Consider the following 60948-nt stretch of genomic DNA (forward strand, 5'->3'; position numbering starts at 1 on the left):
AAACCGTTTACGAACCAATTTTTTTTTGCAATAGAAACTAGATATATTGAACCAACATATGGAAACAAACACCCCTAACTATTTCGACTAAGGAGTATGTAGAGTGGTAGAGATTAAGTCAATACAAACCACCATCTTAAAAATAAATAAATTCATCAAATCAAACATCAAAATGCATCAACAAATTCTTTGACAGAACATCTTCAAGTTTATCTTCCATGCTCCCTATGACACGATCAACTCTAGTTTCTACTTCCAACTTGTCCCCTACCCCATTACTCCCTTTTTGGAAAAAATCCAAAGAGAGAAAGACTAAATTGTTGCTATTTTTAAATCTACAATATATTGAAGGCATCAGGTACTATAAGCACTTCTTCTAGAGTTGGATCATTGACAGACATAGTGGTATCATTCACATGTTTAATTGTCACATGTTTAGAGTAGGTGGTTCAAACTAATCTTCCTTAGTTATAATTTCCTTTTGTTTCATGAATATCTAAAGTATAAAAGATGGAAAGGGCACTCCAACACATGGTTTTTGCTTGATTAACAACTTGGTAAAAAATAATAAAACCAGGATTAAAAATAAACATTACACCAATTTTGTGTGATAGAACACCAAGGTTTTTCCCAACATATATGTTGTGATGAAAAGGCATCCAATTATGTATGGCAATCTTTTGTAATGCTGCATATGTGTATCTCAGCTCTGTACATGGAATAACTCGTCCTATAAGCCAAGTGTTTCACGGCCTTGTGTGAGAAATGGTGAAATTTCATTCAGATTCTCTTCACACTCAACCTTTTCTTTTTTATGCTTTAGGAAATTGTTGAACAAATTAGGAGTGAAGTCAAAATAATGGCCTCTCACATGCAATTTCATGATGCTTGGATTTCTTGTTAGTGATTAACTTGAGTAAGTTGTAGTAAGACTTAAGTACAACATATTTCACATAGAGTTTCTTAAAGACAGAGGATTGAAATGATTTTTGAGCATTCAAAATAGTACCATTGTTGTTATTTGTAAATTACTCAACATAAATGGTTTTTTTCTTGGTAAAAGTACGATAGAGACCCTTATACTATGAGTTATATTGTATTTTGCCCTCTCTATTCAAAAAATGGGAAAAGTATTTGTACGATAAATTAAACAACATATTGATCCTTTCTGTTAAAATTTTCATCTATTTGTTCCGTTAAAAATTGGCATGGTTGACAGAATAACCAAATAGGGACACATTGTGTGCCACATGTACATCATGTCTACGTACATGGGTGAGTTTTTAACAATAGAAATTGATGAAATTTTTAATTGAATGGCCATTTTTCTCTTTCATCTAATGTACAACGGCTAATTTGCTCATTTTTTGAGTAAAGGGGACAAAATCCAATCAACTCCTAATAAGGGGTTCCATAGTACTTTTACTTTTTTTTTCTTCTATTGTATTATTTTTTCCATTATGTACATGTTGTATTTGCAATCATCAAATAGAAAGACTTTTTTTTGTCTCTATCTCATAATAGCTAACTAATATTCAATATTAATGACTTAATTCCCAAATGGTTAAATCACGTTTTGGTCCTTCTCCAATCCCTTGTATAATTGCACCATAAGTCCCCTTTCATTGTTGCACTTAACATGTTCTTTGGCTTAATAAATGAAACCTTTCAGCCTTGATTTTAATATAACCCCACCTATTCTTTTAGCTATTTTATTTCATGACTTAATTTTTAGTTAAGCCCCTCATTACCTTATGGAAAATTGTGCACATTAAATTCTTTTGTTTCACAACTATGCCTTAGTTTAGTACATACTCATAAATCAATTAATAAATATAATTTTATTATTTTTAATTTCCATAATCAAGTGTCCATTCTTTTTTCTATAGATAATTATTCGAGTAATACTATCCACTCCTATAGGCATTTCATGGAACCAAATTTTTTGTTGTGTTACTGTAACATCCTTTACCTGTCCTAACGACCAGTATGGGTACAAGATTCTACAACACGAATGCATACACATGACTTATGATTTTCTGAGTAGTAAATCTTTAGCAAAATTTTAAGAAAATCATTGAATGTAGTTTAGAATGATTTAGAGGTTGTTGAAACATTTTAAAATAATTTAGAAGTGGTTCGAAAGTGATCGGATGTGTCAGGAACTCAAAATGAGCTCCCAAAAGTCAAAATGGGTCAAAATAGGGCGATTGGCCCAACTTGGAACAAAGGTACCGAAACCTCTAGAAGAAGTATCGATACCTCTAATTGTTACCACTCATTTTTGTTCACGGACTTGGTTGTTCTGATACGTCCAAGCCAATTATTGATACATTGGAGCCAATATTGAACTACTAACCTTATTATTCCGATACCTAAAAGTAGGAGACCAAAATTCAAGTTAAAAACACCTTAAACATACACTAAAACCCTCCTAACAAGCCAACCAAAAGCCACACTAAAACAATCACATGAAATCATGCATGATTTAACCTAAAAACATGTTCTAAGTTAAGTCATACCCACATATCATAAAGGCAAGTACTAGAAACATATTAGGCCCTCATGAACACATCCAAAAAAAAGTTTAGTATTGATGTAACACCCCCAAACCTGGCTTGGACATTATGGCCAAATCTGGCGATGTCACATGATAGGGTGATTGAAAACTAAGTTGACGATAAAACCATTTCCGCCTATAAACATTTTATTAACTCAAAAAAACGCGTGTCTACTGTTTTGACTCAAACGTATCTTTTTAGCGGAAGCATTGGAAATCATTTATTTTAAGTAAAAACGTTCATTTTATAGAAAACCTTAGTTTTTAGGAAATCCATATTTTTGTTAACTGGTAGTTGTAAGTTTGTAAAAGCAGGTAAAATTTCCAAAGTTAAAACAAAGCAGTCTATAAAGTCCAATTACATAAAAATACCCCACAATTGGTAAAACTATAAATGAAAGTAAAATAGTTTAAAATATATGTGGCCACCATCGAGTCCTCCGCTGCACGGAACCGTCAAATCTGGGGATTACCTGTACACATTAAACAAAATATGTTAGTTTACGTAAACTCAGTGCGTAATCCCTACAGAAAACATGCAAACAGGCAATTTGCAATAAATAGTCAAAATGCAATCTAGGGCCTAAGCCCATCACAGTTTCAGTAGTAGTTTGGGACTTAGCCCATTTCAGTCCAGTATCATATATGCATTACGGCTTTAGCCCATCAAAGTATCAGTAACGCAAACAGTAATCAGTAATAGAGTCCTACCCACCAGCGTCTTCACACCATCTCTGTCCATCCCTACACTCCATGTGGGGTTTAAAACATCCACACATCCCTACACTCCAAGTAGTCCCGAATGTGGCACATATTCAGTGTGTTGCAGCTAAGCTGCTAGATAAATAGGCTTAAGACCTTTCAGTACACTTCCTCCAAATATCATCATCCCAACCCAACCCAACCCAATGCAATGCAAACATGCAATATGTCATGCTTTTATGCATCCATCAGTCATACGTATACATATATATATGTATCAGTAATCATGCATCACATACACTCGAATCATATATTAAGGGGTCTAGGTAACGCTTACCAACCCTACAGTAGATTCACAGTCGACTTGGGTGACCCGTGCAACCCTAGGAATCATTTCAGATAAATAGGCTCACATGCCAGTGTGGCTTGCTCGTGTGGGCCCACACGTCCGTGTGGCCCACATGGCCCAAATTGGCCTTGGCCGTGTTGATCACACTGCTTGGCTCAAAATCCCATACGCCCATGTGGACTACTCGTGTGGATCCACACGCCCGTATGGCCCATATAGCCCAAATTAGTCTAGCCCGTGTGTCACACATGACCGTGTCTTTTGCGTATGGCCTAGCCTCGTCAATCATGCCCATGTTATGGCACACGGCCTACCACACGAGTAACCACACCCTCGTGTAGCGTTGATAGTGTCAAAACCCTTTTTTTTCATTTTCGGGTACACATCTGGTTCAATTTCGATGTCGAAGCACTCCCTAAGCCTGAAAACCTATCAAAGAAGCATTCAAAATCGATTTAGCAGGCTAATTAACGAGTTTTTGATAATAACTTATCAATAGTAACTCGACTCACCGCTAACAAAGAACCTCCGTCAACACCATTTAAATGAGAAACAAAAAATTCACTGATCAGATCCTCCTCCTACGCCATTAACCGCAGAAGAGAAATATTACTACTCAATCGTTAAGAAATTCATGGCAGAAAAGAAGACAGACTTACCAAAATCGCACAGGAGCAATTCTCAATGCAAAAAGAAATAATGATAGGGAAAAACGAACAGGAAAAAGGGAGAGGGGCGATTCCAACAAAATTTTGGCAAAGTGCAAGCATGAAACTGGAAAATGTCAGAATTTTCTTTGAGGGGGGAAAGAAAACTGAAAATTTCAAAAAGATAACGAAAATCTGTTTTGATAATTCCATATCCCTTAATTTCTCCCCACTAATCTCTCCACTACTCAGACGTCTAACACAACTCAAGCTCTCTCTCTCAAAGCTGAACAAAAATATTGCCTACGCAGGGATTCGAACACAAGACCTTTAGTAGACTAACACTCCACTTAAACACCAGACCAGCAGGCCCATCCTGTTAAGTACTTACAAACTTTTAATTAAAAGCCTACTAGCCAAAAATAGGGGTTAAGTTAGAAAAATACTAAAATTTTCCAAAGCTAGGGCTTCAACTTGGGACCTCTTACACATGCCTGAACACTTAACCACTGAAGCAGATACATAGTTGTGTCACATTTTCACAATAACAAAAATAAGAATTTTGGGGCGTTACAACTCTACCCCAAAAAGAAAATTTCATCCTTAAAATTCACTTGGTCAGAAAAGGTGAGGATACTACTGACACATCACATCCTCAGGTTCCCACGTAACTTCCTCAGTGCTATGATTATGCCACAAAACCTTCACTAGTGGAATGGACTTCTTCCTCATAACCTTAAGGTCACGATCCAAAACTTAAATAGATTCCTCCTCAATGGTCAAGTCTGGCCTAACTTCAATCTCCTTAACAGGGACAATATGCGTGGGATCAGAGCGGTAGCGCCTCAACATCGAGACGTGGAACACATCATGAATACAGTCTAACTCTAGAGGTAGCTCCAACTGATAAGCAACCTATTCCACTCGTTTCAGAATCTGGTAAGGCCCAATAAACCTAGGGCTCAACTTGCCCTTGCGACCGAATCTCAAAACCTTCTTCCATGGCGAGACCTTAAAAAAAATGAAGTCCTCCATAGAATACTCAATCTTACGTCTGTTCAGATCAACATAAGACTTCTGTCTATCAGAAGCTGCCTTCAGACTATCCCTAATCAGTTGAACTTTATCCTCAGTCTCGAAAACCAATTTAGGACCTAAAACTCGATGTTCACCCAACTGTGCCCAACATAGGGGAGTGCGGAACTTACGACCATAAAGGGCTTTATAAGGTGCCATCTGAATGCTAGACTGGAAGCTGTTACTATAGGAAAACTCTGCTAGCAGTAGATATTCTTCCCAGCTGCCTCAAAAATCGATATCACAGCTCCTCAACATATCCTTCAATATATGAATCACCCTCTCCGATTGACCATCAGTCTAAGCATGGAACGCAGTATTGAAGTCCAACCTTGAACACAGAGCCTCATGTAGCTTCTTCCAAAATCGAGATGTGAAGCGAAGATCCCTATCAAAGATAATTGAAATCGGTACTCCATGTAGTCTAACTTTCTTAGAAATATAAAGCTTCGCCAACTTCGGCAGAGAATAATCTGTCCTAACCAGTATGAAGTGCGCAGACTTGTTCAATCGATCTAAGATGACCCACACTGAATCCTTCTTAGTGGATGTTAAAGGCAACCCACTAACGAAATCCATTGTTATTCTCTCCCATTTCTATAACAAAATATTAACCGATTGCAGCAAACCCGAAGGCAATTGGTGCCCAACCTTAACCTGCTGGCATGTCAGACATCTAGCCACAAAATTAGTAACTTTCCGCTTCAATCCTACCCACCAATACAACTCTTGAAGATCTCGGTACATCTTATTCCCACCAGGGTGCATAGCATAAAGTCTACTGTGCATCTCACTCAGTATAGGATGTCTCAAATCAAAATCATTCAGCACACATATCTGACCTCAGAAAGACAACACACCCTCAGAGTTCAACCCAAAGCCCGTAGTGCTACCACCCTCAATTTGTTGGAAATGAAGACCAAAAGACTCATCCTCCAGCTATTTACCCTTAATCTTCTAGATCCAAGTTGGTTTGACTTGTAGCTTAGCCAAAAAACTCCCATCATTGAACAGGCTAAGTCAATCGAACATCGTTCTCCGATCAGTCATAGCCCTACGGCTTAGTGCATCGACCACCACATTAGCCTTGCTAGGATGGTACTCAATAGTTCAGTCATAGTCTTTAAATAGCTCAATCTATCTATGCTCCCTAAGATTGAACTCCTTTTGAGTTAGGAGGTACTTGAGGCTCTTGTGCTCTTTGTAGATGATACATGTAACAGCCCGATTTTGACCCTAATCGAAATGGTGGTTTCGGGACTACAAATTCGAGTCAAAAATATTTTTAAATTATTTTTCGTATTTATTTTGTGTGAATTTATGTATGTGAAATTTTCGTGATTTAATTTCGTCGTTTAGGTGTCCAATTAAATAAAAGGACTTAATTACGTAAAATGAAAATTTAGTGGTTTTTCTAAAAAGGGTTAAATTGTACTTGGCTTTTTAAATGGAAGCCTTAAAGTTGCAATTAGGCCATTTCTAAGTGAAGTGGACGGTAGTGACCATAATATAATGGTTATATAATGTGATAAATAAGGTTAAAAATGTAAAACATGAAATAATAATAAGTTGGTATATATATTATATTATATAATAACTTCAATCACCTTTTTTTTCTTCACCACTTAGCCGAATATAAGCTAAAATAAAAAGAAAGAACAAAAGGCTAGGGTTCGGCCAATTTGAAGCTTATTTAAGGTATGAGTTTAGCTCGGTTTTTAATAATTTCTACGTTTTTGAGATCGTTGCTTAGTAATCTTCAAGACCCATGCTTTAATTTTTGATTTTGATGAATATTTTGAGTTGTGCCATTGTTTTTAGCTTGTGATTTTTGTTATTTGATGATGAAAAATGGAAGATATGTTTTAGATTAACATGTTTTGTATTGGAATTTTTGATGATTTTGAGTAATTAGGACTTAATTGCAAAAATAATAATTTGAGGGACTAAAATGTGAAATAAATTGAATATATGGACTAGTTTGAGAGTGGGTAAAATTCAGCCCAACATAAGTATAGGGAAATTTTGCATATTTTGTGTTTTGTGCAATAGGGACTAAATTATAAAAATTGTAAATGTTAGAGGTAAATGGTAATTTGCCCATTTATGTGTTTTCGGGCTAAATTGAATGAAATCTTGTTTGAATGAGCTTAATTTGAAAATGTTTAGATCAAGAACCAAAGAAATTGGATTTGGACTGGGGAAAAACGAAAGTTGTCGACTAGCAGGCCCATCCCGTTTTACGACGTCTGAGGTAAGTTTATAAGCAAATAGACGTGTTTAATTGTAGTTAAATATTAAATATACATGCTGTTATGAAATTTTAGAATTTATATTTGATATAGCCGAATATGAAAAGGCTTGGTTACTACGTTTCTGAATTCGTTCCGATCGAGTTGTGACATCCGAAAGCCCCATATGAACCTTAGGAATAGCTAGGATACATATGTCATGACATAAGGTTCCGGTATATGTGTGCGAGCAAGTCCATGGAATCAATTTTTGATTCCAATATGTGTCTGCGAGTAAGACCCTGTCTGGGACAGTGGTATCATACGTGGCTACATGTAAGACCACGTTTGGGATATTGGCATTATACAATTTATGTGATTCTCCGAGTGTCCTAACCAATTCTAAATGGTTCATCGGGCAAAGGTAATTGTGTACGGATTGTATAATACGAGCTAAATGGTCAGGTATGAGTTAAATTAATATCTATTTAAGACAAGGTAAGAAAGTATTACTATTATGTGTTGTAAATCATGTACAATGGAAGTGAAGAAGTCATGGGAATTGATATGTGTATTTGGCATGTGAATGAATAATTTGCATAACATTGGAATATTATTTAATATGTGTTTATAAGATTTGTATATTCGGCTACTTAAATATTAAGTATTTATGAGATGTTATTAATTGATTCTTAAGTTGCATAAAAGAATAAATGTACGTGTGGTTTTTATGACTATTAGGTTTGGAAGTTGATTTATGTTGCATTATATGATTACACATGTGTACGACATAGGTGGTAAATAATGTTAATGCAATTTGTTTAGTCAATTTGAATCAAATATGTTATTGAGTTGTTTAATGCTTATGACTTACTAAGTTGTGGTAGCTTACTCGATATATTATGTTACTCTATTTTATAGATTTTGAAGTCAAGCTGCAACCTCGGGGACTGTCAGCCAAGCTCATCACACTATCTACTGTTTTGGTACCATATTAGCTAAATTTAAATTATGGCATGTATAGGCTGGTTTATGTTTTCAAAGGTTGGATTTATTTTGGTTTTGTTAAAGCCATGCGAAAATGGCTTAATCCTTATATTTAAAGTTGGTCATATTTGCTTATGGTTTGAGTTTGTTTTAGCTATAGTATTATATGCTATAAATAAGTAATATTTGTGATATGTGCTTGGTTGTGTATTTAAGTTGATTAATGAGTTGGATGTGGTATGAATATTTGACTGTAACATGTATACCTAGGTATATTCAAGGGTTTTGAATATGATTCTTGTTAAGTTTAAGTAAATGATCATTCGGTTGGTGTGCTCCAATAAGGTATAATTATGTAGATTCACATTAAAGATTAAATAGTTAGATTCAAATGTGAGATAAATATGGTTTGATATGTTATTACATAGTGTGTAAGATTCATGTATGGAATACGTATAAATGAGATGGATTTGTGATTCGGTCATATTTTTAAATTTGTTGTTAATTGTGCTAGGGTTTGCCATATGTTTAATAGGTAAAAATTATGACATATGTTTGCAATTAATTGTTGAACATTATATTTTTACTAGAGCATGTGTATATGTGATATTCGGCCACATTGTTTTGGTTAAATTTTTATTTATACTTTACTTCTGTATAAGGTGATTATGTTATAGATGCTATGCATATATGTAAAAGAAAAACGCATGAGGCTATAATTATAAATTGGTAAATTGTCGATAGGTATTAATGATCCATGATAGCCGAAAGGACTAGATTAATTACATGTATGGTATTTAATTTAATTAACATGATATCTTAGACATATTGGGCCATAGGTTATTATGAAAATTTTGGAAATGATAAAAATATGAGTGCTTAAATATTCTGCCATGACATGTGGATAAGCTTTTATATGACTTTATATATATATTCACCATATAGTTGATAAGTATAAACGCCACATGATTAAGTAAAAGGGTAGGTAATGACATTGTTTAATTGTTATAAAGTTTGTGCATTTGTATGATTTTCAATAAATAAGTTAAATACCCCATGATTAAATTATTGATACAACTATGTTCCATAAATACATAAAATGTTACATATATGTATAAACATATGATTTAGGTTATGTTTTATCTAAGCTGAGTGGTACATGTTAACCCCTTTTAAGATTTAAAATTGGACTGAGTTATAAACATGTATGTGATTTCAATCTTGGATTGCAAATTGATAATGAATATTTGCACAATTAATAAAATGATCGGTAATACCTCATAACCCTAGTCCGGCAACGGATGTGGGTTTAAGGTGTTACAATACACTTCTCACCATACAAATAGTGCCTCTAGATTTTCAAAGCAAAAACTATGGCGGCCAATTCCAAATCGTGCGTCGGGTAGTTCACCTCATGTGTCTTTAGCTGACGAGACGCATACACTACCACCTTACCATCCTGCATCAACACACATCCCAAATCGACATGTGATGCATCACTATAAACCGTGAACTCCTTTCCAGGTTCTGGCTGTATCAAAATAGGAGCTTTATTCAGTATAGTCTTGAGCTTTTCGAAACTCTTCTATTGCGCATCAGATCAGACAAACGATACACCCTTACGTAGCAGCTTAGTTAAGGGGGCTGCAATCAGTGAAAAGCCTTCCACAAACTGCCAATAATAACCTGCCAGCCCCAATAAGCTACGGACTTCAGACATATTCTTAGGCTGCTTCCAATCCAATATAGCTTCAATATTTCGAGGATCCACTCATATCCCCTCAGCAGAAACCACATGACCTAGAAAAGTTACTTCACGTAACCAGAACTCGCACTTGTGGAACTTAGCATAGAGCTAATTTTCCCTCAAAGTCTGAAGAACCACTCTGAGGTGCTCGTCATGCTCATCCTTAGACCTTGAATAAAATATGTCGTCGATGAACACCACCAAAAACTGATCTGGATAGGGCTAAAAAACTCGGTTCATCATATCCATGAAAGCTGTCACTGCATTAGTCAGTCCAAATGACATCACTAGGAACCCATAGTGACCATAACGAGTCTTAAATGCCATCTTATGCACACCAGCCTCCTTAACCCTTAACTGATGATACCTAGAACACAAGTCAATCTTAGAGAACACAGACGCCCCTCGGAACTGGTCAAACAGATCACCAATCCTTTGTAATAGATACTTGTTCTTGATGGTCAGCTTATTCAGTTGCCGGTAGTCAATACACATCCTCATGGATCCATCGTTCTTCTTAACAAACAATACCAATACTCCCTACAGAGACACACTAGGGCGGATGAACCCACGATCCAACAACTCTTGAGTCTAAGCCTTAAGCTCCGTAAGCTCTTTCAGTGCCATTCGATAGGGAGCGATAGACACCGGAGCTGTACTAGGGAAAAGCTCAATCCCAAACTCCACTTCTCGATTCGGAGGTAAACACGATAGCTCCTTAGGAAAAACGTCCAAGAAATCCCTTACAGTACGGATATCCTTTAGAATAGAGTCCCCAGAAGTAGAAACACTTACGTAGGACAAGTACGCCTCATATCCTTTGCGAACTAGTTTCTCAGCTACCAGTGCAGAGATCACGTTAGCCATGCAGTTTCGACACTATGTAATCATGACTACCTCATTATCCTCCTCAGTTCTTAAGACGACCCTCTTAGTCGCACAGTCTAGACAGACATAGTGCTTGACCAACCAGCCCATAGCTAGAATCAGGTCAAACTCTCCAAACGAAAGCTCTATCAGATTAGCCAAAAACACTGACCCTTAAACCTATAGCGGAATATCTCTATACAGTTTGCTAACCCAAACCGATTGCCCCAGTGGACTCAGTACAGTCACCTCACTAGAAGTACTCTCAACCAGAATCCCCAAGTTTTCTGACACAGTGCTAGCTACATAGGAATGTGTGGAACCTATGTCTATCAATACAAGATAAGGTACATCATAAATTAAGAACGTACATGTGATAACGTCCGGAGCATCTCTGTCCTCCTGGTGACGTACAATATAAACAAGAGTAAGCTGCATTGCTTCAATCTGTCCAGCACCTCTGCTCGATGCTATCTGACCACGGCCTATACCATTATCACCCCTAGCCTGACCACGGCCACTCAGTGGCTGCTCTTCTACCCTCTGTGGCTGTGCAGTACCAATACCCTAAGCTTGCATCTGATCGGCCCTAAACAGACACTCCCTAATATGGTGATCCAATTATCCACACCTCAGACACGCCCAATCCTCTTCCAACACTCGCCCTGGTGGCGTCTACCACAATCTACACACGGCTACAGTCCAGTGGCAATAACAAGAGGCCCAACTGTAACTAGCCCATCAGATCTGGCCTTTTCCTTAATCCTCTGTACAGAACTCGAGGGCTCCAAATCCCTCTTGTTCTTACCTCTCTCTCTAACTCTGTTCTGGTGCTCAGCGCACTTAACATCCTCAGTGATCTTTGCCTTCTCGACTAGAAAAAAAATCTAGCTCCCCCTGCAGAGCTATTAGAACTCTCAAATTATCTCTGAGGCCATCCTCAAAGCAGACACACCTCTTATACTTCGATGCCACCATACCTGGCTCCCACATATTTCAGGAACTCAGCCTCATACTCGGCTGCTGGTCGATCGCCCTAAGTAAGATTCAGAAACTCTCTCCTACGAATGTTCACATAACTGGCTCCCACATATTTCTCCTGGAGGTGTCTTAAAGAACTCTCAGGACAGACGTTTGGCCTGAGTGCCCTCTCTAACAGTCAGCCACCATTGATAATCCTCATCTCGTAACAAAGAGACCGCACCCTTCTGTTTCTGCTCAGAGATGCAATCCAGGTCATCCATAATTCGCTCCGTGGTTTCAATCCAGTAATCGACCATATTAGGGGCGACTCTAGTGACACCCCTAAAAAGTTTAGCTCCATTAGACCGGATTCATTCTGTAATCGACCCACAACCCCCAGATCCGGTATTAGGCCCAGCAACCCTTTCCAATAACCCTAGCATAGCTGAGACAATGTGTCATCCCCAGCCATGCAATCTTGAGACCCAGCCTCAGTAGCATGCAACACTAGTGCCTCACTCATGTCTAGATTTGGCATATTGCTCAGTGAAGAAGACTCAGCTCGAGCCCCTCAACGGCCTCTACTTCAGCCTCTAGTACCTCGTCTGCGAATACCTCATATGCTCATGTCTAGTTAGATTTATGTGTTTTATGAATTTTATGAATTAGTTACGATTTCAATATTTATTAGGAGATATTTTATGTAAATAGTTTGAGTAATTCAGAGCAATTTTTGTAAATCATAGTCTCTATCAGTTTTGCTACAGTCTCAATTTTACTATAGTTTCAGTATACACTATCTAGAGTGTTTTGACAGTATACTATCTATAGTAGTTTCAGAATGTACTATCTACAGTATTTTCAGTTTAAACTTATCATAGTTTCAGAATACTTACAGGATCAACGTAGGAGATTCGGTGTACAACATACTAAGTCAAATCATTTCAAATAATTTTGAGATTATTTCTTTAAAAACCAATTTTTGAAACCCAAAATCCACAATCGAGTTTTGCAACCTGGCTTTGATACCACTAAATGTAACACCCCCAAACCCAACCTGGACGTTATGGCTGAATCTGGCAATTTCACATGATAGGGTAATTGAAAACTAAGTTTATGATAAAATCATTTCCACCTATAAACATTTAATTAACTCAAAAAAATGCATGTCCACAGTTTTGACTCAAACGTATCTTTTTAGCAGAAGTTTTGGAAATCATTTATTTTAAGTAGAACCGTTCATTTTATGGAAAGCCTTAGTTTTTAGGAAATCCATATTTTTGTTAAGTGGTAGTTGTAATTCTGTAAAAAGCAGGTAAAATTCCCAAAGTTGAAACAAAACAGTCCATAAAGTCCAACTACATAAAAATACCCCACAATCAGGTAAAACCATAAACAAAAGCAAAATAGTTTAAAATATATGTGGCCACTATCGAGTCCTCCGCTGCACCGAACCGTCAAATCTGGGGATTACCTGTACACATTAAATAGAAGGTGTGAGTTTATGTAAACTCAGTGCGTAATCCCCACAGAAAACATGCATACAGGCAATTTGTAGTAAACAGTCAAAATGCAGTCTTGGGCCTAAGCCCATTACAGTTTCAGAAGTACTTTGGGCCTTAGCCCATCTCAGTCCAGTATCATATATGCATTACGGCTTTACCCAATCACAGTATCAGTAATGAAAATAGTAATCAGTAACAGTGTCCTACCCACCAGCCTCTTCACACCATCTCTGTCCATCCCTACAATCCATGTGGGGTTTAAAACACCCACACATCCTTACACTCCAAGTAGTACCGAATGCGGCATATATTCAATGTATTGCAGCTGAGCTGCTAGATAAATAGGCTTAAAACCTTTCAGTACACTTCCTCCAAATATCATCATCCCAACCCAATGCAATGTAAACATACAATATGTCATGCTTTTATGCAACCATCAGTCATACGTATACATATATATATCAGTAATCATGCATAATTTATCATGCATCACATACACTTAGATCATATATTTAGGAGTTTAGGTAACGCTTACTGACCCTACAGTAGGTTCACAGTCGACTTGGACGACCCATGCAACCCTAGGAATCATTTCAGATAAATGGGCTCACATGTCCATGTGGCTTGCCCGTGTGAGCCCACATGTCTGTGTGGCCCACACAGCCGAAATTGGCCTTGGTCGTGTCGATCACACAGCTTGGCCCGAAATCCCAATCACTCGTACGGATTACTCGTGTGGACCCATATGCCCTTGTGGCCCATATAGCCCAAATTAGTCTAGCCCGTGTGTCACACACGGCCGTGTCTTGCGTGCACGGCCTGGCCTCGTCGATCACACGCCCGTGTTATGGCACACGGCCTACCACATGAGTGACCACACCTCCGTGTGGCATCGACAGTGCCTAAACCCCATATTTTGCATTTTCGGGTACACATCTGGTTCAATTTTGATGTCAAAGCACTCTCTAAGCCTGAAAACCTATCAAAGAATCATTCAAAATAGAATTAGCAGACTAATTAATGAGTTTTTGACAATAACTTATCAACAATAACTCGACTCACTACTGACGAAAACCCTCCGTCAACACCGTTTAAATGAGAAACACAGAATTCACTTATCAGAGCCTCCTCCTATGCCATTAACCGCAGAAGAGAAATATCACTACTCAATCGTTAAGAAATTCATGGCAGAAAAGAAGAGGGACTTACTGAAATCGCGCAGTAGCAATTATTTATGAATACTATTTAAAACATTTTGGTCAAGAACAAAATTTTGTTTGAAGAGGGTGATTAAAAACTAAGATTTTAAACTAAGTAAACTAAATAAATAAATCTCAAATGCACCATTTCAAAATATGATTTTAATTAAGATGGCAACTCGGTAATTTGCTAACTTATGAACATACTTATTTACAAAAATCCATTCATCTCTTAATCATATCCCTATGTTAATTCAATCGATTGAACAAATCTTTAATAGGCAAATATGTTATTGCACTACATACTTATTAAATCGAAATAATCTCTTGTACATATCCCTATGTCAATTCAAATGATTAATTAAATCTAATAAAGACTACTTGAGGTAACAAAGTATCCCTACCTTGAAATAGTTTAATCACAATAATTTTTCAAGTTATGCAAGGCAAATGTATCGTCAGATACCGTTGCTAATTTAACCATCAGCTACCTTAGATGATTAAACATGCACTGATTAAGTACTATGTCCATTAGTTACAATTTCAATCCATTTAAATAATTAATTCATTAGCTACCTCACAATTGTAATGCAAGAGTAACTTAGTCATGATTTTACTTAACCAAGCATCTTACCGAGGCCTATAACAACATAAACACAATTTTAACAATTTTAGCTAACGAAATGCAATCAACCTAACACGAATTAAATTCAAGCTAAATTGATTAAATTAACCATTCCAAAAACATAAATATTCATAGATATGTTCATCATAACAACAACAAAAAGTAAAGAGATAGGGAACAAGAATCAAATCCGGTGTTTTTCTGTGGCTGGACTCGTTTGCTCCGTTCTTCGTTCTCCGTTGTCCTTGTTGACCAAGGCTACTATGAACACTTAATTTCTGCTCCAAATTGCTGATGAATGTCCCTTTCCAATAGGAGAAATCGGCAAGAGAGCAAGAGAATTTTGAATGGAAAAGAAGAGAGAAAGTGGAGAGAAGAGAGAAAATATGTGAATGTTTGAGGTGTGTTTCAAATGATCAGCTTAAGGGGGTTTTTATAGATTAAGAAGGCTGCTAAAAATAGCTAAAATTATCATCCAAAGAGCCCTCCCTTGGCCAGCCACACACATGGCAGCTAAATTAAGCTTAGGGCAAATCTAAAAAGCCACCATTTGTGGAGGGGTTTGAATGCTATTTGAAAAAGTCTTCAAGGGCCTCTTTGAAAGCTAAATAATGAGCCAATAATCTGATTTGGGTTAGCACATGGGGCGGTTTTTGGCTGCCTATTACTTGGTCGATTCGGTTCACTCGGTTCGACTCAACTGGACTATTTTTCATAATTTATTAATAATAATTTATTAACCCAAATTAAATTTGATATAAATTAAAATTAATTATATTATGAATCAATACACATAATTTTGGACCGTCTTAGGCTGAAAATTAATTAACCTTGGTACTTCAAATTGCTTCTCGGTTTTGTGCTTCTAGCAATGTCTGCTGAGCCATTTTCGCCCTTTGTGCAAATCTGTCGAAAATAACCAAAATTCATCAAAATTAATTATAAAATTAATTAAAATTCAGCATGTTCATATTTTAAGTACACTTTAATTATTTTATAAAAATTAATTATTTTCTGACAGGAATTTTATTGAAACTGCATGAATTTAAGTTAAAAATTGCATGAAAAAGTGTGTAAATTTTCGAGTTTCCAGACCCCCAAACTTAATTCATTGCTCGTTCCGAGTAATGTAAAATTTGAAGAATTTTTTGAAAACACCTTTCAAAAACTCCTTCAGAACGACATTCTTCCCAACAATCATGAATTTGGTATACTTATGCTCAAGAACAAGAAATTTGATATTTATGCTATCTAAGTGTACATATCATTCAAATTAATATTAATCATTCTTATGATAGCCAAAAATTAGACTAAATGTTTCCTAATAAAGTCATGTTAACCCTTACCAATTTAATTTTAATCCCATTTTCAAGATTAAGCTGCAATCATTAAGTTTAACTTATGCCTTCATATATTGCACGTAGCAATTTCTCTCCACTAATGTAGATAGCATTGGAACTTGAATCAATAGGTCTTTAACAAGGTTGTAACGTGGTTGGGCTTAGGGGTAGGTAAAAGATAGATAAATTTACGCTAAAATCCCTAGACTCAGCTTGCATCAGACCTTCGAAATAATTACCTTCAATACATCAACTTTCTTTGTTTTCACATGCTCTTTTGTACATCTTATTTTAAGAGCTCATTCTCTTTTCTTTTTTTAAAAATTCGAGCATTTTATTGTATATACTATAATTTTTTAGAGCATTTGATACTTCTTTTCAACTCCCCCAAAATTATTTTTAAAGAATACTTTGAATAGTACTGAGTCTACTGTTTGGGACTATTTTAATATAGTTAAGAGAAAAGTGATGGCTAAATTTGAAAGGGTTCAAATAAAATTAGGTCATATAGTTTCAAAGTTGGGTTTCAAAGGATAAAAATTTCATCACGGTTGGCTTGAAAGGCTCAAACGGTCCAAACAAAAATTGCCTAAATCATTTTCAATACTCCATGCTTCCTAGGATTTCTCCTCACTAAGTCAATTTTAAAGACTTAAACTTTCATGCATGCCTAACTTTCCTAAGGAACTAAAATTTTATGGTATGATTTGCATGCTTTATTAAAAATATATTATGTCATTATTAAGCTAACATAACAATTATTGAAATAATCAAACTTTATTTATACTGAAGTTTAGCATACTTAACAACATTTCAAATTATTGAACAAAATATAACCTAATCATAACTGAAAGAAAAATTTATTCTGAGTGAAAATAATTTCAATTTTTGGTCCCCCTACTTAAGATGAGCAATGTCCTTGTTGTTAAAAGTGAATAGATACTACACACCAAGTAGGATTCTAAAGAGGAGGAGGTGATTCAATTTGACTGCTTAAGTACCAAGCTCTCTCTAAATCCAATCCTAGACATCTATATATCTATTTCCACACTTTATACATTGCGACTTGTTCATTTTTATTCATGATTTCCATCTCTTGCTTTATTATGCGAAAATAAAAAAAATCCTAATTAAACTTAATCCTAAAATAACCTAAGAACATAAATAAAATAAAGTCGAGATCCCCCATTTATTTATTTGCAGATCTTTCCGAATTGACTCATTTTTTTCTCCATCATCTTTGTTTTTGCATGAATCGCATCACTCCCTCTTCGATAGTGGACTCCATGGTTCAAATATGAAATCTGGAGACCCAGGCACAAAAATAAATAGGTCATTGTATATTTTTGTAAAAGCGCTTCTCATGGAGCCATCCCTTATTTTTTAATATCTCCAATAAGCTTGTTGCTACCATTGCATATGTTGCATTATGTCCATCAACTTTGATAGCTCATCTCGAAGATTTGGGTGAGGCGGTTTGAGCTCTGAACATTGAAGTCTCAACATCAGGTTCAACTTCTAGCTCCATTGGTTCCACCCTATCAGGGATTTCAACTGATTGCATTGGTTCGATCTTTATGGGATCTTCTTCTTCTTCTTCCGGATCCTCACTTTCTTCAACTCGTTGTTGTAGAACAGAGTCTCCAACTATTCGGTAGAGGTCCCAATCCGTGATTGTTCCCTGGCTATAACCTGTCTTCTTTACTGTAACACCCCTCACCCATGCCCGACGCCTGACAGAGGTGTTACCTGACTTAAACTCAATCAATCACACAAAAACCGTGCCATAAAATTTCGATCAATTTAAAACTTTTCTTTTCACATGCAATCTGTCCCATATATGGGCTTATGAGGCCCAAAACATACATCCGGGGTGGTTCGGGACCCAACCGAGAACTCATGAAAAACTTAGAAAATCTCTTGCATCAAAGCTTCACACGCCCGTGTGCTAGGGACACGTCCGTGGCTCAAACCCGTGTCCAAAAACCTAGACATTCTACCAAAACCACACGACCAAGGCACACGCCCGTGTCCTATGACCGTGTCCTTCACACGGCTGAGACACATGGCCGTGTCTCTTGCCCGTGTACTACTACCATGCACACTGACTTGAAAAAATTAGGTGCAGGGGACACACGGTTGGAAAACACGCCCATGGGGGCAGATCGTATGTCACACACGGTCTAGACACATGCCCGTGTGTCTACCCGTATGGACAATTACAAGGCTATTTTCCAAGCCATTTGTCACCCTCACAACATGTGCACACATAGTTATCCAATAACATACAACATGGCATAAATGAACTCTTAAACAGCTACAAACATGTTATACTCAAGTCATTTTCTTATACAATAAATATCATAGACTTTGTTCACATCATTACCACATACTAGTCATAACTATCATTACATCACAAACCTCATGTCCATCACTAAGCATACATAATCATTTCTACAAACCATTCATGAGGCACTATTAACTATTTACCAATCACCTAATCTTGCATCAGTTACTAACTCATCAATGAATCTTATTTCAATCTCTAGGCATACACGCTATAAGCCACATCACAAGAGATAGTATCATACATATATATGAATAAACATTTAGGCCCACAACATCATTAGCCAACATAGGCCAATTCACATGGCTACAACACTTTATCAATACAAGCCAACACCTTTGGCTAAATTATAATATCACATGCTCAACATTAAAACCCTATACATGCCATAGACTCGAAACACTAGGATTTACTTACACCAATAGCGTTTACTCGACAGTGTGATAATATCTCTGAAGGCCTCCAACCCAAGCAAACATGGCAACCCTAGAGAACATGGGAAAGAAGGGGGGTAAGCTTTACGCTTAGTAAGTTCATATGAAAACAATTAGCAGCTCATTTACATGTTTTATCAATGTTTACAACATATACTCAAGTTCACAACAAGCTGCCTTCCTGAATAATAGTCACTAAATTATTTATATCTGGAGGTACAAAACTCCGAATTAAGTTTCGTTAATTTTCCTTAAAACTAGACTCATGTACCTTTCTACCATATATTTTTCAGAATTTTTGGTTTAGAAAATTAGTACAGTTTATTCATAAAAGTTAACCCTAATTCACTTTCTAACAGTTCAGACCTTTCTACATTAAAGTTCAATTATCTCATAGCACAGGACTCAAATAATGTTCTCATCTATTTCTCTTGAAACTAGACTCATTAAAGATTCTAAGAATATAAGTCAAAACTCATAAATTTTTTTTTACAACTTATAATGATTTTCTAAAATCAGAACAGGGGATCTCGAAGTCATTCTGACTCTATCCCATTCAACTTCGAATATCTCATTATAGGAAATTCTTTTGCTTACATGGTTTCTTTTATAAGAAACTAGAATCAATAAGATTTATTCTCATATTTTATTTAGCTTCTAACTCATTTTCTACTATTTTTAGTGTACTTTCAAAGTTACACTATTGCATTAACTCAAATCTGTCAAGGCTAAGTTACTCATAAGCTTAGTGTACATACTTGTAAAACTTGTAACATAACTCAAGTACATACCTGTACCAACTCGTATTAAAGTATATAATCATACCTTATTTAACATACCCTCCTTAGGGCTTTCATCACATCAGCCATTTTATTACTCGTTGAATACTCGGGATGCTAAAGGATGTTGGAAATTATCATACGCCGAATAGAATGCCCAATGCCATGTCCCTCACATGGTCTTACATGGATCCACATATCGTTGCCATATCCCAGATATGGTCTTATACGAGGTTTCATGTTAGTGTCGATGCCATGTCCCGGACATGGTCTTATACTAGCACACATATCATCACATTTTCATTGAATCCTCACAAGTCAATTCCAATAGAGGCATACATCCACATTTTGTACAATATCAAGTAGTAAGCACATCATAATGAAATTGAGCATTACTTTCATACAAACTTCTAATATTTTAGGCCATACACTTAATGCCATAACAATAAAGAATTTTAATTCAAGCATGATATTGCATTATTGTTACCATACGGACTTACCTCGATACCACAAAGGTGAAAAGGACGTAATCATCCCTTAATCGATTTCTTTCCGTTCTAAGTCCAAATCTCGATTTTCAACATCTAAAACATCACATTTAGCTTATTAAAACAATGTACTAATCAAATTAGTCCATTGACACACTTTGGAAAAATTTACAATTTTTCCCCTCTATTTTGCCAAAATTACCAAATTGCCCCTAGACTCGAAAAATGATTTTTATTCAATTTCTTTACTCCTTAAGCCTAGATAAACCATTTTCATAACTATGGTAACTCACAAAAATCATTATTACACACACTAACACCTTATCTTACAACTTGGCAAACTAGCCCTTTTTAAGGCGTTTTCATGCAATTTCTTTCACAAAAGTTGTTTATTAGACAACTAGGACTCATAATATTCCATAAAAACACAGAAAAAACACATTTACTCTCATGGAAAAACCCTAGACTCTTCATCATTTTGCAAACTAGACCCCTCATATGAAAGCTCATGCTTTAGGGGTTCCAAAAATGTAAAAATCATCAAGAAACAACCAAAGATCACTTACTTGTTAGGGCTTAAAGTGGCTAAAAGTTTAAAACTCAAAACCCCCATTCTTTTCTTCCATTTTCATGAGGAAGAAGAAGAAATGAAAGAGAAACGACATTTTATTTCTTTTTCCTTATTTTATTACAAATTAGTCAATTAAAACACCTAAAAGCCACAAATTTTGGCTTTTTAACCAATTGGTCTCCCCTTGGCCGGCCACACACTTAAATAGGGTCTAATTGCCCTTTAAATCCTCCAATTTTAGTTCTCTAGTCTATTAACACATTTAGGCATTAACACACAACTTTTACCTTTTACGCGATTTAGTCCTTTTTTGAAATTAAACTAGAAATCGCTAAAATTAACTTACCAAAATTTACATGCACTTATAAAATTATATTATAACACATAAAATAATACTAAAATAATTTTCTCTGGCCTTAAAATAGTGGTTCCAAAACCACTGTTCCGGCTAGGCCCAAAATCTGGCTGTTACATTTACGTTTGCAAGAATTTTAGCTTTCAAGCAGAGAATTGTTATTATAAAAGGAAAGTAAGCTACGCCAGAACATCTAATGACACAATTCTGCATTTCTCTTAGGATGATTTTCCCACATCAATGGTCTTTCTAGTTAAAATCAAGTATAATAAGACCATTCGCTCCAATGAAACCGTAGTTCCATGTAAACTAGGATAAGGCTGAATCGGATGAAATAGAACCATACCTTCGCAAGTGGTGTCAAATATTCTCTTCTACAAGTGTGGATTCCTTGCTTTGACACAGTCCACTTAGAACCTGGAATTGTAAGTTCCTTGAGTATTTATTGCAAATTTTCAGGCTTAATATTGTTCATTAAGGAAGAATATTCATCGTTTTCGAAATCAGGTAATTCAAAGAACTCATTAATAACATTTGAGGTTATTGGTTCCGCAGACAGATACTTCCTTCAATTCGCTTGATGTTAAATTCGCATAAAATTCACGAACTAACTCTTCATCCACACTAGGTCTTTTCTCACAAAACAACTCCCAATTGAGAGTTTTAGCAACTTGACGAATACGCGCCATAAAATCAATATAATTGCTCTTTTTCAATGTGAAGCCTTTCTCTAGATGCATCTATTGATTCTTGAAATTATTTTCGTATCTCGCTTTGGCTTCTTCATAGTGGAATTTGCTTTGTAATTCAGCAATTTGGGCAGAGGCATGAGTTCTTTTGTGAGGCATGATTAACCTGAACATAAGATGGAAAATAATTTCTCAAAATTTTAATTAATATAAAATATTAATAATTCAATAAATTGAAAAATTAAATTATTAAATAAAATTTAAAATTTAAGAGAAAAAATTTGTCTTACTACCTTTTTATAAAAATTAAGAACTCTTAAAAACAAAATAATTAGAAAACAAAAGAGGTCGATTTAGGATAGGTTGGAGGAATATCGGCTAAGGATGGGGTGTTGGTTTGAGTAATAGGGCTGATGTGCCGCACGGATGTTGAGCAGCAAGCGAACAAGTAGAGCAAGATCGAGGAGTGGCACAACCTGACGTGAGCAGCTGCTTGGCAGCAGGCAGCAACGTGGGCCTGCACGAGCTGGAGTGAGGAGCAGGTGCAGCGCCAAGGAGCAGCAACAAGGAGTAGCTGCTAGTGCGGCTTTGTGTATGGGCTGCTAGATACGCACGGAGGCAGCAGGTGTGTGCGGGGTGAGCTGTTGGCCGAATGGCTGTCGGGCGGTGTTGTGGCTGAGAAGTTGAAGGCTTGCGGCTAGGGAATTGAGGGCTACGACACTAGGTGGTTTGGTGGGATAAAAGTTTGAATGAAGAAAGATGGAGAAGATTGGTGATATTTATAATGAGGGAAATAAAAGTTAAAGTAGAATTCTTAGAAAAAATTAATAATTAAAAATTCTAAGTTCTAATTCTACTCAAAGTAAATAACAATTAAGAATTAATCTAATGCATATTAAATTATTATTTGCTATTAATTTATTAAGATAAAAACTTATCAAATAAAATATGATTAAATTTAAACTAATCCTAACTCTATATAAAGTTGATAATAATTAATATATATTATAATGGATATAATTATATATTAATAATTATCATCTTTTTATTATTGAACTAAAAACACTTATTCTAGATGCCTTTTGAAAATATTTACAAAAAGAGGCATCTAATTTTTAATATTTATAAAAAGAGCAACCAAATTTTAAAAATAGTTCAATTAAGTCCCTAAACTTAATGAAAATTTGAAATTGAGTTGTAATTTTAAAAATTGGATCAAAATTGACCCTTTTTATTTGAAAATTTAAAAATTTATTTTGCCATTTAGGGAATACTTTCTCGGAAAATTATGTCAAAATCAATTCCCATGAAAGATTGGAGGGATCACAAGCGGTCCCGGTTAAGTTCCAATCTCCTAAACAGAATTTATTTAAACATACCAATCCCGAAAATACATCCTAAACCATTTATTTAAAAATAAAACACGAAAATTTAATCATTTGATAAAATGAACGAGATTTGATCCCGTTCAATTTTATCTCCCCAGTAATGTTTCAAGCGTTGAGCATTAACTCTGAAAACACCTCCGTTACCTTGAAGGTCGACAACTCCATACGGATAAACTCGGTGAATTGTAAATGGGCCAGACCAATGTGATTTTAACTTACCTAGAAAGAACTTTAATCTAGAATTAAATAACAAGACTTGCTAACCTGCTTCAAATTCTCAAACTCGAATATGCTTGTCATGCCATTTTTTAAGTCTCTCTTTGAGTAATTTGGCATTCTCGTATGAGAATATTTGGAATTCTTCTAACTCGTTGAGCTGGATCATCCGTCTCTCTTTAGCAAGCTTAAGATCCAAGTTGAGTTGTTAGAGAGCCTAGTAAGTTTTATGCTCTAACTCTAAAGGCAGATGACAGACTTTCCCAAATACCAACCTATAGGGTGACATCCCTAAAGGTGTCTTGTATACTGTCCTGTAAGCCCATAAAGCATCATCCAGTTTTTTGGATCAATCTCTTCGGTTTGGGAAAACTACCTTCTCAAGTATGCCTTTGATCTCTTTGCTTGCCAATTCAGCTTGCCTATTCGTTTGCAGATGGTAAGCTGTAGCAACCTTGTGCTTCACTCCATGTTTGTCAAGTAACCATTTTAGCCACTTGTTCACAAAATGGGACCCTTCATCACTAATGATGGCTCGTGGGGTTCCAAACCTTGTGAACACATGCTTCTGCAAAAATTTCATCGCAACCTTAGCATTGTTTGTCGAATATGCTTTAGCCTCAATCCACTTAGACACGTAGTCTACAGCTACAAAGATATACTTTTGACCAAAAGATAGAGGGAAAGGACCGAGAAAGTCAATACCCTAAACATCAAACAATTCTACCTCAATGATGTTTTTTTGAGGCATCTCGTTTTTGTTGGTAACATTTCCAACTTATCATAACTCTTTACGTAAGCATATGCGTCTTTAAATAGTGTTAGCCAAAAGAATCTGGCTTGCAATACTTTGGTCGTATTACGTGTACCTCCGAAGTGTCCCCCACTCGGAGCTGAATGACAGTGGTATAAAACCTTATGTACTTCATCTTCTGCTGTAACACCCCTTACCTAAGTCCGAGGCCGAGACTGGGCATGAGGCATTACCATATTTAACCACATGCATACAATCATTTCTGAGTCACCAATACTCGATCAAATTTAAAACTTTTTCTAACCTTGCTTAAAACTCCTTAATGTGGGCCTACGAGGCCTCAAACTCTCATTGAAAACCATTCGAAACTAACTCAAGTCCTTAAATCGACTTAATAAAAATAACCCTTGAAATAGGGCACACGCCTATGTGGAAGGGTAACACGCCCGTGTGGAATTAAATTCTAAATTCGAACCTATAGGGGTTTTCACACGGCCTGACACACACCCCTGTCTATGGCCCATGTCCCTCACACGGCCATGACACGGTCGTGCCTTAGCTCGTGTCTAAAAACCTTGACATTTTGTTTCTGACGTCAACAATCCTTAAGGGTTACATAGCCAAGGCACACGCCTGTGTGCTAGGCCATGTCCTTCACACGGCTAAGACACACTACCATGTCTCTGCCCGTGTGTTTACTACCATGTATACTGACTTGAAATTTTTACTTGCAGGGAACACACGGCTTGACAACATGCCCATGGGGCTGGCTGTGTGTCACACACGGCCTAGATACACGCCCTTGTGTCTACCCATGTGGACAACATAGGGATATTTACCAAGCCTTTTGCCACCCTGAACACAAAATAACAACATCCATCATGCTAAAGGTTATCATAATTGTAACAACCCGATTTAGACCCTAATTGCAATGGTGGTTTTGGGACCATGAATTCGAGTTAGAAAAATATTTAAAAATCATTTTCTGTGTTTATTTTGTGTGAATTGATATCTGTGAAATTTTCTTGATTTAATTTTGATGTTTAGGTGCCCGATTAAATAAAAGGACTTAATTGCGTAAAAAAAATTTTGATAGTTTAATGTGTGAGGACTGAATTGTTAATGTCTTTTTAATATGAAGTTTTTATGTTGTAATTGGGCCATTATTGAATTGGGTGGATGGTTAAGGACATATTAAACATGAAAGTATAATTTTATAATAAAGGTTAAAATAGTAAATTGAAAAAAAACATGTTATAATATATATATCATATTATAACATAATTAAATTATTCTATTTCATTTGTTCTTTATTGTCGAATATAAACAAAGAAAAAGAAAAGAAAACCAAGCTAGGTTCGGCCAATTTGGAGCTCAATTAAGGTAAGAGTTTAGCTCGGTTTTTGATAATTTCTACGTTTTTGAGATAAATGGTTAGTAATCTTCAAGACCCATGCTTTAATTTTTGATTTGATGAATATTTTGAGTTGGGCCATTTTTGATAGCTTGTGATTTTTGTAGTTTGATGATGAAAAATGAAAGATATGTTTTAGATTAACATATTTTGTATTGGAGTTTTTGATGATTTTGAGTAATTAGGACTTAATTGCAAAAATAATAATTTGAGGGACTAAAATGTGAAATAAATTGAATATATGGACTTGTATAGGCATGGTACCATTTAGCCTAATATGGGTGTTTTGAAATTTTGTGTGTTTTGTGTTTTGTGCAATAGGGACTAAATTGTAAAAATTGTAAATGTTAGGGGTAAAATGGTAATTTGTCCATTTATGTGTTTTTGGACTAAATTGAATGAAAATATGTTTTGAATGAGATTAATTTGAATATTTTTAGATCAAGAACCAAAGAAATCAGATTTGGATCGGGGAAAAACGAAAGTTGTCGACTAGCTGCCCAATTTCATTTTGTATCGTCCGAGGTAAGTTTATAAGCAAATAGACGTGTTTATTAGAAATTTTATGTTATATTTATATGCTACTATGAAATGTTAGAATTTAAATATGCTATGGCCGAACATGATTAAATGTGGTTACTACACTTCCGAGTTCGATTCGACCGAGATACGACATCCGAAAGCCCCGTATGAACCTTAGGAATAGCTAGGATACATATGTCATGACATAGGATTCTGATTTATGTGTACGAGTAAGTCCATGGCATTAGTTTGTGATTTTCGATATGTGTATACAAGTAAGACCCTGTCTGGGATAGTGGCATCGATATGTGGCTACATGTAAGACCACGTCTTGGACGTTGGCATTGTACGATTTATGTGATTATCCAAGTGTCCTATCCAATTCTGAATGGCTCATTGGGCAAAGGTATAATGAGTTTGAAAGTGTAAAATGAGCTATATGACAATTATGAATTTACTTGTTGCCTACTTGAGAAAAAGGTAAGTAAAAATCGTTGGCTTTTGTTATGAATCTTGAAATATGCGAATTAATAAAATATGTCTATATGATATGTGTATTTGGTTTGTGAATGAATAGTAAGCATGTTATAGACAATTCTTGTGTATATGTGTATAAATGATGAGTTATATATATTCGATTATATGATTAACATATGTATATGAAATTATATTAAGACATATGAGTTTTGCATATGTGTATGTGAACAAGTACATAATGAATATTCGGCCTTGATGATTAAATGATAATATGTTAGTCTTAGCTTTACATACATTCGGTCAAGGTGATAATATAAAAGAAAATAATTATATTTGTTTAAAAATACTTCATATGAACGTATATATATAATATTGGATTTAAATATGGAATGATAAAATATTCTGGTTTAGTTTAGTTAATTTTGTTAACACCATTAGGTTATTTATTTGCTTATGACTTACTAAGCTATGAAAGCTTACTCTATGTGTTATGTTATTCTGTTTTGACAGATTTTGGAGTCAAGCTACAAGTTCGGGGACTGTCAGCCAAGCTCATCACACTACGTACTATTTTGGTACCTCTATAAGTTAAATTCGAATTATGGCATGTATAGACTGAAGTGTGTTTTGAAAAATAAATTTTCATGCGAAAATGGCTTAAATCTTTATGTTTTAAGTTGATTATATTGCTTGTGGTTTATGTACATTTTAGTTAAAATGTTGTGTGCCTAGGATGCATGATATTGTGGTAGGCATTATATACTTGACAGGTAAGGAATTTGGGTATTCAAGAACATGCTTTGGATATGGTCATGTTTGAACGAAAAATTCATGTGAATTATGGATTAGTTAAATGGGTGAATATTATTTATGAAATATGCCTTGTTGTGCATTAAAGTGGATTAATGACTTGGTTATGTTATGAATAAATTGACCGTAATATAAACACAGGTATTTTAGGTTTTGAAAATGGTAAATAATTTTGGGTATGTATAAGGTTGTTTCGGCTATGGTGAGCATAAAGTAAAATATATGTGAGTGTGTGATTGTATTAGGAAATTACGTTATATATATGACTTGGTGTAACAGGTTGTTGGCTAAATTCGAATATGATATGAGTTTATTTTGATAAGGTTATTACATGACATATAAGGTGTATGTTTTGATTATATGTCCACTTGCGTATAATGCCTTACCTTAGTGAATACGATTTGTATTATAAGTTGGTTTGAAGACTATTACTATAATGTATAGACTATTACTATAATGTATATGAGACTTCGGTTATAAAATGAAATTATAGAAGATAGTTATAATCAGTTTGTAATTTGATATTTTCTTGTCTAAATGTTATTGAATGTATAATCAGTTTGTAATTTGATACTTGCTTGTCTAAATGTTATTGAATGTGATGAATTGACTTAATATATTTGATACATAGTAAGAAATGTTACATTCTGTATAAGTCAATATGTAGGCAATGTTTCGAAATTATAGAAATAATCTTCTCTAATTGATAATTATTTTCGGTTAATTAGTTAAGTTATGCATGCATGTCTTTGGATGAATTTAAGTGGTTAAATTCGATTATAGTAGCTCCTTAACGTTTGATCCAATAGTGACAAGTTGGGTATGTCATATGGAAACATTAATTTATTTATAATGTATTTCAGTAAATGTGCTTAACATAGATGGTTATAATATGTTATACCTAATTATAGCATGTTAAATGTTGGAATATTTTATTATATAACATGTATATGGAATCAAAGGATGACTAGGTGAATCAAGACATGTGCAGCAACAAATATTAATAATTAAATGTGTTTATGTGATGAAATAGTGTTTAACGCAGTATAAGATTAAGGTGTAATAAAGTCTGTATATCTGCATGTATTTATGAGTTTGAATTAAAAATATATTTCGCCCTCTATATTAGTAATTATATTGGCTATTGATATTATCTTATATAAAAAAAAGTTAATGCAAATGTGTGTAAGTGAATGTTTGAAATTGTGTTTTTGATTGATAACATCTCGTAACCCTAATCTAGTGACGGATACGGGTTAGGGGTATTATAACAATATGATTCCTCAATCCAACAACCACATATAAGGCCTTTACACATTTCATATTTACTAAAACAACCAACAAATTACCCATTCATGAAATAATTTCTTGTATTTGTATAACCACTTTCAACTTTAGCCATTTCCATGGCCTTTTACAAAATGAATCAAAATGCTAAAGTAAGCCAACACACTTGGCCAATTAACAATGACACAAAATTCTAAAGTCAGGGTCCTATACAAGCCATAATCAAAATAAATAGATCTAACTATACCAAGTGCTTCGATTGATAGTGTGATAAATGCCTCCGACAACCGTTGATCCACGAGCTAATTAGGTGGCACTATAAGAAAATGAAAGAAATAGGGTAAGCATAAAGCTTAGTAAGTTGCATGCAATAAATATAACAACAACTTTACCATTTATCATCATGCTCATAGTACATAAGTAGGCATAAGCACAACTTACTCATCACTAGCCAATACATTTTACATAGAACATATTGAGCTCACATCTCATACATTTCAAATAGGTACCCGTACCACTCACAACATGATCATACTTTTCTCATTTAACTTAAACTGTAACTCTCGCCATTAAACCATTTCAAAAACTATTGGGTATTCACTAAGTCAAACACAATGTATAATGTCGTTGCCATGTCCCAGATAGGGTCTTACACTGACACATCTCGTAGCTGATGCATGTCCCAGACATGTCTTACACTAGCTTACGTCACGAGGCCGATGCATGTCCCAGACATGTCTTACACTAGCTCTCGTCTCAATGCCAATGCCATGTCCTAGACATGTTCTTACACTGGCTCTCATAATGTGGCCGATGCATGTCCCAGACATGTCTTACACTAGCACGTAAATGACCCGAGTGTCATGGCACGAATAACTGATTTATTTCCTAAGGTTCAACGGGAATTCTACTATCTCAATATTAATCATAAATAATTATTTCCACAAACAAGCGATTTATGCTATATCAAATTAAGCACTTATAATAACCATGTAGTTGTATTATTTACATACAACTTACCTCAGTATGCAAAAATGTAGGCTACTCGTCCGGCTTAGTCCACTTGCTTTGCTTTTCTCCGGTCTAGGCCCAGATTTTGTAATTCTTGATCTATAATGATAAAAATTCACAAATTTAATCTTTTTAATGATCTAGGTACTTAACAATTTATAATTGGGCAAAATGACCATTTTGCCCCTATACTTTTAAAAAGTGACCATTTTACCCCTAGCTCCGAAAATCGATTTTTATCAACTTTTTTCATATATTAAACCTAGCCAAACCCTTTTTACTCTTACAAAAACCCAAAATTCCCATTATTTCTAACATTTACCATCTAATTTTTTAACTTATGCAAAATGGTCCCTAGTTAGGGCTTCCATGAAAATTTCTTCACAAAAGTTGGTTATTTCTCAACTATAACTCATATTCTTCCATAAAATTTCAAAAATCAACATTTCTAATATCATGGAAAAACCCTAGACTTTCAACCATTTTACAAAATAGTCCCCTTGTTAGAAAGTTCATGTTACAAGGGGTCTAAAAATGCAAAAATCATTAAGGAAACTATCAAAATCACTTACTTATGAGAATAGAGAGTGGCTGAAATTTTTGACACTAGAGAAGATTGAAAAGGAATGATATCGTCCTTTGTTTATTTTATTTTCTTTTTAGTCAAACAAGCTACCAAACTCACCTAATTGACTTTTTTGACCATTCTTATCCCCATGGCCGGCCTAACACTCTTTTTAGGGTCTATTTTCCCTTTAAATACCCCCAATTTAAGTTCCATGGCAATTTAACACCCTTAGCTATCAATTTGAGACTTTTTAACTTTATGCGATTTAGTCTTTTTTCGCATTTAAGCTCACAAACACTAAAATTACCTCGCCAAATTTTTCATGCACTCATATAATAATGCCACAACACATAAAATAATATCAAAAATAATTTCTCTAACCTCAGGTCAATGGTCCCAAAACCACCGTTCCGACTAGCCCTAAAATCGGGTTATTACAATTTCCCCCTTAGGGATTTTCGTCCCCGAAATCTTACCGATGAATAAGTTTGGATATTAATCTCTCATAGTCTTTTCGGGTTCCCACGTGGCTTCCTCGACTCTGTGTCTATGCCACAAAATCTTTACGAGTGCTACACTTTTATTCCTCAACTTCTTGACCTCTCGATCCAAAATCTTAGTCGATTCTTCACTATAGGTCATATCCGGGCTTATTTCAATTTCTTCCAGTGAAATCACATGTGAGGGGTCAGATCGGTAGCGAAGTAACATCGATACATGGAATACATCATGAATTTTCTCTAGCTTACGAGGCAAGGCTAATCGGTATGCTACTGGCCCAACTTTCTCAGTCAACTCATAAGGTCCAATGAAACGAGGACTCAGCTTGCCCTTTCTACCGAATCTGAGGACTTCCTTCCACAGTGATACCTTTAAAAACACTTATCCTCGACTTGAAACTTGATCTCTTACTGTTTCAAATCCGCGTAGGATTTTTGTCTATCCGAAGCGGCCTTTAAGCAGTCGCGAATCACCTTAACTTTCTCTTCAGTCTCTTTAACTAAATCAACCCCATGTATCTGATTCTCTCTCAGCTCGGTCTAATATAAGGGTCTTCGACACTTACGCCTATATAAAGCCTCATAAGGCGCCATTTTCAGACTTGACTGATAACTATTGTTGTACGCGAATTCGACTAGCTGTGAGCACTTTTCCCAACTACCTTAAAACTCAAGAACATAACACCGTAACATGTCCTCTAATATCTGAATTACTCTTTCTGACTGACCGTCAGTTTATAGATGAAAAGCTGTGCTAAAATTCAACTTTGTCCCCAAAGCTTCTTGCAACTTCTTGGAATACCTTGAGGTAAACCTTGGATCCCTGTCCGAGATAATCGACAAGGGCACCCTGTCAAGTCTCACTATCTCTAAAACATACAAATCAACCAATTTCTCAAGGGAGTAGTCGATACACACCAGTATAAAATGTGCCGACTTGGTAAGCCTATCAATAACAACCCAAACGGAATCTTTTTTCTTTGGCGTCAAAGGTAATCCTGACACAAAATCCATGGTTACCCGGTCCCATTTCCATTTGGGAACCATCACAGGCTATAGTAAACCTGAGGGTACTTGGTGTTCGACCTTCACTTGTTGACAAACTAGACACTTAGAGACAAACTCAGAAATGTCTCTTTTCATTCTTGACCACCAGTACATTTTTTTCAAGTCATTGTACATTTTCACACTACCCAAATGGATAGACAAGCAACCACTATATGCCTCTCGTAAAATCTTCTGAATAAGATCCTTATCCTTGGGTACACATATCTTGTCTCGGTACATGATACAACCGTTAGTACTAATATGAAATTCTGATTCACTTCCTGTCTCACATTGAGCCATTTTAGCTTGCAAGTCCTCATCACTTTTCTGAGCCTCACATATCTCTTAAAGGAACATAGGTCTAGCTCTCATCTCAGCTAGAATTGAGCCATCATCAATCACGATCAACTGAGTATTCAGAGCCTTCAAGGCGAACAATGATTTCCTACTCAAAGCATTGGTGACTACATTCGCCTTTCCGAGGTGGTAGTCAATCACCAAATCGTAATCCTTTATCAACTCCAATCACTTTCGTTGCCGTAAATTCAGCTCCTTCTGAGTCATCAAATACTTTAGACTCTTATGGCCGGTGAACACTCGGCATCTCTCGCCATACAAATGGTGTCTCTAAATTTTCAGCCAAACACAATGGCAGCCAACTCTAAATCCTGCATCGGGTAGTTCTTCTCGTGTGGTTTTAGCTGTCTTGAGGTATAGGCTATTACCCTTCCTTCTTGCATCAGCATGCACCCTAACCTATTCAAGGATGCATCACTATACACTACAAACTCTTTGCCTGATTCTGGTTGCACTAAAACTGGAGCTTCGATCAACAAGGCCTTTAATTTCTAAAAACTTTGTTGGCACTTCTCTGACCATTCGAACTTCACATCTTTTTGTAACAACCTTGTCATCAGAGTAGCTATTATAAAGAACCCATTTACAAATCTTCTGTAGTATCCAGCCAAACCCAAAAAGCTTAAAATCTCTGTCACATTCCTTGGCAATTTCCACTCAACAATGGCCGAGATTTTGCTTGGGTCAAATCTGATTCCATCTCCCGACAGGATGTGTCCTAGGAATCTGACCTCCATAAGCCAAAATTCACTCTTACTGAACTTGGCATATAACTGCTTATCTCTCAAGGTTCGTAGAACCGTTCTCAGATGCTCCGCGTGCTCATTCTCATCACGCGAGTAAATCAGTATGTCGTCGATAAAGACCACTACAAACTTATCCAAATACAATCGAAAAATGTAGTTTATCAAATCCATAAACACCGCAAGAGCATTTGTTAAACTAAAAGGCATATCAAGAAACTCATAGTGTCCATACCTCATCCTAAACGCGGTTCTTGGTACATCTTGCTCCTTAACCCTTAACTGATAGTAGCCTGACCTTAAGTCGATCTTAGAAAACACGGTGGCTCCCTTCAACTGATCAAGCAAATCATCAATCCTTGGCAAGGGGTACTTGTTCTTCACTGTTACCGTGTTGAGTTGTCGGTAGTCTATACACAATCTCATCGACCCGTCTTTCTTTTTCACAAAAAGTACTGGAGCACCCCACGATGAATAACTCGGTCTTGCAAAACCTTTATCCATTAACTCTTGTAACTAAGCCTGCAACTCATTTAACTCTATTGGAGTCATTCTAGATGGAGCAATCGAGATAGGTGTCGTACTAGAGACCAACTCGATACCAAACTCAATTTCTCTGGTTGGAGGTAATCCAGGAAATTCCTCTGGAAACATATTTGTGAACTCACATACTACAGGCACTGTCTCAATTTTCACTTTAGACTCTTTGGTGTTCAATACAAATGCTAAGTAGGACTCATACCCTTTTCTCAAATATTTCTCAGCAGTCAAAGACGAGATCAGTACTGGTGCGTTATCCGGTTCACCTGATTCAACCCGAATGATATCCCCATTCTCACATTTCATTTCAATGAACTTACTGCCACAATTTACTATCGCATTATGAGCAGTTAACCAATCCATGCCAAGAATTAGATAAAACTCATCAAACGGTAATAGCATGAGGTTAGCTGAAAAACAATAACCTCTAACCATCAAAGGACAATCTCTACACACTTTATCAACTATCACATGCTTGCCTAACGAGTTTGGCACTTTTATCACAAATTCGGTGGACTCAACAGACATATTCATACTGGGTACTAATTTCATGCATACATAGGAATGAGTAGACCCTGGATCAATTAAATCAATAACAGAGATATCATGAAGAGAAAAGTTCCCGTAATCACATCTGGTAAATATGCCTTTTCGCGAGCGTGAATGGCATAAGTCCTTGCAGGCGCACGGCCCTCGGACCTCACAGTTGAAACTCTAGGGGCACCTTTACTGCTAGTCCCACTACCTGGGTTTTTCTGTGGTCTACCCTTAGTAGGAGCACTATTCGTCCTCACGTCTTGCTTTTTCCCATTCTCATCTAATTCAAGGCAGTCTCTGATGAAGTGGTCCAAAGATCTACACTTGAAGCAACCTCTTTCATTTGCTTGGCATTCGTTAAAATGACTTTTACCACATTGTGAACATTCCGGCCTGTTTGGCCGACCACTACCAACACTCGCAACAGAAGTACTTTGGGCTTTAGACACCATATGTTGCTTATTCTTGCTCTTATTTGATAACCCCACTGACGCGTTTGATCGGGTAGGAAACTCTCTTGGTCTCTTAGATGAGGTCTACTGTGATTTCCCCTTTTGTCTCTTCCTTGAGTCTTGGGACTCGATGTCAGCTCTTCTCTTCTCTTTGGCCAATTCCTCGGCTTTACATGCTCTCTCCATGAACACCACAAATTCCCTTATCTCCAAGATGCCAACTAATAGATGAATTTCTTCATTCAAACCATCTTCAAACCTCTTACACATAATGGCTTCTATAGATATGTACTCCATTGTATATTTGCTGAGCCTCACAAAATCATGTTCGTACTCAATCACCGTCCCACGGCCTTGCTTCAACTCTAAAAACTCTTTTATTCTCTGGTCCACAAACCTCTGACTAATATACTTCTTCTGAAACTCCTCCTAGAAGAAATCCCATGTAATCTTTTCCCTTGGTACTACCGACACAAGGGTTTTCTACCATTGATAGGCTGAGTCTCGTAGGAGTGACACTATGCACTTCACACACTCCTCAGGCATGTACGATAACTCATCAAATACCCTAATGGTATTTTCTAGCCAAAGTTCTGCTCTCTCCAAGTCATCATCAATCTTAGCCCAAAATTCCTCGACCCCTTGCTTTCGTATCCTATCTACTAAGGGTTTCTCTCTCCTAACCAAATCATTCCTTGCGGAGCTATAAGGCCATAATGAGGAGTCGGAGGAGGTGGGGGAGGTAGAGTGTTCGAATTTGCACGAACAAACTCCATGTACCAAGCGTCCATCATGTGGAGGTAAGCTTTTCTAGCCCCTCTACCCTAACTCAGTGTCACGGGCTCATTGTCTACTGATGCGGTCCCTTCAGCGAGAGCTGGCATATTACTCTCTACATCATCCGTCATAACTACGTCAGGATCCATTTACTATATGAAAAACATAATTTGTAATCGTCAGGAGCCGTCATACTATCAACGTACATCTATGGAATGTATAGCTAGACTCGTACTCTTGCTAGGTTAGAACTAGAACTGACTAAACCATGCTTGAGTCCGAGGCCGGGACTGGGCACAAGGCATTACCATATTTAACCACATGCATACAATCATTTCTGTGTCACCAAGATACGATCAAATTTGAAACTTCTTCTAACCTTGCTTAAAAATCCTTCATGTGGGCCTACGAGGCCTCAAACTCTCATTGGAAACCATTCAGAACTAACTTAGGTCCTTAAACTGACTTAATAAAAATAATTCTTGAAACAGGGCATACGCCCGTGTGAAAAGGTAACACGCCTATGTGGAATTAAATTCTAAATTTGAACCTACAGGGGTTTTCACACAGCCTGACACATGCCCGTGTCTATGGCCCTTGTCCCTCACATGGCCATGACACACCCATCTCCTAGCCCATGTCTAAAAACCTTGACATTCTATTTCTAACGTCAGCAATCTTTAAGGGTCACACAGCCAAGGCACAAGCCCGTGTGCTAGGTCGTGTCCTTCATACAGCTGAAACACACGGTCGTGTCTCTGCTCGTGTGTTTACTACCATGCATGTTGTCTTGAAATTTTTACTTGCAGGGGACACACAGCTCGACAACACGCCCATGGGACACAGGGCCTAGACACACGCCCGTGTGTCTACCCGTGTGGACAACATAGGGCTATTTACCAAGCCCTTTGCCATCCTGAACACAAAATAACAACATCCGTCATGCTAAAGATCATCATAATATGATTCCTCAATCCGACAACCACATCTAAGGCCTTTACACATTTCATATTTACTAAAACAACCACCAAATTACCCATTCATGAAATAACTTCTTGTATTCGTATAACAACTTTCAACTTTAGCCATTTCCATGGTCTTATACAAAATGAATCAAAATGCTAAAGTAAATCAACACATTTGGCCAATTAAAAATGACACAAAATTCTAAAGTCAGGGTCCTATACATGCCATAATCAAAATAAATAAATCTAACTATATCAAGTGCTTCGATTGATAGTGTGATCGATGCCTCCGGCAATCGTTGATCCATGAGCTATTTAGGCGCCACTATAAGAAAATGGAAAGAAATAGGGTAAGCATAAAGCTTAGTAAGTTGCATGCAATAAATATAACAACAACTTTGCCATTTATCATCATGCTCATAGTACATAAGTAGGCATAAGCACAACTTACTCATCACTAGCCAATACATTTTACAAAGCATATATTGAGCTCACATCTCATACATTTCAAATAGGTACTTGTACCACTCACAACATGATCATACTTTTCTCGTTTAACTTAAACTGTAACTCTCACCGTTGAACCATTTGAAATACTATCTGGTATTCACTAAGCCTCAAACATAGGGTATAATACCGATGCCATGTCCCAGACAGGGTCTTACACTGACACATCTCGTAGCCGATGCATGTCCTAGACATGTCTTACACTAGCTTACGTCACCAGGCCGTGCATGTCCCAGACATGTCTTACACTAGCTCTTGTCTCAATGTCGATGCCATGTCCTACACATGGTCTTACACTAGCTCTCATAATGTGGTCAATGCATGTCCCAGACATGTCTTACACTAGCATGCAAATGACCCGAGTGTCATGGCACGAATAACTGATTTATTTCCTAAGGTTCAATAGGAGTTCTAGTATCTCAATATTCATCATACATAATTATTTCCACAAGCAAGTGATTTATGCTATATCAAATTAAACACTGATCTCGGTATGCAAAAACGTAGGCTACTCGTCTGGCTTAGTCCACTTGCTTTGTTTTTTCCCAATCTAGGCCCGGATTTTGCAATTATTGATCTATAATGATAAAAATTCACAAATTTAATCCTTTTAATGATCCAGGTACTCAAAAATTTATAATTGGGAAAAATAACCATTTTGCCCCTATACTTTTACAAAGTGACCATTTTACCCTTTACTCCGAAAATCAATTTTTATCAAATTTCTTCATATCTTAAGCCTAGCCGAACCCTTTTTACTCTTATAGAAACCCAAAATTCCCATTATTTCTCACATTTACGATCTAATTTTTCAACTTATGTAAAATGGTCCCTAGTTAGGGCTTTCATGAAAATTTCTTCACAAAAGTTGGTTATTTCTCAACCATAACTCATATTCTTCCATAAAATTTCAGAAATCAGCATGTCTAGTATCATGGAAAAACGCTATAATTTCAACCATTTTACAAAATAGTCCCCTTGTTAGAAAGTTCATGTTACAAGGGGTCCAAAAATGAAAAAATCATTAAGAAAACTATCAAAATCACTTACCTATGAGAATAGAGAGTGGCTGAAATTTTTCAAGCTCTCAAATCCTCCTATGGCTGATATTTTCGGCACTAGAGAAGATAGGAAAGGGATGAGATCATTCTTTTTTTTATTTATTTTCTTTTTAGTCAAACAAGCTACCAAACTCACCTAGTTGACTTTTTTTACCATTCTTGTCCCCATGGCCGACCTAGCACTCTTTTTAGGGTCTATTAGCACTTTAGAGACCCTAAATTTAATTTTCATGACAATTTAACACCCTTAGATATCAATTTAAGACTTTTGAACTTTATGCGATTTAGTCCTTTTTCGCATTTAAGCTCACAAACGCTAAAATTACCTCGCCAAATTTTTCATGCACTCATATAATAATGCCACAACACATAAAATAATATCAAAAATAATTTCTCTAACCTCAGGTCATTGGTCCCAAAACCACTATTCTGACTAGCCCCAAAATCGAGTTGTTACATCTGCCATGCATCTCCTAATCATTTGATCTACATACTTTTTAAACAAATATGGTTCTTCCCAAAAATAGTACTTCACATAGTGAAGAAACTTTTTATTTTGATGATATGTCTTATCAATCGGCATCAAACCACAAGATAAATAGTTAGCAATATCGGTAAACCAAGGGGTATTATGGACATGACTTTCCTTCAGTATGTGTTCATCTGGAAATGTCTCCTGAATTGGTATAAGTGGATAATTCCCTTCTTGTGGCTCCAATCTGGACAAGTGATCTGCTACTTGATTTTCTACTCCCTTTCGATCTTGAATTTCTAGATCTAACTCTTAAAGTAGAAGTACCCACCAGATCAGTCTCGGCTTAGCGTCTTTTTTGGCAAGTAAATACTTAATTGTCGAGTAGTCCGTATAGACAATCACTTTGGTACCTACAAGATAAGATCAAAACTTTTCAAAAGAAAACACAATAGTAAGTAGCTCTTTTTCTGTTACCGTATAATTCAGTTGAGCTCCTATCAGAGTTCGACTTGCGTAGTAGATGGGATGAAAAAATTTGTTCCTTCGCTAGCCCATAACAGCTCCTATCATGAAGTCACTTGTGTCACACATCAATTCAAATGGAAAATCCCAGTCTGGTATGACTATTATGGGTGCCGAGACTAACTGAATCTTCAAACTGTTGAAAGCTCTTAAGCACTCCTCATCAAATTTAAACGCTGTGTCCTTCTCCAATAATTTACATAAGGTTTTATGCAACTTTGGAGAAGTCCTTGATGAATCTTCGATAGAAACCGGCATGGCCCAAAGAGCTTCTAACACCCTTTACAGATGTTAGAGGTGGGAGTTTCTCAATAACATCTACCTTTGTTTTATCTACCTCGATTCCATGTCCTGTTATCCAATGCCCTAGAACAATACCTTATCGTACCATGAAATGGCACTTTTCCCAATTGAGTACGAGGTTTGTTTCTTCCCATCTCCTTAGTACCTTGGCTAGATTGGCTAGACAATCATCATATGTATCTCTGAATACTGAAAAATCATTCATAAAAACTTCCAAGTATATTTCAACCATGTCAGTAAAAATAGAAATCATACATCTTTTAAATGTAGCAGTTAAATGTAGCAGGTGCATTACGTAAACCAAATGGCATGCACCTAAATGCAAATATACTGTACGGGCAGGTGAATATTGTCTTGTGTTGATCTTTTGGTGCTATTGTAATCTGATTATACATTGAGTATCCATCGAGAAAATAGTAATAGTCTCGCCCTGCGAGTCTATCCAGCATCTGGTCCAAAAATGGCAAAGGAAAGTGATCTTTCCTAGTCGCCTTGTTCAGCTTCCAATAATTGATGCAAATTCTCCATTCCGTAACCGTTCTAGTCAGTATCAACTTGTTATTCTCGTTTTTAATGACCGTGATACCTCCTTTCTTTGGCGCACACTGGACCAAACTTACCCATGAACTATCTAAGATGGGGTAGATTATACCTGCATCTAACCACTTGATGATTTCTTTCTTGACTACGTCCTTCATGATGGGGTTCAGTCTTCGTTGTTCATCAATCGTCCCTTTTTCACCATCTTCTAGAATAATCTTGTGCATGCATACAGATGGACTAATTTCACTAATATCAGCTTTGGTCCATCCGATAGCCTTCTTGAATTGTTTCAATACCATGATGAGTTTCTCTTCTTGGTCAGTAGTTAATTCTGCTGAAACAATCACAGGCAGAGTAGAAGAGTTACCTAAATAAACATATTTTATATGTGAAGGCAGTACCTTGAGTTCTAATTTAGGTGGCTCCTCGATTTATGCTTTTGGTTAGGTATAATCCCTATTCTCTAACTCTAAAGATTCAAAGCGAGATTGCGGATTAAATCCCCTTTGATTAGCTTTTAACAAAGCTAAGTATTCATCCTCCTTTTCATCATTTGGAGGATCTGATGTCAAAATTCATGCCAATGGGTCCTCAACATAGTTGAGTTCCTTTTCCACGATTAAATCCTCTAAATCAGACACTGTAGATCAATCATCAATTGTGTCCGCAAATTGCATAGACTTAAAAACGTTAAATGTTACCTGATCATCATGAACACGCATAGTAAGCTTGCTCTTTTGCACATCAATAAAGGTCCTTCCGGTTGGTAAAAACAGTCTTCTTAGGATGATTGGCACCTCTTTGTCTGCTTCAAAGTCTAGAATCACAAAGTCAGTAGGAAAGATAAATTTGTCTACACGTACCAATACGTCTTCGATTTTTCCTTTTGGATGTGCTAAGGATAGATCTGCTAATTTAAGTGTAACCGTAGTAAGTCTAAATTCACCTATCCTCAACTTTCTAAATATTGACATGTGCATCAAGTTGATTCTCGCACCCAAGTCACATAGTGCCTTACCACAGTATGTTGCTCCAATGTTGTAAGGTATGGTAAAACATCCAGGATCCTTCAATTTCGGAGGTAGCTTGTCTTGAAGATATGCACTGCATTCCTTCATTAGGGCTACCGTCTCAAATTCTCCAAGCCTTCATTTTTTTTAGACAGGATATCCTTCATGAATTTGATGTAGTTCGACATTTATTCAAGTGCTTCAACCAACGGGATGTTGATATGAAGTTGCTTGAGTACGTCTAGGAACTTCTTGAATTGAATTTCCTACTTCTGCTTCTGAAGTCTTTGAGGGTATGGTGGTGGAAGTTTATTTACTGGAACTAATTGATTCATCTTATGTGGTAATTCTACATCTAACGAAGTTGTTAGTTGATTAGAATTAGCTGGTTCTGAAGTTACCTTGTCAGATTTTTCAGATTCTGGTTCTTGTGAAACTGGAATTTCAACACTCGGTTGAACGTCCTCTGAGTCTTGAGTATCAGCTGGCTCCTTTTGAACTTCGATGGTGTTGGGCTCTAATGTCTTTCTGTTTCTCAATGTCAATGCTTTACAATGCTCCTCCCCTAGGTTCCTCAGATTCTTCGTATCACTAGGTAAAGCACCTTGTGGTCGGTTACTGAGTTCAGTTGCAAGCTGGCCCATTTGGTTTTCCAGGTTTTTCAATATAGTTGCTTGGCTTGGATTAAGGCATCATTGTTATGCCTTCAACAAATTTTCTAAGCTATTGGATGGTTCATCTTGGGTTGGTTTTTGAACTTGTTGGGGAAAACTAGGTGGCTAGGTCTATCTAGGTTGGGCGTAAGTATTACTAGTTCCAGCCCCTTGGTTACTCCAGGAAAAATTGGATGATTCTGCCATGATGGGTAATAGAAATTGGATTCTAGTCCTTTCCTTCCTCGATTTTGATTCTGGTTACCCATGTAATATACGAATTCTAGGTTCAATGGACATTCTTCAAATAGATGTCTTTCCCTACAATAGACACAGGTTATATTTTCAAATTGATTTGGTGGTTGTGCTACAAAACTATTAGACCCATTAGTAGTAAGATTTTTTAACATTGAGGATATTGATGATACCTGAGATGCGAGTGAAGTAAGAGCGTCTACTTCATGTATTTCAGCAACTCGTCTTCCTGACGCTACTCGATTTGTTGGTCATTAATAATTGTTGCTGGCAATCCTCTCAGTGATTTCATAAGCCTCATTATAAGACTTAAAAAAGAGAGCACCATTAGCAAAAGCATCCACTACCATCCTCGTGTGGGCATTGAGACCATTATAAAATGTCTCAAGTTGAATGCAAAGTAGGATTCCATGATGAGGGCATTTTCGTAATAATTCTTTGTACCTTTCCCATGCCTTATATAAGGACTCATCATCCATTTGTTTTTGTTGGAAGGCAGTGATCTCATTTCTCAACTTAGCATTCTTCCTAGGCGGGAAATACTTCATAAGGAATCTTTCTACTAACTCTTGCCATGTGGAAATTGAATTTGGTAGCAATAAGTTCAACCAGGCTCGAGCTCTGTCCCTTAGCAAATACAGGAATAGCTTTAGTCGTAATGCATCTTCGGGTACTCTGGCTAACTTGAAATTATCTCTCACCTCTATAAACAGTATTAAGTGCAGGTGAGGATCTTCGGTAGGCATTCCACTAAATTGGCCCAATGTCTGAAGCATCTGGAACATGACTGGCTTCAGCTCAAACTGTTGTGCCTCAATTTCGAGTCTCCTAATACCCAGATCAAGATCATTAAACACTGGCACTGCATACTGTCTTAAAGCTCTATCCCTATCATCAGCAACAAAGATAAGATTTTGAGCAGGGTTTGCTCTGTTTCACTTGATTCAGATTTTCGAAGTTCATCTCTTCGGTCCTTCTCTGACTTGCTTGTCTTCTTCACTGTCGAAAAGTTCGTTCAATCTCAAGGTCTATAGGGAGTAAATCAATAATTTGGTCAATATTCATAAACACCTGAAATAATCACATAAAAATTAATTAAGTTAAAATTTGAATAGAAAAATAAACCAAAATGCAAAACTAACAAATACACAAATAATGACTTTTTAAAATATCCCCCGGCAACGGTGCCAAAAACTTGGAACGACGGAAATGTGCAAGTGTACACAATAGCAACAAGTAATAAAGTGACAAGTAAATGTCGAGTTATCGTACCCACAGAGACTGTGAGAAGAATTATTTATGAATGCTATATAAAACACTTTGGTGAAGAAAGATTATTTATAAATGCTATTTAAAACACTTTGGTGAAGAAAAATATTTTGTTTGAAGACGGTGATTAAAAACTAAGATTTTAAACTAAGTAAACTAAATAAATAAATCTCAAATGCACGATTTCAAAATATGATTTTAATCAAGATGACATAATTGTGTTAGATCAATTACATTTCTTAACTTAGAATTATTAAACTCATGTTTATATTGTTACGAATAAATTCACGGCAACTCGATAATTTGCTAACTTATGCACATAGATACTTATTAAATCAAAATAATCTCTTGTACATATCCCTATGTCAATTCAAACGATTAATTAAATCTAACAAGCACATAAAAGACTACGTGAGGCAACAAAGTATCCCTACCTTGAAACAGTTTAATGACAATAATCTTGCAAGTTATGCAAGACAAATGTATCGTCAGATACCATTGATAATTTAACCCTCAGCTACCTTAGATGATTAAACATGCACTGATTAAGTACTGTGTCCATTAATTACAATTTCAATCCGTTTAAATAATTAATTCATTAGCTATCTCACAATTGTAATGCAAGAGTAACTTAGTCATGATTTTACTTAACCAAGCATCTTACCGAGGCCTATAACAACATAAACACAATTTTAACAATTTTAGCAAACGAAGTGCAATCAACCTAACACGAATTAAATTCAGGCTAAATTGATTAAATTAACCATTCCAACAACATAAATATTCATAGATATGTTCATCATAACAACAACAAAAATTAAAGAGATAGGGAACAAGAATCAAATCTAGTGTTTTTCTGTGGCTTGACTCGTTTGCTCCGTTCTTCCTTCTTCGTTGTCCTTGTGGACCAAAGCTGCTACATGTAATTGTTGCTCCAAATGACTGATGAATGCCCCTTTTCCAATAGGAGAAATCGGCAAGAGAGCAAGAGAATTTTGAATGGAAAAGAAGAGGGAAAGTGGAGGGAAGAGAGAAAAGATGTGAATGTTTGAGGTGTATTTCAAATGATCAGCTTAAGGGGGGTTTTTTATAGCTGAAGAGGGCTGCTACAAATAGCTAAAATTAGCAGCCAAAGAGCCCTTCCTTGGTCAGCCACACATCTGGCGAGTTTGATGATTTCAAACTTGCTAAATTAAGCTTGGGATAAATCTAGAAAACCACCATTTGTGGGGGGATTTGAATGCTATTTGAACAAGTCTTCAAGGACCTCTTTGCAAGCTAAATAATCAGCCAATAAGCTGATTTGGGTCAGCACATGGGGAGATTTTGGGCTGTCCATTACTTGGAAGGTTCGGTTCACTCAGTTCGGCTCAATTGGACCACTTTTCATAATTTATTAATAATAATTTATTAACCCAAATTAAATTGAATATAAATTAAAATCAATTATATTATGAATTAATACACATAATTTTGGACTGTCTTAGGCTAAAAATTAATTTTCCTTGATACTTCAAATTGCTTCTCGGTTTTGTGCTTCTAGTAGTGTCTGTCGAGCCATTTTTCGCGCTTTGTGCAAATCTTTCGAAAATAACCAAAATTCATCAAAATTAATTATAAAATTAATTAAAATTTATCATGTTCATATTTTAAGTACACTTTAATTATTTTATAAAAATTAATTATTTTTCGACAGGAATTTTCTCAAAACTACAGAATTTAAGTTAAAAATGGCGTGAAAAAGTGTGTAAATTTTCGTGTTTCCATTTACCGACCCTACAGCAGGTTCACAATCGACTTAGGAATCATTTCAGATAAATGGACTCACACGCCCATGTGGCTTGCCCGTATGGCCCCACACGTCTGTGTGGCCCACGCAGCCCAAATTGGCCTTGGCCGTGTGGATCACATGGCCTGGCCCAAAATTGCAGTCCCCCATGTTGGCCTACACGCACGTGTGGCCCACATGGCCCAAATCAGTCTAGCCCTTGTGTCAAACACGGCCTACCTGGCCATGACACAATCGTGTATTGCGCGTATGGCCTGGCCTCGTCGATCACACGCTCGTGTTATGGCACACGGCCTACTACACGGGTGACCACACGCCTGTGTGGTGTCGGAACTAGGGTTTTCAGCTTTCGTTGAAACCTCATTTTTTACGTTTTTGGGTATACACCTAGTTCAATTTCGATGTCGAAACACTCCCTAAGCCTGAAAACCTATCAAAGAAGCATTCAAAATCGATTTAGCAGACTAATTAACGAGTTTTCGATAATAACTTATCAACAGTAGTTCGACTCACCACCGACGAAGACCCTCAGTCAACACCGTTTAAATGAGAAACACGAAATTCACTGATCAGAGCCTCCTCCTACGCCATTAACCGCAGAAGAGAAATATCACTACTCAATCGTTAAGAAATTCATGGCAAAAAAGAAGGGGGACTTATCGAAATCACGCGGGAGCAATTCTCAATGCAAAAAGAAAGGATGATTTAGGGAAAAATGAACAGGAAAAAGGGAGAGGAGCGATTGCAACAGAATTTCGGTAGAGTGCAAGCATGAAACTGGAGAACGTTAGAATTTTCTTTGAGAGGGGGAAAAAACTGAAAATTTCAAAAAGATAACGAAAATCTCTTTTGATAATTCCCAAATCCCTTAATTTTCTCTCCACTAATCTCTCCACTATTCAGATGTCTAACACAACTCAAACGCTCTCTCTCAAAGTCGAACAAAAATATTACCTACGTAGGGATTCGAACACAAGACCTTCAAAAGACTAACACTCCACTTAACCACTAGACCAACAGGCCCATCCTGTTAAGTACTTACAAACTTTTAATTAAAAGCCTACTAGCCAAAAATAAGGGTTAAGATAGAAAAATACTAAAATTTGCCAAAGCTAGGGCTTGAAATTGGGACCTCTCACATATACCCAGAACACTTAACCACTGAAGTAGATACACAGTTGTGTCACACTTTCACAATAACAAAAATAAGAATTTTGGGGCGTTACAATCGATTCAATACCTAGCTCAAATGAGTAGGGTAATTTGCATGTATGCTTGCATGGTAGAGTGTTCATATACTAATAAAGGTTCAAGCCAACAAAGTAATAATCCAAAAAAAAATATCAAATACACCCAAAAATCAAGATCAAAGTAAAATAAAACTAATATATATAGACATAGATGAATTACTAGCTAAGTACATGCCACTAAGAGTCTAAAAATGCATATAAGCTACTTTCATACTCTTGTAACCTTGCAATGGTGGAGTGGTGATCTGGTTGATGAGCCAATCTTCATAAATTAATTGAGGACCTACATTCAAAAGAAACAACAACGAATAAGCATAATTTCTTAATAATTCAAATAGAAAGTACCATACTTACCTCACTTCTGCTGAGCTAGTCGAGAAGACGTTTAACAAAGTTATAAACAAGTAAGAAGGTCATAATATTGAACATGGGAAGTCAAAATCAATAATCAATACGTTCACTTTCAAGGGTTCACATACATTATTAGCTCATATTAAACCGAAACAAGCATAGTATCAATATAAGATGTTTCATTGATAAAAATGCAATAATCAAACATATATTGGAATTTTAAAAATTCAAACACTAAGTTTCCACAATTTATGAATTTAATTTTTTTCTCAATATTTCAATAGATGTTAGCCCTTAGTAGCCTTAGTGAAATAGGACTTAGACACACAATAAATCCATTAAACACACTAGATAGAATATCTTACTATAAGTGTGTTCCAACTAGATGTCGTGTGTGAAATGATATGCAAATTGTGCAAATATACACGTTGGATCAAGTAATAAAGTAATAAGTGAGATCATCTTCACGGGGATTGGCTAGGTATAAAATGGTGAAGGTATTATAATGAATATGATTAATTTTATGAAAAAAAATAATGATAAGAATGCAGTGGTAATTTGAAGGAATAATAATGTGTGTAATATGTGTAACTGATAAATAATGGAAAATGCTATGATAAGATAAGAGTAATAATGCAAATTGAAAATTTGAGAATAATTACGTGAATAATATGCAAACAAACCAGTAAACAACTAAAAATTCTACGAAGAAGATACTACAGCAAAGGATAAAGGGTTTACGTTGTTGATTTGAAAGGTCGGGATTACTAAGATCTCCCTTTACTGATAGTAATGCCTCGACAAAACCATACTCAGTCTACTGCTCAAAAGATTTCTAAAAAGGTATGCTTCTTTCGTAAACAAGACTTTAAGTTACATTGCCTTAAGCGATATATGTCTGTAGGCCTTTAGCACGGTACCGTTTTGTTTTCCTTTCGTATGAACGATGCTCTATGTCTAGAGGCTACTACAAGTATTCGGTCGAACACTTGCTCATATCATTCAATTTCAATCTCATTAACCTAACCTTGTTAGAATTAGATTAATTTAATGAACATGTTGTACATCTATCTATGTCTAGAGTTTGCAAACATACAATTTTGTAAAAAACTATTGAATGAAATAGTGTATTAAAGTAGATCCACATTTCAGTCATTAAAGAAAATAAGAGTTTCATCAAGTAATCCCAACCCTATGAGATTTAGCTCATGGTTGGGCAATTAAAATTCAAATCTAAAGTATCATTCAACATTATTTTCATCAAATCAATTCACGAAGAGCAATCAAGAAATAGCGGAAGAACTTCAGGAAGATAGTTTTTCGCTTATCCAACCCACACTCCAGTGATGCATTGTTCTGTGGTGGTTAAGAGGGACTGCTTTCGTTTTCCTCTTCCGTCTCAACTCAGCTGCTACCCTCTATTTTTTTGCCTAAGTTTGTTTTTTCACCCCTTTTAGGGTTTCCTCCTTTAGCTTTTATAATCGTTTTCCCTAGGGAAGTGTACGGGTCAATTTGTAATATAGAAGAATGTTACAATAAAACACTTCGAGAAGTATTTCAATGATTGTACTCAAAGGAGGTTGAATTAAACTAAGACTAATTTTCTACACTAATAGGGCTAAATAGTAATAATCCAAAATTATATTACGAAAAACCAAATTAAACGTAATTAATCTAAATAACATAAATTAACTAAAATTAAAGACAGCCAAATAATTAAGCAAGAAGAAGATTAACTCACTTCAGTGTTCCTAATTAACATCATAATTCTGGTTTTACTAAATTAGCTATTAATTAACCAGTTATTACCTTTCGGCCTCTAACTAATTAACTAATCGACCAATACACACTTATCTTTCGACCTCACTTTCTTAATCGGGATAAATTATGATTTTCTTGATAAACTTATCTTTCAATCTCGTTTATCCTAAATTACTTCTTAGGGTTGTTAATCCTAGGGTTTAATCGCACATAATTTAAGGCAACTAACTCGGATTCAAACCTTAATCCTTCCATTAATTAGTCACACATCCGCTCATTAATCTCCCTAAGGAAACTAGCCACTCATGGATTTAGATGCAATTATCATTAATTTCATATTTAACATACAAAACAATAATTAAATAAGAAAACGTAATAAGAAAATAAATCTTTTTGAATGTTGATTTGCTCGTAGAAGCTGGATTTCCTTTAACAGTCGCGAAGATAACTCCGATTGCAAGTGGAAACGAAAAAATAAATAAATAAAAACTAATTAATTAAAGCTTGGATCCAAATAAAATCCAAGTTAAAGAAAAAAATCTATTTAGGACTAAATTGAAATAAAATAAAAATAGAAAATAAAACCCCTAAAACTAACTAAGTGGATCACTTGGCCAAGCCTCCTAAAATGAGGCTAAACACACCTATTTATAGCAAAAAAATGTTTGACCTAATTAGGTTTAATTAACTACCTCAAATTGATAAATACACATTGTGCAAATTAAAATGCCCTTGATTAATTTAGGTTTGTTTGTCGCCTGGTGTCGCGACATTACAGGACCAGTGTCCCAACATTGCATTTTGATTTTGAATTCTTTGGCTTTGAAGTTCGGTGTTGCGATACCACATCCCAGTGTCGCGACACTGTATTTTGATTTTGAATTCTTTGGCTTTAAAGTTCGGTGTTGCGACACCACATCCTAGTGTCGCAACATTGCCATCATCCTTCATATTCCAAGCCCGAAATCAGTGTTCTGCGCACTCAAGTAGCTTGTTAATTCATCCCTAGGCCCGTATTGGCCTATTAGGTTATCACATGGCTAAAAATTGTGTAAAAACACTTATTTTTCTGAAATTAAACATAACTAATAAAAATAAAAAATGTTGTAACACCCTAAAATTGAGCCTAGGAGTTTAAGAGGTATTTTAGGGATTTTAGCTTTAGTGAGCTCAAGAATTTTGTTAGCATGGTATTCTCAAATGTTTTTGTCTATGGAATTTTGAAAATTAAATCAATTTTTGAAAAAGATATTGAAAAGGCTTTCAATTTTGAAATAAGGACTAATTTGTAAAAGGGTCAAAATTTTATGTGTTTAATAAGCAGTTTTACCAAATTTTAAAAATCAACCTAATAACTTCCCACTTATAGCTTATTTTTACAAAAGCTTTCTCTTCATCTTGTTGTGCTATCATTTGCTCTCCTAAGCCTTTTCCAATCAATTTTTGATTTCCAAACTCTAATTTTTTTTTATTTCCATCAACATCCAAGCCTTAAACCTCCATAAAATATTAAGAAAAACACCCCAAAACACCAGAGAATTTCTCCATTGTCAAGTTTGTAGGATTTCTAGATTTTCAGTAAAAGCTTCATTTTTCTTCCATTGAAGGTAACTGTTCGCCTTTGTATTAGTTTTTAATGTTATTTAGTCTTTAAAATAGAGCTCTTAGCCATTGAATTGCATGTTTTAAATAAAATCCGAGAATTGGGCCGTTAATGGTGGATTTCAGGATTTTGAGTAAAAATATGGTTTCAAAGAGTTTTTCAATTAGTTTTGATTAAATTAGAAGGTTTCTAAACTTAATTTGAAGATTCGTTAAGTACTTCTTGGTTTTTTAATGAATTTTTATGAAATTGGCTACAAACATGTCGAAAATTTTGATACCATGATTTGGGTAGTTTTGTGTAGTTTAAAGGTTGAGAATCTATCATAGGTGAATACTTAGAAAAAGAGAATTTATTTTAAGCAAAAATATTAAGTATAGACCAAGTTAATTAGAATTCAAGTTTGTTATGTCGAAGGTTTAGGTTACTTGAGAACTTACCTTAGGCTTGTATTTTGATTGGTTGGTGTGAGTCCTTAACTGATTGTTGATTGTATTGTTGTGTGATTTGTTGTGTTGAAGCTTCAGATTTGCTAGGACTATCTACGAGTTAGGAAAGGCTAGTTTGAGCTTTCAGCATTTCAGTGAAAGCGTATTTGGTGAGAGTTTAGAATAACTGCTTGTGGACACGATTTAATGTGTTAATTGGGAATTTAGAAGTAGCCTAAACCCCTACTTTAAATTTCAAGTGTAAACTTTCTCTACTCATGAATTTATATGTGAAAATTTGTTGTGAATTTGTGGATTATAACGCGACATTGTGATATGTGTAATAAGCTTATGATGGTTATTGCAAAAGAGTCAATTGTGGGCATGATATATGTGCCATATGACAGTGACTATGTTGAGCTTTTAATGTGATTATGCAAAGATAAAATGAAGTGAACGGTAAGTAAATGCGTGTGTTGTGACAGCCCTAATTTGACCCTAGTCAGAAAGTGGTTTCGGGATCACAAAACCGAGTCACAAAAATAATTAAATATTATATTCTATGATTATTACATATGAAAGTGCATGTGTGAAAATCTCATGCTTTGATTTTGCCATTTGTGAGTGAAATTATGAAATAGGACCTATGTGAAAATTTTTGAAAATGCTATAGGCAAATTTGTAATGGCCAAATAAACGGTAGTACAAAATAGGAGGATTTGCATGTCAAACTCCCCATTTTTTTGTGTAGTGGCCGGCCATGATGTTAATGGTAGACAACATGTGCAAAATTTTTTATTAAAGTTATGGCATAGGTATGGCACAAATTAATATATGCCATTTTGTGTCATAAAATGTTTAGGAATAAAGAATAATAAGAATAACAAAATGAAAAAAAAAAGGAAAAGGTTTGTTCATTCTTGTTCTTCATAGCCAAAATTTAGAGAAAAAGAGAGGAGGAAACTCTTGAAAAATTCGGTCACTAAGAAGGGAGAAGATGCAAGGTAAGTTCATGGTAGTTTGCTTCTATTTTGATGTTCTTAAGTTGTTCTTGATTCTACCTTAACCCATGAAGCATATTTTTGATTTTTGGTTGTGTTCTGAGCATTCGGTCATGAATGGAAATGAAGGAAATGGTTGTTGTTTCATGCTCTTTTGATGAATAATGGAAGATAGGTGAAGTTGAGCCAAACAAATGAGCATGCATGTACATTAGATGCTAAAGGGAAAAAAATCGGCTAACATGTTGTGTGTATTATGGCCGAATGTGAACTTGGATAATATTGAGTAATGTTTGTGCTTTAAAATGATGAAATGGAGATTATACTTAAGTAAAATCATAGATATATGATGATTGATTGGTGATATACATGTTTAAATAACATGCATGCAAGGTATGTGTGAAAGAGCAATTTGGTAATAAATCTGCTTGGGACAGCAGCAGTAACGTGACTTTGGAAAATCACCATAAATTGTGGGAGATGAGTTAGAAGCATAGTAACTTATGTAATTAAATCTTAATGAGTCTAGTTTCTTATAAAAGAAACCATGTAAGCAAAAGAATTTTCGATAATGAGATATTTGAAGTGATGTGGGACAGGGTCAGAATGACTTCTAGATCTTCTGTTCTGTTTTTATAAAATCATTATAAATTGTAAAAAAATGGTCCTAAGATGAAATTTATATTATTAGACTCCTTAATGAGTCTAGTTTCAAATGAAATAAACTAGAATATATTTTTAATTCTGTACAATGAAAAATTTGATTCGTAGTGAAGAGTGGTCAGATTAGTCAAACAGTGGAACAGGGGAAATTTTAAGAAAAATTTGGTATTTATTGGCTAAACCAAAAATTCTTAAAATTTTATGGATATAAGATATATAAGTCTATTTTCATGGAAAATTAACGGAACTTGGTTTGGAGTTTCGTAGCTCCAGTTATAAATGATTTAGTGACTGTTGCTCAGGAAGACAGCTTGCAGTGAAATTATGATTATGTGGTAAACATTGACAAAAATTTGTTAATGAGTTGCTTATTGATTTCTTATAAGCTTACTATGATCAGTAGGTGTGAAAGTCGAATGTATATATATATATATTATATTTTGAAAGTGATGCTTGAATAGTCGAATAATGACTAGTTTAAAATCTTTGAATTTAAGCTCAAGAGCATAGAGGGGCAAATTCGGATAAGGAAAAAAAAGAGAAAGTAATCGAATAGCTGTTGTAATCGTTCGGCAACATTCAAGGTAAGTTCTTAAGTTTTTAAGCTTGATTACCTTTCATATGCCTAAGAGTTAAATTAATATGGCAAGGAGAATGTAAATTTTATTTAGTTAATGTGCCGAATATGTAATGATTTAAGGCTATAAGCCGATTATGACTATTATGCTTAAGTTGAATTGGATTTGGAAATTTGATGATTGATGTGAATCGAACATATAAGAAATGTTTCATGTTTACGTTCAACTATGAGACCTTGTGTTAAATCGACAATCGGTTTCGTTCAATACATTAAGTTGGTCAGGTATGCGATATGTACTTATGCATATTAAATCGATTGGAATTCAATCATGAATGTGAATTGAGAAGCATAGGTAAAAATGCCTATGTCATATATGTGAGTAAGGGTAAAACCATCGTAAATCATCGATAAGGATGGGCTATGTGCGGAACCATCTTATAATTGCTAATTTGAAAGGTTATGTGCGAATCAGTGAGCAATATGTATATATTAGACAAATTGTGACCTTTTGGTTCTACTTCAATTAAGTTGTGCGATAAATAATTTATGTATATGACTTATAGTCGAATGGTCACTATAGGTTAAGTTTGAATGGTGAATGGATATGTGATATTTATGTATGACCTTTGAACCGAAATGTAAATGATGGTGTTCATATGGAGCTTATATCTGAATGTAGCAAATGACTACTAATGTGATATGTTGAATGATATGTATTAATATATGATTAAATATGCATGATATTTGATGTGTATCCAGGTTAAATCCCGCAGGCTTCGTGCTGGTATTATATCCGGGATAAATCTCGCAGGCCTAGTGCTGGTATTATATTCAGGCCTTTGTGCCTAGTAGGCTTCGTGCCGGTGATATGTATTCGGGCCTTCGTGCCTAGCAGGCTTCGTGCCGGTGATGTGTATTCGGGCCTTCGTGCCTAGCAGGCTTCGTGCTGGTGATGTGTATTCAGGCCTTCGTGCCCAGCAGGCTTTGTGCCGGTGATGTGTATTTGGGCCTTCGTGCCTAGCAGGCTTCGAGCCGGTGATGTGTATTCGGGACTTCGTGCCTAGCAGGCGTAATACCGGTGAAATGATATGTTACGTGAATTCGGTGTTCCTTGTAAGATAAGGGTTTAGCCAAATGTTAAAGATGAAATGATAGTGTATTGTATCATGCTTATATGGCCTAATGGCAAGTATAACATGTTGGTAAATATGCAATGTGCTTTTATAATCGAACGATAAGTTTGAAATGAATGTGAGTGAAATGTTATGCCTAAGCTATCAAATGCTAAGTGTGAAAATGAGATGAAAGAAAAGTGTTTGAGATGTATAATTACATACGTTCGAATGATGTTAGTACTTAATTGATATGAATATGTTATATGGAACTTGTTGATTTGATTATTCGAGCCTTTGAGCTTAGCAGACTATAATGCCAGTGAGATACTATTCGGGCTTTCGAGCCTAGCAGGCTATAATGCCGGTGAAATGATATCGGGCCTTGAGCCTAGCAGGCGAAATGCCGGTGATTTGAGAAAAGCCTATGACTAAGGTACCTCGTGTTAGATTGTCAAATGAATACATTTAATACGTTAAGTGGGCCAGGTACACAGTAGGTACTCATATGTGAGTTTGATTTGAAGTGAATCATAAGTGAGTAATATGATACGTACGTGAATAAATGTTAAAACTATACCTATGATCATATACACCTGGTCAGGGTGTGAAATTATGTGAAAGTATTTGATTTAATTATGTTATATGAATTCAGATTAAGTGTGATAAGAATGCTGAACGTGCATTATGTGCTTGTGTATATTCGGCCAGATGGCAATATCCCTAGAATTTGGCCTCTTAAGAAATTGAAAAATCGAAGTATAATTGCGTTTATTTGTTTGCATTGCTTAAGACTTACTAAGCTTATGAAAGCTTACTCCGTTGTTACATTCCTCTGTTTTATAGATTGTTGACTTCAGTTACCTGCTCGGGTTGGAGTTCGCCAGAGATATTATCACACTGTCGAGCTCACGCTATTGGTGTAAGTAAATTCTAGTATTTCAAGTTTATGGCATGTATAGGGTTTTAATGTTGAGTATGTGATATTATAATTTAGCCAAAGGTGTCGGCTAGTGATGTTTTGGGCCTCGTAAGCCCATATATGGGACAGATTGCATGTGAAAAGAATAGTTTTAAATTGGTTGAATTTTTTTTTGGCACGATTTTTGTGTGATTGACTAAGTTTAAGTCGAGTAACACCTCGAACCCTATTCCGGCGAGGGATACGGGTGAGGGATGTTACATGTGTTAATAATGAATATTTTGGCTTCATGAACCTTGAGATCGTTAGATATAATTGGCATGCCATAGGATTGTGAGTACTCACTTATATGTGTTATGTGATTTGGACGTTGAGGCACCGGGACATGTTGGGGAGATAAGGGATGTGAGCTAAACTTCATTCAACGGGATAGCTATATGCTTCACTTTTTGGGATATGTTTGACTCTATGAGTCTTTTAGTATGTTAGAGATCTATGTGTACGATGAGTGGTGATAGAGCCCACTTTTACGTTTCATAGCTCAAGTGTCAAATTATCTACAAATATATTTATGAGTATTGTGATATATGCTTAAATGTTATATGATTATATGTGTAATGTGATATATGCTTAAAAGTGAATGTGATTACTATGTAAATGAACTAGTAAATAATGCATGAGTGAATATAATATGACACTAGAGTTGGAACTGTTGAGGTTGTGTAACACCCCTAACTCGTTTCCATCGCTGGAATGGGTTACGAGATATTACCGAAGCAAATACTTATTCGTAAAATTTCCATGCATTTACTTCTATCATCTTCATTGCGTTAAGTTCATCTTTAATAATGCATAATTCATTATACTCCCATATACAATCCTTATTCGTACATAGCCGGAACACATAGTTAATCATTATCAAGTTCAATCAAAACTATTACATAAGTTTACATCATATAACAACCATATCATACGATTGCATGTTATGTTCAGACATAACCAGACGGCCCATTATGCTATCTCAATTTAGATACTAAGATCATATACAATAGCCACGTTGCAATTAGTCACTTATGTAAATGTACCACCCCAAAAACACATAGTCAAGATTTCTTAGCATTATCAACCCTCAAGCATATGTATAATTTTTATAGATATATATATTTATCATTCATTAATAGCATTAAACATTATAGCCAAGACAAATTATACCATGATTAAATATAACCAAATTCAAACTTAGTATTTAAGCCATATTCGCATGGCTAGAATTATACATATCAAAGTTCAAACAAATACATATTAGCCTATACATGCCAAAATGTTCACTTAGACCAACTAAGAAGACGGTACCAAAATGTTGCAAGCTGGTGTGATGACTTCGACGATGGTCCCGAGCACACAAAATGGATCGAAGAAATCTAAATAAAAGACAAGTAAACACACCAAATGAGTATTCAACTCAGTAAGTCATAAGCAATATAATACATTCCATTGATAAAAGATCATAAGAAAAATAATGTAAGATCTATTACTCCATCCATACCGAACTATGCCATAATTACTTAGATTATTGGTTCAATCTTAAGCCAAGTCCTTCTACCCAATCAAATATCAAAATAACCCAATTGATCTAGATCCATTTCCTCAAAGCATGAAACAATGATGCACTAGATAAATTCATACATATACATTTCATGTCTCAAATTCGATATTTTAGTTAATAGTTCTATCACTTTATTCTTTTCCTGCACATATTATATTATCAACCAAATTCGCACACATAGTGCTAATTAAGCTCGCACACATAGTGTCATACTAAACCGCACACATGGTGCCTGAAATTTTCACTCATGCATCGACATTCAAATCTGCACACATAGTGCCATTTAATTCCGCACACATAGTGCCAATGTTAACTCATTATAATAAGGCAATTTACTTAATTCAAATAGCATATAAAATCTACACACAAAGTGACATTTAATTCTGCACACATAGTGCCAATGTTAACTCATTATAATAAGGCAATTTACTTAATTCAAATAGCATATAAAATCTGCACACAAAGTGACATTTAATTCCGCACACATAGTGCCAATGTTAACTCATTATAATAAGGCAATTTACTTAATTCAAATAGCATATTAAATCTGCACACAAAGTGACATTTAATTCCGCACACATAGTGCCAATGTTAACTCATTATAATATGGCAACTTACTTAATTCAAATAGCATATACGGTCACATTAATAATATATATATCGCTTCAAAGGAACACCTAACAAAAGGTATTCTTTCATGATTCACTAGTATTATTTATGCACAAACTAATCAACCTTACAAAATGCTTAAGAACTTACCTTGTGTTGGGTAAAATGGTTCCAACTCGGCTGCTCGATGTTCTTTGCTTTGCCCTTGCTTGATTCCCCTCCTTTAAGTTCTTGAGCTTAATCAAATAAATTAACTAGTTTAACCGTCTTGCTAGATATTTATATCAAAATATTAGTGATTTTATATCATAAGAAACACATGGTAAAATTTTATCTTTCTACCTTATGCTTTTGAGCTATTCGGCTAATAACCATATAATATCACCTTACTATCACTAATCCAATTACACATACATATATAACACATATATATTTGTATATACGGAAACTACCCTTGCTAATTTCTCACATATATAGTCTAATAATTTTCATTACATTTTACAACCGTAATTGTTAAAGACATTAAAACTTCAACAAATATTCATCTATTACCTCGAGGCCGAATGCATCGTCACTTCTCAACATAACATTATCTCAAATAGGTTTACATTCAAATATATATATAATCATGAATCAAACTCAATTTATAAGCCAACATCACTCATTTAGTCGATTATATATAATCAAAGGTAATATCACAAGTGGGCATACCTATATAGCCGAATGTGCAAAAATTAAATTCAACATCACCTATGTACTTAATTAGATGGCCGAATATACAATATCAATTATAATATCATTTTTAATTCATTTACACACATAGTTTCATCTCATGAACACTTGACCGAATTTTTCCTAAACTAGCATAGCTTCACATCTATTTATAACATTATATAAATCCAAATATATCTACATATCTACCCTAATTTTCTTTCACCTTTCTACTATTTCCGTTCACAACATCAAAAGCACCATACTCTTAGCATTTACCTCCCTCTAACCGTATGCCATTTAGTCACCTATTTAGGTAGAAAATTAACATATGGGATATAATAAGACATTGGCTACTAACTAAATTTTCACAAAAATTTAATAAAATTAACATGAGTCCTACCTTAATCAACCCCTTAGGATGGCCGAATGTCTTAGAAAATTTCCTCCTTCTTTCCCTAGCTTACGGCATTTGCAAGAGGAAGAAGATGAATACTTTCTCTCCCTTTCTTATTTTATTCAACTTTTTCCTATTAATTCCTTTCTTTAATTTATTTTAACCATTAACTAATATAAAAAAATTACAATAAAATTCAACTTAGTGGAAGAAGCATCATTGCTTGGCTGGCCACTACTTGAATTTTGGGCAATTTGACATGCAAACTCAAGCTTTCCACCTTGTTGTTATTTGATCCTTACAATTTACCTATCATCTTTTCTAAGTTTCTCAACTAAGTCCTTTCAAGAAAATTCACATTCCTAAGACTAAATTAAAACATTAAATTTTCATACAGACACTATCACACATTAAATATATGTAATAAAAATTAAAGTAAATTTTTATGACTCGGTTTTGTGGTCTCGAAACCACATTCCGACTAGGGTCAAATTAGGACTGTCACAACTCTCCCTCACTTAAAAATTTTCGTCCTCGAAAATCTTACTAGCGAATAAATTCTGATAACGTTCTTTCATAGATTCTTCAAGCTCCCAAGTAGCTTCTTCAACCCCAGGCTTAAGCCACAGTACCTTCACTAATGAGATTTTTTTATTTCGTAATTCTTTTACTTCACGTGCTAAAATGCGAACCAGTTCTTCTTCGTAACTCAAATCAGATTGAATTTCGATCTCAGATGGATTAATTATGTGCGATGGATCGGATCTATAACGTCGAAGCATCGAAACATGAAAAACATTGTGAATCTTTTCAAGCTCAGGGGGTAAAATCAATCGGTTTGCGACTGGTCCAACTCGTTCGGATATTTCATACGGCCCAATGAATCTCGGACTCAATTTGCCCTTACGGCCAAATCTGAGCGCCTTTTTCCAAGGTGAAACTTTAAAAAACACTTTGTCTCCAACCTGATATTCAATGTCTTTTCTTTTTAAATCCGCATATGACTTCGACGATCCGAAGCTGCTTTCAGACTTTCACAGATCGCCTTTACTTTCTGTTCAGCATCTTTAATTAAATCAACCCTGAAGATTTTACTTTCACTAAGTTCGGTCCAAAACAATGGTGTACGGCATTTACGACCGTACAAAGCCTCGTAAGGTGCCATCTTAATGCTTGATTGAAAACTATTGTTGTAAGTGAATTCAATCAAAGGCAAAAACCTTTCCCATGAACCACAAAACTCTAGGATACAACATCTCAACATATCCTCGAGTATCTGAATTATCCTTTCAGATTGACCATCAGTCTGGGGATGAAAAGCGGTGCTAAAATGCAACTTGGTACCCAATGCTTCTTGCAATTTCTTCCAAAATCGCGATGTAAATCTCGAATCTCTATCCGACACAATAGAAATAGGTACTCCATGCAATCAGACAATTTGGGAGACGTATAATTCTGCCAATTTATCGAGCGAGAAATCCGTACGGACAGGGATAAAATGAGCAGGCTTCGTCAATCTATCAACAATAACCCAGATTGAGTCTTTCTTACTCTGTGTCAACGGTAAACCAGATACAAAGTCCATCGTTACTCGATCCCATTTCCATTCGGGTATCATGATCGGTTGAAGTAATCCTGAAGGTACTTGATGTTCTGCTTTCACTTGTTGACATATCAAACACCTTGAAACAAAGTCAGAAATATCTTGTTTCATACTAGGCCACCAAAATTGATGTTTCAGATCGTTGTACATTTTTGTACTCCGCGGGTGGATTGACATTCGACTACTATGAGCCTCGCTGAAAATCATCGAAATAAGTTCTGAATTTCTTGGAACACATAATCGACTCTTGAATGTCAAGCAATCATTATCGTGAATCTGAAACTCTGAGTCCACATTTGAAACACATTCAGCTCGTTTAGCAACCAATTCATCATCGACTTTCTGGGATTCAAGTATTTGATGAATCAATAATGGTTTGGCCTTTAATTCTGCTACTAGCACATTATCGGATGAAACGGACAGGTGAACATTCATCGCTTTCAAAGCAAACAGCGATTTACGACTTAAAGCATCGGCAACCACGTTAGCCTTTCCCGGGTGATAATCAATGACGAGTTCATAATCTTTCAACAACTCAAGCCAACGTCTTTGTCGCAGATTCAAATCTCTTTGAGTCATCAAATATTTGAGGCTTTTGTGGTCTGAATAAATATGACACCTCTCTCCAAACAAGTAGTGTCGCCATATTTTCAAGGCGAATACAATGGCCGCTAATTCAAGATTATGGGTTGAATAATTTTTCTCATGCGGCTTTAATTACCTCGACGCGTAAGCCACAACTCGACCTTCTTGCATCAACACACAACCCAGCCCAAGTAAGGATGCATCACTATAAATAACAAACTCTTTACCGGATTCTGGCTGTACTAGCACTGGAGCTTCAGTTAAACAGGTTTTTAATCGGTCGAAACTTTTCTGACATTTTTCTGACCATTCAAACTCAACATCTTTTTGAAATAGTTTCGTCATCGGTGTAGCTATCATCGAAAACCCTTTACAAACCGTCGGTAGTAACCAGCAAGTCCCAAAAAGCTCCTAACTTTAGTAACATTCCTCGAAGGCTTCCAATCGAGTATGGCCGAAATTTTGCTCAGATCAACTCTAATACCCGATGCGGATACTACATGTCCCAAAAAGCTAACCTCTCTCAACCAAAACTCGCATTTACTGAATTTC

At 35.7% G+C, this 60948-nt stretch overlaps 1 pseudogene; it reads left to right on the forward strand.

Moving 5' to 3' along the window:
* The first annotated feature begins 42561 nt into the window (after positions 1-42561).
* On the forward strand, positions 42562-42674 carry LOC121208963 (uncharacterized; annotated as a pseudogene).
* Positions 42675-60948: the final 18274 nt, after the last annotated feature.

Source organism: Gossypium hirsutum, chromosome A10 (assembly GCF_007990345.1).
Source record: "Gossypium hirsutum isolate 1008001.06 chromosome A10, Gossypium_hirsutum_v2.1, whole genome shotgun sequence".
Taxonomy (NCBI): domain Eukaryota; kingdom Viridiplantae; phylum Streptophyta; class Magnoliopsida; order Malvales; family Malvaceae; genus Gossypium; species Gossypium hirsutum.